General features: G+C 45.3%; 2 protein-coding genes and 1 long non-coding RNA gene across 3 annotated transcripts in view; 1 reads left to right on the top strand and 2 right to left on the bottom strand.

Annotated features, from left to right (window-relative positions):
• The window catches only part of LOC120919622 (NXPE family member 1-like), a 19,872-nt gene extending 16,276 nt beyond the window's left edge, over positions 1 to 3,596 (bottom strand). The window contains exons 1-2 of the mRNA XM_040331858.1: positions 3,206 to 3,596; positions 597 to 700 (exon numbers count right to left, since the gene is read on the bottom strand). Coding sequence (XP_040187792.1) covers positions 597 to 686 — 90 coding nt within the window. The 5' untranslated portion in view covers positions 687 to 700; positions 3,206 to 3,596. The remainder of the gene's footprint in view (positions 1 to 596; positions 701 to 3,205) is intronic.
• A 15,168-nt stretch (positions 3,597 to 18,764) lies between these two features.
• Positions 18,765 to 38,480, bottom strand: LOC120919623 (NXPE family member 1-like). The gene is made up of 4 exons (XM_040331860.1): positions 37,911 to 38,480; positions 37,125 to 37,819; positions 22,228 to 22,289; positions 18,765 to 19,042 (listed from the first exon to the last, which is right to left on the bottom strand). The coding sequence occupies exons 1-4, from the start codon at positions 38,001 to 38,003 to the stop codon at positions 18,780 to 18,782; spliced, it is 1,113 nt and encodes a 370-aa protein (XP_040187794.1). The 5' UTR covers positions 38,004 to 38,480; the 3' UTR covers positions 18,765 to 18,779.
• Positions 27,312 to 37,476, top strand: LOC120919624. Its single transcript, XR_005744600.1, has 2 exons — positions 27,312 to 27,514; positions 37,070 to 37,476. It is a non-coding gene; the product is annotated as an uncharacterized LOC120919624 (long non-coding RNA).
• Positions 38,481 to 72,089: the final 33,609 nt, after the last annotated feature.

Consider the following 72,089-nt stretch of genomic DNA (forward strand, 5'->3'; position numbering starts at 1 on the left):
AAGCCTCGCATTACGGTGTGGAGTTACAGACAGAAGAACAGGAAGTGAGGATTTCTCAGAAGAAATAAGGACATTTAAAAGCAAAATCGAAGGATGAGTTAAAGCGGTAGTAAACCCGCTGCCGTTTTTTTTTTTTCCCACACCTGAAAAGCAAAAGCCATAATGAGCTAGTATGCACCGCATACTAGCTCATTATGAAATACTTACCTTGGAACGAGGTGTGAGGAACTAACCTGGTCCACGCCGAGCGAGATGTCATCTTGCCTCGGCGTGTCTTCCGGGTATCGCCGCTCCAGCGCTGTTATTGGCTGGAGCGGCGATGTCGTCACTCCCGCGCATACGCGCGGGAGACTTCTTTCCGGCAAGGTCCGGCGGCTCAGAAGAAATAAGGACATTTAAAAGCAAAATGGAAGGATGAGGTAAGTGAAGAAGGAATGCACTAAGGTAAAGGAAGCCATTTAGGATTTTTTTTTTTACCTTTACAACCCCTTTAGGCCTAAGTCCACCTAATGCAGCTTCCTGTAATGGAGTGGCAACTATACTATACTGCTCCTGAGTTTAGAGAAGCGTTGTCAATCTGAGTGATTAGTACATACCTTTGTGTAGTGACGCACTGTAAAGCTTAACAGGAAGACGGTATACAGTGTGACAGCCAGAGCAAACATTTTTTTCCATGTAGTAGTCATTGCAGTTTCATAAACTAAAACACATGAGATTACTTCTGTTATCTATATGTGAATGCAGTCACCTTGTCCATAAACAATTACAATGAAGTTACAACATTTTTCCTCCAGATCATCAAACATGCTTCACCACGTGCCAATAATTCCTGCACTCATCAGGCCAACAAGCAACCTTGTTCAAGACCTTCCTGACTAGCAGAGTTGTTTGTGTCTGTGCTTTTTCTTAAGCACCTATTATGTAAGTGCAAGTATTTATGGTTTTACATTGTTTTGATTAAATAAATCTTTTGCCATTTTTACTCTCCACATAAAACTGGGATCCACCAGGAGAAGAGCGGACATAGTTGTCTGGCTATTTGGTTTTAAGTCATAATGCATGCAGGCTGCTTGTTTTGCCTGATGAGTGCAGGATTTATTTGCACATGGTGGGTAGAGTTGGGCCAAACACCCCCCCCCCATTCCGTTTGTGACAGACCTCTTGAACATGGGACCTGAACTTGAAAAATCTAAAGTGCCCATTTTGAAGGCCTATATGCATTTTATTGGCCATAAAAGGGTATGGGGGCCTGCGTATTTCCCAGGGAGACATGTACCAATGCAAATACATATCTTTTTTAAGGAGTAGTGATTTTAATAATGCATAAAGGGAAACAATAAAATAAAAAAATCCTTTAAATATAGTGCCCGGGGGTCCCCTTAGTCTGCCTGTAAAATGGTGCATCTGTACTGTGTATAGAACCTGCTGCAGCAAAACGTATGCCGCGTACACACGACCGTTTTTAATGTCATGGAAAAAAACAAAGTTTTTCTCAACATGATTCTTGTTAAGCTTGCCTTGCATACACAAGAGCGTGAAAAAAAAATGCTTGAGCAAAGCGCGGTGACGTACAACACGTACGACGGCACTAAAAAGGGGAAGTTCCATTCGAATGACGCCACCCTTTGGGCTTGATTATGCAAATTTCCCTTCTCATAACTTGCTTCTGAGCATGCATGTTTTTTCCCTGTCATTAAAGCCTACACACAACCAAACACCGAGAAAAAATAGAGCAGGTTCTAAATTTTTAATGGCCATTTATCACGTTGAGAAAAATGCTCTGGAGCCTACAGACGATCGTTTTTAATGACCAATTTAAAAAATGGCATTTTTCTCTTCATGAAAAAAGGTTGAGTGTACGCGGCATGACATTTATGAAGGAAAAAATTACATTTGACCTGGATCCTGAAAAAGTATCCTTCGGGTCTGGTATGAATTTTGAGGGGAACCCAACGCCAAAAAAAAAAAACAGCGTGGGTTCCCCCCACAATCAATACAAGAGCCTTACCGAGCATGCAGCCCAGCAGGTAAGGAAGGAGGGGGATTAGCTCTGCCCCCCCCTACCACAAAGGACCTTGTCCCCATGTTGATGAACAATCAAAATAAATTATAAGAAAATGTTCATAACATATGTGATGCAATTCAGGTCTCAACACCGTCACCAATGTTACGAATTTAGGAGACAAACAACACCCGGTTTAATTAAAAAGAAAGGTCAGGTGGCGCTTTGTATGGTTTGAGAACTGTGGTCTGTGCTGGTAAACACCAATGGGATATGCATCGGGATAGCTCCACCTCAAGATTTGTTCAGAAAAAATGGAAAAGCAGGACCATAGCATAATTTCATTTATTAAAAACTAAATTAAAAACCACTGTGAGATGTTGGGTCATACTTACAAACACAACGCCAATTAACGTCTAGTGATTAAAGCCCACACGACTTTCCAGGGGTCAATTCAGATAAGTTTAGCAGACTTGCAATGCTATGAAAATATTCAAGTAACATGATAATTAAAAAAAAAAAAAAAAACAGTTTGATGCAAACTAGGTCTCCGCTCCCTCCTTAGGAACACAACATAAGCAACTGAATTAATGAAGGCCGTGGAAAGACATTCACTATGTGCTTGCTATCAGAATCCTGATCTGTATACTTCTTTAGGACTGTCCTCTGAAACTTCTAAAACAATTGCAAAGGCAAGAAACCCAGACAACTAGCATTTTCAGAAGATGTCAGTAATAGCCGCCTCCATTTTTGTTCTCTATTGGTTTCCTTTGAAATTAAATCGTTTAGCTTTTTGGAGGTTATTGAATGTTGGACCTCAGCTTTGTTGATTGAACTTGTGTCTAAATCCAAGAACATACATGTAATATATTGCTTCTTACCAGGCCTTTGTTAATGATAAGCATCTGAATTGGAGCCAAGCTTGCCACTTGCAGGCTGAAAATGTTAATTTAGAATATTATGCAATGTTTCATATTGATTGATTAAAAATGTTATGGAGAAAACTGTGTCAGTGTTGGGCCATTCACCAAGCACATGGGTAGAGCCCATAACCCCATGTAGGCAACAACGATTAGCTTACACAGAACAGCTTCTTCTGCTTCCAGTAAATGTTCAACTTTCCCCTGTAAAGGTAAAGTGCAAATTATGGTCAACCTGGAGATTGTAGAATCTGCCTGCACAAGTACATACAATTCAAATTACCAATTCAGCAGAGGATCAGAGGCATGAAATAAAATTGCAACGGAAGAGGATTTTGTTGAAGTAATCATGGGAAATACCTGCAAAAAAAAAAAAAGCTGTTGGCGAAGAATAGAATTCAGTGATCTAATTCTAATTTGTTTATTATGTTTGTCATATTGCCAGCATTCTTTACGAGGGTGTTATATTGGGTGTTTTGTTTTAACAGTGTTGGTTTTAAGAGATGGGTGTGCATCTATTTTATATAGGTAATGTATGCACTTTATTTATGGAGGTACAATGAAAATATTTTATGGGTTTTCCGGGAGTGACAAATTCTATTGTTTATGAAATAGCAGGTATAATCCACCTGGATGCACAAAGTAGTTGCGATATGTACAGTTTTACTAACACATGTCAAAGTTGAAAAATTGTGCTTAGGCATTAAAGAGGAACTGCATTCTGCTTACATCTCATGTAAAGTCCCAACCCTTTCTTTCTTTCAACTTTTAGGGATTGAGGCATGTGTTATTCACATGCCTCATTCAAAGTCCCAAACCCATTTCCATAACTACCAATTGGGATGGAGATGCGATTTTGATGCTTATACATTTACACTTATGCGTTTTTTCCAGTGCTTTTTATTGCCATACCTATTTTAGATGGAGGCTGGCAGGTGAAACACAAACCCCTAGTCACCTGCTCTCCATCTACTCATTAGCACTTGTATGCCATAGGCTGGGTTCACACTACTACACTACTTTGATCCTACTTTGCTCTGTGTTCAATGTTTCCCTATGAGAGCGTCTTGTAGCGTCCTACACAAGTCGGTCCGACTTTGAAAATGCTCCCTGTACTACTTTTGGTCCTACATTGATCCTACTTCAGGCCCATTGAATATCATTGAAGTCGGACCAAAGTAGTATCCTGTTCATGAAAGTAGGATGGATGTAGGACCAATGTAGCAGAGCAAAGTAGGATGAAAGTAGTGTAGTAGTGTGAACCCAGCCTCATTGAGGAAACTAGAAAAGTTTAGTTAGGACTACAGGAATGCAGAGAGCCTTGTAAGTGGCCTGTGGCTTATCCATATATTTGCAAATGTGTGCAACCAATCTTCTGCTTTTAACATACTAAGTTAGACAGTTAAATTCGGCTTGCAATTTGGTTGGTAAGGTTGAGCCTGGTTATTACGCTATATAATTTTACTTATTTACTTATACATACTGGCCCAGATTCACAGCCGAGATACGACGGAGTATCTCAGATACTCCGTCGCATCTCTCAGAGTATCTATGCGACTGATTCATAGAATCAGTTACGCATAGATAGCCCTAAGATCCGACAGGTGTAATTGTTTTACACTGTCGGATCTTAGGATGCAGTACCGCGGCCGCCGCTGGGGGGAGTTCACGTCGTATTCCAGCGTTGGGTATGCAAATTAGGAGTTACGGCGATCCACGACGGATTTTCGCGTTCGGTACGTCGTCGCTAGTATAGTTTCCCGTCGCAATTTTAGGCGTCGTTTGACCTGCCCTAACTTTAGACAGCACACGTATGTGCTGTTTAAAGTATGGCCGTCGTTCCCGCGTCGAAATTTTCAATTTTTGTTGTCTTGCGTAAAACGTCTGGGAATATGAAAGTACGCTTCGCACGTCGTCGCCGTTCAAAAAAATTACGTCACTTCGCGCAAAGCACAGCGGGAATTTCGAAACGGAGCATGCGCAGTAGGTCTGGCGCGGGAGCGCGCCTAATTTAAATGGCACACGCCCATTTGAATTACGCGGGCTTATGCCGGAGGCCGCCAGCGTAGGTTTTCATTGCAAGTGCTTTGTGAATCAGGCACTTGCGATGAAAACTTGCGGCGGTGTAACGTATCTACGATACGTTACGCCACCGATAGTCTACGTGAATCTGGCCCTCTGACTCTTCCCCTTTCAACAGAAACCTATATATTTTGGAAATATTACCTTTTGAACAGGATTATTTTTTACCAAAGAAATCTAGCAGAATAAATGTTGGCCTAAAAGTATGGAGAAAATTTCTTGTTAAAAAAATAAATAAAAAAAAAATGTATGGAAAAATAACATTTATTTTCAAAATTTTAAAACAGAAACGAAGAAAAACTTGTTTTTTTCAAAATCTTGTATATTTTTTTTATATACCAAAAAATTAAAAACCTAGTGGTGATTAAATACCACCAAAAAAAAAAGTTCAGTTTTAAAAAAATATATAAAAAATGTAGTTGGTTACAGTGTTCCATTCAAAGTGTGACAGTGCTAAAAGCCTAAAAATAGCCTGGGCAGGAAGGGGGTGAAAGTGTCCGTCCTTAACGACCGGCTCCTGTACATAGACTTTGGCAGAATGGCACGGCTGGGAAAAGTAACGTATATTTACAGCACTTTGAAATTCCCGCCATGCGGGCACGCGCGTGCCCCTGCTGCGAGCTCCATGACCGTGCCCGCGGGATCCGCAGACTCGATGTCTGCTGGTGTCCCGCGATCGGGTCACAGAGCTGCAGAACGGGGAGGGGCAAGTGTAAACAAGCATCTCCCCGTTCTGCCTAGTGACACTGTCACTGATCGTTTGCTCCCTCTCATTGGAAGCAGCGATCAATGACGTGTAACTCGTAGCCACACCCCCTAACAGTTAGAATCACTCCCTAGGACACGCTTAACCCCTTCCTAGCCCCCTAGTGGTTAACCCCTTCACTGCCAGTCACATTTATACAGTAACCAGTGCATATTTATAGCACTGATCGCTGTATAAATGTGAATGGTCCCAAAATAGCTCCAAATGTGTCTGCCATAATGTTGCAGTCACGATAAAAATTGCAGATCGCCGCCATGACAAGTAGAAAAAAAATGTATAATAAAAATGCCATAAAACTACCCCTATTTTGTAGACGCTATAACTTTTGCGCAAACCAATCAATATACGCTTATTGCGATTTCTTTTTACCAAAAATATGTAGAAGAATATGTATTGGCCTAAACTGTATAAATTTTTTTTTTATTGATTTTTTGGGGATATTTATTATAGCAAAAAGTAAAAAATTGATTTTTTTTTCATAATTGTCGCTCTATTTTTGTTTATAGTGCAAAAAAACGCAGAAGTGATCAAATACCACCAAAAGAAAGCTCTATTTATGGGAAAAAAAGTCATCGGGAGCAGTGATCACTGTCGTGTCACTCATAGCCCAGCCCCCACACAGTTAGAATCCCTCCCTAGGACACACTTAACCCCTTCATCGCCCCCTAGTGGTTAACCCCTTCCCTGCCAGTGTCATTTACACAGTAATCAGTGCATGTTTATAGCACTAATCGCTGTATAAATGACAATGGTCCCAAAATAGCGGCAAAAGTGTCCACCATAATGTTGCAGTCATGATGAAAATTGCAGATCGCCACCATTACTAGTAAAAAAAAAAAATGATAAAAAAAATGCCTTAAATCTATCCCCTATTTTGTAGATGCTAACTTTTGCGCAAACCAATCAATATACGCTTATTGCGATTTTCTTTTTTACCAAAAATATGTAGAAGAATATGTATTGGCCTAAACTGTATAAAAAATGTTTTTTTTTTTTTTATGTTTTTTTGGGGATATTTATTATAGCAAAAAGTAAAAAAAATATATATATTTTTTTCTAAATTGTCGCTCTATTTTTGTTTATAGTGCAAAAAGTATGGTAGATTTCAATGTGGGCGATGGAAGGGCAACAAGACACGCCATTTGGGAGTGCTCAAAGTACATACTAGAATTGAACATACTGATAGGAGAAGAGGGCTTTAGAAAAAAACAAAAATCAAGAAACATCTGCGACTAACCAAAAAAAAAATGATATCAAGAAATCCCTGCACTGTCATGTGTTCCCACATCAAAAGTATTAAAACCAAAAAAAAAAAGTGTGCAGCGCAACCAAACTATTATATCAGTATAGCGCAAATCTAAACTTCAATACATACAAAAATATATTACAATTAATAAGTACATACAGATACAAAAAGAGTGCATATATAACAGTCTACCTCTGTGGACTCACTTTTGTGAGAGACTGTAACTGTGTTTTTCACTGTTTGCCAGGATTTCAAGTTTAAATATAAAAATAATTCATATGAAAAGTACAACATAAAAATTAAACATATATTTAAAAAATATTTTAAATAGAAGTATGGCCAAAGCTTTTTTGTCTGTACTTCTCTTTAGGGTCACAGGAATATATTTACTTTTAGTCTCTTGCAATCCAGAGTCAGTTAATAGCGGGCAATTGTTCACCATGAGTTGATGGGCCAGAGTTGTGCAAGGCCTCAGGAAGGATCCCGACAATATTTTAAAGATCCACATTGACATCTGGCTCTACCTTTTATCCCACAGCTGTAAGCAGGAGGCATCTGCACCCACCTCCTCCTCAGCCTGGTGTCCCAGTGAGCTCTGGAGGAGCAGAATGGACAGCAGTGACTGACTGTTCTGCCTATGCACGCTACACATCCCATAGTCCATCTCGGGGGTGAGCAAAAGAAGGTGGCTATGTTCCCACATACAGTGGGACCATGGGGAATAAACATAGCACACTCTAACAGAAGTCAGATCACATCATTTGGAGATTTGGAGGAGGCTGAAAGCAACAGAAGGTACTTTTTTGAGTTAAGAATACATACTTGAATAGAATATATTACCCAAAATTATTGGGACGCCTGCCTTTATACGCACATAGGCCCGGATTCACGTAGCTCCGCGCATTTTTACGACGGTGTAGCGTATCGTATTTACGCTACGCCGCCGTAAGTCAGAGAGGCAAGTGCTGTATTCACAAAGCACTTGCCTCCTAAGTTACAGCGGCGTAGCGTAAATGGGGCCGGCGTAAGCACGCCTAATTCAAATGAGGATGAGGGGGCGTGTTTTATGTAAATGTTTGGTGACCCGACGTGATTGATGTTTTTTACGAACGGCGCATGCGCCGTCCGTGTACATATCCCAGTGTGCATTGCTCCAAATTACGCCGCAAGGACGTCATTGGTTTCGACGTGAATGTAAATTAGGTCCTGCCCCATTCACGGACGACTTACGCAAACGACGTAACATTTTCAGATTTCGACGCGGGAACGACGGCCATACTTAACATTGGCTACTCCACCTAGGGGGCAGGTTTATCTTTACGCGGCGTATCTCTTACGGAAACGGCGTATCTTTACTGCGACGGGCAAGCGTACGTTTGTGAATCGGCGTATCTAGTCATTTACATATTCTACGCCGAAATCAACGGAAGCGCCACCTAGCGGCCAGCTAAAAAATTACACCCAAAGATACGACGGCGCAGACAGTCGTATCTTAGCTAGGTTTAAGTGTATCTCAGTTTGAGCATACACTTAAACTTACGACGGGCTTAGATTCCGAGTTACGTCGGCGTATCTAGTGATACGCCGGCGTAACTCTTTGTGAATCCGGCCCATAAACTTTAATTGCATCCCAGTCTTAGTTCGTAGGGTTCAATATTGCGTTGGTCCACCCTTTGCAGCTATACCAGCCTCAACTATTCTAGGAAAGCTGTCCACAAGGTTTAGGAGTGTGTCTATGGGAATGTTTGACCATTCTTCCAGAAGCGCATTTGTTAGGCCAGGCACTATGGATGAGAAGGTCTGGCTCGCAGTCTCTACTTTAAGTCATCCCAAAAGTGTTCTGTCGGGTTGAGGTTAGGACTCTGTGCAGGCCAGTCAAGTTCCTCCACCCCAAACTCGCTCATCCATGTCTTTATGGAGCTTGTTTGTGAACTGGTGCGCAGTCATGTTGGAACAGGAAAGGGCCATCCCCAAACTGTTCCCACAAAGTTGGGAGCATGAAGTTGTCCAAAATGTCCTGGTATGCTGACGCCTTAAGAGTTCCCTTTACTGGAACTAAGGAGCCAAGCCCAACCCCTGAAAAACAACCCCACACCATAATCCCCCTTCCACCAAAAGATTTGGACCAGTGCATAAAGACATGGATGAGTGAGTTTGGGGTGGAGGAACTTGACTGGCCTGCACAGAGTCCTAACCTCAACCCAGGGTTCGACAAAATCCGGGCGCCTGGTAGCAATTGCGACTACAATTAGTGACCTGGCACCCGGGGAAGGAAGCTTAGGCCCGCAAATTACCTGTGTCTCTGTGCCTCATCCTGTGTCTCCATGCGCCACAACCTCACGATCGCGGCAGCCGCACCGGCCGGTAATTGAGGCCGCGGCTTTGCAGCCTTCTGAAGGCCTAAGCTTCCTTCTTTGATCTGCCATCTTGTGGTGGCCGTTGGCATGACATGTAAACCAGCAATTCTAATGGAGCTTCCCCAGTGTTTTCACTGCCATCTCCTTCCCTCTGATTAGAACCCCCAAACATTATATATATTTTTTATTCCAACACCATAGAGAATAAAATGGCAGTTGTTGCAATACTTTCTGTCACACCGTATTTGCACAGCGGTCTTACAAGCGCACTTTTTTGGGAAAAAATACACTTTTTTTTTATAAAAAAATAAGACAACAGTAAAGTTAGCCCAGTTTTTTTTATATTGTGAAAGATAATGTTATGCCGAATAAATTGATACCCAACATGTCACGCTTCAAAATTGCGCCCGCTCGTGAAATGGCGACAAACTTTTACCCTTTAAATTCTCCATAGGCGACGTTAAAAAAAACAATCGCGGCGACACCTCATATGTGTGGTTTGAACACCGCTTTCATATGCCGGCGCTACTCACGTATGCGTTCACTTCTGCGCGCAAGCTCGGTGGGACTGGGCTCCTAACTTTTTTAGCCGGCTCCTAGATTCCAAGCAAATTTGTCAAACCCTGCCTCAACCCAATAGAATACCTTTGCGATGAATTAGAGTGGAGACTGCGAGACAGGCCTTCTCTTCCACATTAGTGCCTGACCTCACAAATGCGCTTCTGGAAGAATAGTCAAACATTCCCATAGACACACTCCTAAACCTTGAGGACAGCCTTCCCAGAAGAGTTGAAGCTGTTACAGCTGCAAAGGGTGGGCCAACTCAACCCTACAGACTAAGGCCTCGTACACACGGCCGAGGAACTCGACGTGCCAAACACATCGAGTTCCTCAGCCAGTTCAGCCCTGAAGCCGCCGAGGAGCTCGGCGGAACGAGAGCTCCCATAGAACAACGAGGAAATAGAGAACATGTTCTCTATTTCCTCGCCGAGGTCCTCGTCGGCTTCCTCGGCCGAAAGTGTACACACGGCCGGGTTTCTCGGCAGAATTCAGCCAGAAACTCGGTCGGAAGCTAAATTCTGCCGAGGAAACTGGTCGTGTGTACGAGGCCTGCGACTGGGATGCCATTAAAGTTCATGTGTGTGTAAAGGCAGGCGTCCCAATACTTTTGGTTATATATATATTTTAAAACCAGAGTTTAGTGTCACTTTAACTCTGTTGGACCGGCTGCCATACACACGGGTCGAATGCCAGACAGTTTTTATTGAAATAGCCAATGTTGCCTGACATTTGGCCCATGTGTTCTAGGCTTAACCCTAACCTGAACCTTTAAGAGACATTGTCACCTTGCAAGGATCCACCCAGCTCCCTGGCATTAGGGTGACCACATTTCCAAACTGCCATTCAGGGACATCAAATATGTTTCTTGACATTTTTTTTGCCATTTTTTGGCCCCCTTAATGTCTCCTTACATCCTCCTCCAGAGTGCCCCCTTACAATCCACTTCAGAGTGCCCCCTTACATCCCCCTTCAGAGTGTCCCCTTACATCCCCCTCCAGAGTGCCCCCCTCCAGAGTGCCCCCTTAGTACTACTTGATAAGAAAAGAGGCCCGGGATCGGGCAGTGAAGTAAGGCCCATTTGGCATCTCTGCAGGGGGATATGTGGAAGAGAGTGGACAGAAGACCAAACACCCTTGACCAGAATCCCACCAAATGGGGGGCAGGACCACCAGCTTTTGAAATATTAACCACTTAAGGACCCCCTACCGACGATATACGTCGGCAGAATGGCATGGCTGGGCACAATCATGTACCTGTACGTGTCTCTTTAAGGCCCAGCCGTGGGGTCAGAAGCTCCGTGACTGCCGGAGTTCCACGATCGGTCACCGGAGCTGAAGAACGGGGAGAGGTGTGTGTAAACACACCTTCCCCGTTCTTCATTGTGGCAGTGGCAGTGATCATCTGTTCCCTGATATAGGGAAAGACAATCACTGACATCACACGTCCAGCCCCGCCCCCCTACAGTTAGAAACACATATGAGGTCAAACCTACAGTGCCCCCTAGTGGTTAACTCCTAAACTGCAATTGTCATTTTCACAGTAAATCAGTGCATTTTATAGCACTTTTTGCTGTGAAAATGACAATGGTCCCAAAAATGTGTCAAAATTGTCCGATGTGTCCGCCATAATGTCGCAGTCACGAAAAAAACCGCTGATCGCCGCCATTAGTAGTAAAAAAAAAATATTAATAAAAATGCAATACAACTATCCCCTATTTTGTAAACGCTATAAATTTTGCGCAAACCAATCGATAAACGCTTATTGCAATTTTTTTTACCATAAATAGGTAGAAGAATACGTAGTACGTTGTCAGTTAAATCGACGCAGTACCGAATCGCAAAAAGGGGCAAGGTCCTTAACCTGCATAATGGTCCGGGTCTTAAGTGGTTAAGCAGATGAGTCCAAGCTTCCAAACTTATTTTTTTCATGTTTAGGAAAAAGTACAAAATCACAAGAACAGTAATAAATTTGAGGTTGAAAAAAGTTTTTTTGCTATTTCAATCATTTTGTAACTGGTATATTGAACTTTAAAGCTGGTAATGTTTGGCACATGTATGACGTCCACCCAGACCGAGAACCACACCACCCAGCCGTCATTTGACGGTGGGCGGGCAGCAAGTGGTTAAAAACCCACCGGGCTCCTCCCATAAATTCAGGCCACCATAATGGCCTTCTAATATACCGTATTTATCGGGGTATTGCGCGCTCCGGCGTATAGCGCGCACCCCTAAAGTGGACCCGCATTCCTGTAAGTGGACCCGCATTCTCGTCGGGTCCGGCGTCCTTCTGCGGTGTCCTCCCCGCTCGATCCCCGCTTCCCGCGCTGAGTTTGAACTACTGCGCCGGCATATACCGAGCGCAGTACACTCGTGTATAGTCGGGCAGGCTCGACTCCTCTCGCAGTCACGTCCTGTGCGTCCTGTACATCCAGGACGTGATTGCGAGAGGAGCCGAGCCTGCCCGACTATACACGAGTGTACTGCGCTCGGTATATGCCGGCGCAGGAGTTCAAACTCGGCGCGGGAAAGGGGTATCGGCGTATATCGCGCACCCACAATTTTGCCCTGAATTTCAGGGCAAAAAAATGCGCGGTATACGCCGATAAATACGGTATATATATATGTGTATGTTTATTTTTTTATTAACCACTTAACCCTCGGACCATAGTGCTGGTCAAAGACCAGAGCACTTTTTGCAATTTGGCACTGCGTCGCTTTAACTGACAATTGTCGTGCGACGTGGCTCCCCAAACAAAATTGGCGTCCTTTTTTTCCCACAAATAGAGCTTTCTTTTGGTGGTATTTGATCGCCTCTGCGGTTTTTAGTTTTTGCGCTATAAACAAAAATAGAGCGACAATTTAGAAAAAATTCATATTTTTTACTTTTTACCATAATTAATATCCCCCAAAAATATATAAAAAAAGTTTTTTTTCCTCAGTTTAGGCCGATACGTATTCTTCTACATATTCTTCATAAAAGAAAAATCGCAATAAGCATTTATTGATTGGTTTGCGCAAAAGTTATAGCGTTTACAAAATAGGGGGTAGTTTTATGGCATTTTCATTAATATTTTTTTTTACTAGTAATGGCGGCGATCAGTGATTTTTTTTCGGTACTATGACATTATGGCGGACACTTCGGACAGTTTTGACACATTTTTGGGACCATTGGCATTTTTATAGCGATCAGTGCTATGAAAATGCATTGATTACTATAAAAATGAAACCGGCAGGGAAGGGGTTAACACTAGGGGGCGGGGAAGGCGATAAGTATGTTCCCTGGGTGTGTTCTAACTGTAGGGGGGGTGGCCTCACTAGGAGAAATGACTGATCGCTGTTCATACATTGACGGTCAGGCATTTCTCCCCTGATAGGATCGGGAGCTGTGTGTTTACACACACAGCTCCCGGTCCTCGCTCTGAAACGAGCAATCGCGGGTGCCCGGCGGCGATCCCGCCTGCCAAGCACGCGCACGGGAGTCAGGGACGCGCCCCTAGTGGCTGCTTCGGGAGCCGACGTAGAGCTACGGGCTCTCGCGCAGGGGAGCCGACCTGCCGCCGTAAAACTAGAACTGGGCTGTGGAAATTAAAGATTAATTCCTCGATTAATCTTTAATTTTTTTGATCAATCAAAATTCTTTTGATCGGTACTAGTGGTGCAACGGATCGTAAATGATCCGCAATCCGAACGGGTCACCATATGTGGATTGGCACACCACGTGATCCACGGAGCTCCGCTGCTGCCTTGCCCATAGGAAAGGCTGTGGTTTCGGCCTAGCTCCCGGAGCGGCGGCCATCTTGGTCCACCCAGCAGCGGCCTAGGTGAGCCTAGAGCGGCGCACTGACTTTATCACCCGGCCTCAACTGCTCATCTTTGGCCGGGTTCTCCGGTAAGACTAAGCAAGCACTAATTTTCCTATACAGTGGGGGAGATGTGAACCATATTACAGTGGGGAGATGTCTGTGGATATTACAGTGGGGGAGATGTCTGTGGATATTACAGTGGGGGAGATGTGAACCATATTACAGTGGGGGGGATGTCTGTGGATATTACAGTGGGGGAGATGTCTGTGGATATTACAGTGGGGGAGATGTCTGTGGATATTACAGTGGGGGAGATGTCTGTGGATATTACAGTGGGGGAGATGTCTGTGGATATTACAGTGGGGGAGATGTCTGTGGATATTACAGTGGGGAAGATGTCTGTGGATATTACAGTGGAGGAGATGTCTGTGGATATTACAGTGGGGGAGATGTCTGCGGATATTACAGTGGGGGAGATGTCTGTAGATATTAGAGTGGGGGAGATGTCTGTGGATATTACAGTGGGGGAGATGTCTGTGGATATTACAGTGGGGACTACCGGTCTATATGGAGGGGATCCGAAAAATGTATGTGCGTTATAATTAATCAATTAATCGATTAAAAAAAATCGATTAATCGAACACAAAAATTGTAATCAGTAACAGCCCTAAAAAATACACTTTAATGAATAATGGAATAAAAAAAAAACACTAAAGTTGGCACACTTTATTTGGAGAATGTGAAAGATGATGTTTTGTCGAGAAAATAGATACCCAACATGTTATGCGTTAAAATTGTGCACATTAATGGAAGGTCGACTAACTACAGAACTTAAATATCTCCATGGGCGATGTTTTACATGTTTTACAGGTCACCTGTTTTGAGTTACAGAGAAGATCTTGTGCTAGAAGTATTACTCTCGCTCTAATGATCGCGGTGATACCTCACATGTGTGGTTTGAACACGGTTTACATATGCGGGTGCGACTTATGTATGCATTCTCTTCTGCACGGAGGGACGGGGCACTTAAAAAAAAAAAATCTCATTTATTTGACTTTTTCTTTTAGATTTTTACACTTAATTTAAAAAACAAATTTAATCACAAAGAATGTAAACATCAATTGTAATAGAAACAAGCATGACAGGTCCTCTTTATTGAGAGATCTGGGGTCAAAAAGACCGCCATTACTAGTAAAAAAAAAAAAAGCATGCCATAAATCTTTTTTTTTTATTTTGTAGACGCTATAACTTTTGCGCAAACCAATCAAAATACGCTTATTACAATTTTTTTTTTACCTAAAATATGTAGAAGAATACATATCGGCCTAAACTGATGAAGAAATTAAAAAAAACTATAAATAAATTTGGGGGATAATATAGAAAAAAGTAAAAAAAATGTATTTTTATTTTTCAAAATAGTCGGTCTTTTTTTGTTTATAGCACAAAAAATAACATAGGTGATCAAATACCACCAAAAGATAGCTCTATCTGTGGAAATAAAAGGACGGACGTAAATTTTATTTGGAGTCAGTTAAAGTGACGCAGTGCCGTATACCAAAGATACGGTCAGGAAGGGGGTAAATCCTTCCGGAGCTGAAGTGGTTAAAGGCACAGGGGCGCACTGAACACCCAGCAGATAGAACTATGGCAGCAAAGGTGTCCAGTGCGTCCCCTCACCTTAAGACCCCTTTCACACTGAGCCGCCCATAGCGTCGGCGGTAAAATGCTGCCATGCGGACATTTCGGCCACTAGCGGGGCACATTTAACCCCTGCTAGCAGCCAAGAAAGGGTTAAAACCGCCCGCAATGCGCTGCTAATGCAGCACATTACGGGCGATATAGCTGCGCTGTCCCATTGATTTCAATGGGCAACAGCGGTGGAGAAGCGGTATACACGCCGCTCCTTCACCGCTCCAAAGATGCGGCTAGCAGGACTTTTTTAATCGTCCTGCTAGCGCAACGCTCCAGTGTGAAAACTCTCGGGCTTTCACACTGGAGACAATAGAGCAGCACTTTACCCACTGGGCTGGGCACATCAACGTATATGTACGTTGATCTTTAAGCCCAGCCGTGGTTCTCGGGCGCTCTCCCGCGACCCGGTCCGAAGCTCCGGGACCGTGGGACCCGATCGCAGCTGGAGTCCCGCGATCGGTTCGCGATCGGTCCCCGGAGCTGAAGAACGGGGAGAGCTGTGTGTAAATACGCCTTCCCCGTTCTTCACTGTGGCGGTGTCATCGATCGTGTGATCTCTTTTATAGGGATCCACAATCGATGATGTCACACCTACAGCCACACCCCCCTACAGTTGTAAACACACAATAGGTGACACATAACCCCTTCAGCGCCCCCTGTGGTTAACTCCCAAACTGCAACTGTCATTTCCACAGTAAACAATACATTTTAAATGCATTTTTTGCTGTGAAAATGACAATGGTCCCAAAAATGTGTCAAAATTGTCCAAAGTGTCCGCCATAATGTCGCAGTCACGAAAAAAAACGTTAATCGCCGCCATTAGTAGTAAAAAAAAAATAATTGATAAAAATGCAATAAAACTATCCCCTATTTTGTAAACGCTATAAATTTTGCGCAAACCAACCGATAAACGCTTATTGCGATTTTTTTTTACCAAAAATAGGTAGAAGAATACGTATCGGCCTAAACTGAGGAAATTTTTTTTTTATATATATTTTAGGGGGATATTTATTATAGCAAAAAGTAAAAAATATTAAAATGTTTTCAAAATTGTCGCTCTATTTTTGTTTATAGCGCAAAAAATAAAAACCGCAGAGGTGATAAAATACCACCAAAAGAAAGCTTTATTTGTGGGAAAAAAAGGACCCCAATTTTGTTTGGGAGCCACGTCGCACGACCGCGCAATTGTCAGTTAAAGCGACGCAGTCCCGATTTGCAAAAAGGGGCCTGGTCCTTTAGCTGCATTTTGGTCCGGGTCTTAAGTGGTTAAGGGCAGATTGCATGCGCTATTTTTAACGCTATAGCGCCTGCAATATGCCCTCAGTGGGAAAGGGGTCTTATTGTTTACACTTGGATTGCTTTTTTAGTAGGCAGGTGATAGGTAGAAGGGAGGCAATATGTTGCCTCTTCACCGCCTGTTCCCTTTAAAGCCCACGGCACTGTGCCAACACTGCATGCATTACAAAGGTTGCATGGTGATTGCAGCGTGGCTCCATTCACCAGAGAGGATTGGGTTTGGCGGTGGTATTGCTCACTGAATGCAATTTGTGGTATAAATTTTGCTGTGGCCCTAGCATGTATGTTGTATACCTCCCAACTTTCTGAGATGAGGGACACCTATCACCAAAAGTATGCAGGCATAGGACACACCCCTTGCCACGCCCCCTTAAAGGAGAATTGTACAAAAAAATAAGATTGATTAAACCCACAAGTGTTGTTTTTACCACTACTATTCCTTTATATTGGCTTTTGGAATTTACAAAAGCAGCAATTTAGAAATCAGATGAAAGGTTTTAGCACTATAGATAATAAATAGTGCAATGTTATATACATCTATATAGATCAGACCAAACTGAGGGATAAAGGAGGAGGAAAGAGGGACAGCGGGACATTTCTCCTAATCAGGGACAGTCCCTCGAAATCAGGAACAGTTGGGAGGTATGATGTATGCCAGGGGTCTCCAAACTGTAGCCCGGGGGCCAGATGTGGCCCTTTGCCTGCCGTTGTCCGGCCCTTGGGGCACACTTCATCCCACTGATATGAGACACTATTCTGCCCTCTGACACCAAAAATGGGGTGCAATGTCTCCCACCGACACCAACAATGGGACACTATTCCTCCTAATACCAAAGATGGGGCATGGTTTTCTATTCCCGATGACCAGTGCAGCCCCCCTGAAGTCTGAAGGACAGTAAACTTGCCCTTTGTTTCAGAAAGTTTGGCAACCCCTGATGTATGCCATCTCTTCCAGCTGCCATGCTAGATTTATAGTTACCAGACCACCTCACTGTTCACAGTTAGCTAGCTGCCAGTATCTTGGTGCTCTGGGAACACCATTTGTTGAGGCATGTGAATGTGCAGGCCAGGAAACCTCCACCCAGGCCATTGCAGTCTCAGATAACAGATTGAGGGCCCATTTACTCTGTTGCATTTGAATGCATGCGTTACAACTCCCTAAAATGCCTGTGTCCCAGCTCTCTATAATATGCCTCCTAGAGACCATTAGAAGCTCACTATTTAATTCATATGTTCTGTGGAGCTATGCTTTCAAAATCTCCAACACACATAAGTGTGCGCAGCCTATTGCATTAGGGTGTTCACCCCAAAACTCAAACACATATGAATGCCACCTGCTGTCATAGGGAGGCAGCTCAGCTGGTGGGTGGCAGTTTGATTAGGAGTATATTACATAACACCCTAAAAATGGGTGTAACATGTTCCTTAAAGCGGGGGTTCACCCTTAGAGGGCACTTTTTCCCCTTAGATTCCTGCTCGTTTTCTCTAGGGGAATCGGCTATTTGTTTTAAAATATGTGCAGTACTTACCCGTTTACGAGATGCATCCTCTCCGTCGCTTCCGGGTATGGGCTGCGGGAATGGGCGTTCCTTCTTGATTGACAGTCTTCCGAGAGGCTTCCGACGGTCGCATCCATCGCGTCACGATTTTCCGAAAGAAGCCGAACGTCGGTGCGCAGGCGCAGTATAGAGCCGCACCGACGTTCGGCTTCTTTCGGCTACGAGTGACGCGATGGATGCGACCGTCGGAAGCCTTTCGGAAGACTGTCAATCAAGAAGGAACGCCCGCTCCCGAAGACCCATACCCGGAAGCGACGGAAGAAGATGCATCTCGAAAACGGGTAAGTACTGCTCATATTTTAATACAAATAGCCGATTCCCCTAGACCGAACGAGCAGGAATCTAAGGGGAGAAAAAAAAAAAATTATAAATGGGTGAACTCCCGCTTTAAGTTGAACCTATCCTTTAATATAATGGAGCATTTATGCTGGCCACTGGCACCCCCAACCACCCACCTGGTAATGCCTCTGGATAATTGTAATGCATATGGGGGTAATTAGGGTGTGCCCATGCCTATGCCAATACAACAAGGATACTTACTCTTTAGGACATTTGGGAAGAATTTTATCCATTGGCGCATTGTTGAATCGCCCATCAAATATATCATTTTGCCAGCCAAACATTTAGTTATATTTAACAAGGGCTCAAAGGTAGAAAGATTGCAATGCGTTGGGAACCATTGGTTGTTCAGGAAATAACCGCTAGGGAAGGGAAGAGAGGTCCCAATTTGGCATTTTGAAGTCACAGTCATAGAGGTTTCTGAAAAAGAATTGTGTTAACATCATTTTTTAGGTTGAAAAAGTTACTTTTGTCTTTTTTTTTAGTACACATTAATATCACTATGAATTTTAAAAGGGAATCTATAAACAAAACATAATAGTATAGCCACATTTTGTTGTTGTTTTGAATAGAGTAGAGCAGAGGTCTCCAACATTTCCCGTATGAAGGCCACATAGTATATTTTAGAAATATTCGCTGGTCAAAGAAAAAAATAGTTTTTTATAAATAAATGACCCCCTTATTAAATCTGGTTCCCCCTTACATCAGGGTCCCCATCAGAGTCTCCCCTTACATCACAGTCTCCCATTAGATCAGGGTCCCCATCTGAGTGTCCCTTACACAGTATTTGGGTCTCAATCAGAGTCCCCTTTACACATCTCTTACATCAGGGTCCTCATCAGAGCCCCTCAGATGGATTCAGAGACTATAGGAAACCTCTGCTGACCTGAATCCTCAATCTGTGCACATTGGGGATATATGTCATTGGCCCTACCGCAAGATTTAATCTTGCAGCAGGTCGAATGAGGTCCGTGGGCTGTGGTTGGAGACACTTGGAGTAGGAAAATGTTAGAACCTCTGACAGATTCTTATTGCTCTCTGTTTCTTCTTTGGTGAGAGTGCCCCTTACTCATACCTCCCAAATTTTGAACTTCAGAATGAGGAACAAATGAGAGAGTAAGTGAGCCGCGGCGCGCGTAATGGCAAAATGTTGGTGTGGCCAAGTCTTAATGGTGGGAGGGGCTTATGGGGTGTTAAACAAAACCCAGCTCTCTCACAAATGCCCCCTAGCTCTCTCACCAATGCCCCCACCTTAGCTTTCTCAGCAATCCACCCGCAGCTCTCTGAGAAATTCCCCCCCAGCTCTCTCACCAATGCTCCCTCTCCCCTCTTACTAATGCCCCCCCCCCAGATCTCTCACCAATGCACCCCTCCTCTCTTAGTATTGCTCCCCCAGCTTTCTCAGCAATGCCCCCCCAGCTTTCCCACCAATTCCCCCCTCCTCTCTTACTAATCCCCCAGCTCTCTCACAATTCCCCCCTTCTCTCTTACTAATGCCCATCCAGCTCTTTTACCAATTCCCCCCTCCTCTCTTACTTATGCCCCCTAGCTCTCTCACCAATTCCACCCTCCTCTCTTACTAATGCCCCCCCAGCTCTCTCACCAATTCCACCCTCCTCTCTTATTAATGACTCCCCCAGCTCTCTCACCAATTCCACCCTTCTCCCTTATTAATGACTCCCCCAGCTCTCTCACCAATTCCCCCCTCCTCTTACTAATGCCCCCCAGCTCTCTCACCAATTCCCCCCTCCTCTCTTACTAATGCCCCCCCCCCAGCTATCTCACCAATTCCACCCTCCTCTCTTACTAATGCCCCCCCCCAGCTATCTCACCAATTCCACCCTCCTCTCTTACTAATGCCCCCCCCCAGCTCTTTCACCAATTCCACCCTCCTCTCTTACTAATGCCCCCCAGCTCTCTCACCAATTCCACCCTCCTCTCTTACTAAAGCCCCCCCAGCTCTCTCACCAATTACACCCTTCTCCCTTATTAATGACTCCCCCAGCTCTCTCACCAATTCTCCCCTCCTCTCTTACTAATGCCCCCCCCAGCTATCTCACCAATTCCACCCTCCTCTCTTACTAATGTCCCCCCAGCTATCTCACCAATTCCACCCTCCTCTCTTACTAATGCCCCCCCAGCTATCTCACCAATTCCACCCTCCTCTCTTACTAATGCAGAATAGTAGGTGCTTTTTTTTTTAAGCAAGCACAGTGCCGCTGACAGCTCAGCGTGTCTGGACTGTAGCATGGAGCCAAGGATGAGTTTCACAGCACTTCACTGGCTTCATGCTACAGTTCTGACAGGTGGGGAAAGACACCTCTGGCATCCTCAATGTGGGCAGTTGTGGCTCCAGGACCCAGGGCACCCACCAACAAATGTGGGCCATGTCCCCCCTGGGTGCCTGCCACAAACACACAGAAACAGGTGGAGCATTTCTGTGTGAGAAAGTGTTCCGCTTACCTTTCACAAGCCGCTAATTGAGGGCCACTGGCACACGTGATCGGAAAGCTGGCAGACAGGATTGGAGCTGTCGGAAATTCTGACTGTGTGTACACAATTCAACGCACAAAAATTCTACGCATGCTTGGAATCAATTTGACGCATGCTCGGGATCATTGAACTTAATTTTTCTCGGCTAGTCATAGTGTTGTACGTCACCGCGTTCTTTCCGACAACATTTGTGTGACCGTGTGTATGCAAGGTAAGTTTGAGCCAACATCTTTTGGAAATAAATCCTACGGTTTTGTTGTCGGAATGTCCGATCGTGTGTACGCGGCATTTGAATAACAATTTCGTGGTCATGTAACACTGTACCCATATGAAAATTTTATTATTTTTTTCACACAAATAGAGCTTTCTTTTGGTGGTATTTTATTTTTTTCTAAACAAACTACCACACATTTTTTTTTCCTTTACTGATGTGCACTGATGAGGCTGCACTGATAGGTGGCACTGATGAGGCAGCTCTCAGAGTGGGTAATGATAGGCAGTACTGATAGGCGGCACTGATAGGCAGCACAGATAGGGATCACTGATATTTGACACTGATGAGGGGGCACTGATAGGCATTGATTGGCAGCACTGATGGGCACTGATTGGCAGCACTGATGGGCACTGATTGGCAGCACTGGTGAGAACTGATTGGCAGCACTGGTGAGCACTGATTGGCAGCACTGGTGAGCACTGTTGGAACTACAGTAATAATCAGGACACATGCCCCTAACACAAGCCGATTATCGGCTCTCTCCTTCTCTCCTCATGTTGGTAGCATGAGGAGAGAAAAGCCAGTAACCTGCTCGTGTTTACATCCTGTGATTAGCTGTCATTGGCTGACAGCTGATCACATGCTAAAGGGTCACTGTGATTGGCCCTTTATCCCAAACCTAAGTTGACTCCAATCAACCAATTATATGCAAACAACATACATTTTCTACTACTTCACTTGCACATGATTGGGTATTCAGAGTGAACACAGGCTCACCTTAGTAAATAAGGTGAGCCTGTGTTCCCTTTGAATACCCAAACATGTGCAAGGGAAGTAGTAGAAAATTAATTAAAGGTACACACAAATAAATCAAAATAATATGAAAATGTAGACTTACTTGCGCATTTTAAAACATGAATACTTCCAACTCTTTTGGGAATTTCTATGCCAATGTTTGACCTTTAATTACAAATAATGAAAAAAAACATACATTTACTATTTCAATGGTGCTGATATGCTTTTATTATATGCATATACAATGGGTCCCCCCTCTACCTCCATCACCCCCAAAAACTTGCAGCTTACTGGTTCTAAACCTGGCCATTTAAAAAAAAAAAAAAAATGTTTTTGAACCAGCGGATTGAATGAAAAACAAAGATCAGTTCCTCCTTCCACACATTCAAGGTGGATTGGGGAATCACTGCCGTTGTTTTGTTTTGTTCCACCATCAGAACACAATGATCAGTGGTGCTAGCTATAGCCAGCAACACTAATTGTTCGGGAAACACCTGATAGGCTGGTTGTACAGAAGTCGATCTGTAGATACAGCCTGCCCATACATTAATAGAAATTCCACAGGTCCCTGCTAAACTGGCAGAATTTAGATCCATGTATGTATATACAAAAAAACTATGGGGCCAGATTCACAGAAGAAGTACGCCGGTGTATCTACTGATACACCGGCGTACTTTCAAATTTGCTGCGTCGTATCTTTAGTTTGAATCCTCAAACCAAGATACGACGGCTTCTGGCTTCGATCCGACAGGCGTACGGCTTCGTACGCCTTCGGATCGTAGGTGCAATACTTCGGCGCCCGCTGGGTGGAGTATGCGTCGTTTTCCGCGTCGATATGCTAATTAGCTTTTTCCGGCGATCCACGAAGGTACGCGCGGCCGTCGCATTCTCTTACGTCGTCGCTAGTCAGCTTTTCCCGGCGTATAGTTAAAGCTGCTATTTCGTGGCGTATAGTTAGACTTGCCATGTTAAAGTATGGCCGTCGTTCCCGTGTTGAATTTTGATTTTTTTTTCCCGTAAGTCGTCCGTGAATAGGAAAGGACGTAACTCACGTCTACGTTCAAAAAATGAAGTTGGTGCGACGTCATTTCGCGCAAAGCACGGCGGGAAATTTCGAAACGGAGCATGCGCATTTCAATCGGCGCGGGGACGCGCTTCATTTAAATGAATCACGCCCCCTACCCGCCCAATTTGAAATACGCTCCGAGAAATACACCATGCCGCTGTAACTTACGGCGCAAAATCTTCCTGGATTCGAAATTCCGCCAGGTAAGATACGGTGGCGTAGCGTATCTCTGATATGCTGCGCCAGGGCAAATGTCTGTGAATCTGGCCCTATGTTTTTATCGACGTGAATCCTCTCAAGCCTGCCTTGCATACACACATTCATGAAAAAAAAAAAAAAAAACACTTGAGCAAAGCGCGGTGAGGTACAACATGTACGACGGCACTATAAAGGGGAAGTTCCATTCGAATGGCGGCCCCCTTTGGAACGCTTTTGCTAATTTCTGAGCATGCGCGTATTTTTTCCCCTCGGAAAAGCATACACACGATCGGTTTTCGCGTCGAGAAAAAGAACGACAGGAAAAACTATGAGAAAAAATAGAGCAGGTTCTATTTTTTTTGCGAGACAAAAAAAAAAAAAGGCGCCACCAGGTAAGGAACAGTGCAATTTTTTATTTACAATAGGCACAATATCCACTTACATAGAAATTCTGTATAATCGGCATACAAGTCCTGGCTGGCCCATGGTGTGGCGACCATCCGCACTAGATGTCAGCTGTGTGTGGTCTCTTGATCCTGTATGGCTCCTTCTGTTTGTGAGTCAAGAAGTCCGGACAGTGTTAGCAGTGGGAGCGAGGCTTGGAGCACAGCGTTGAGGCGCCACCACGCAACGTGCAGTGGTAATGGCGACAACGTTTCGGAGCATGTGCCCTAAGTTACCAGGCATGCTCTTTTTTCAAGCATAGGGGACTTGTACAGATGGATGCCTATGTATATGCTAAAAGAGGTCTGTTCTCCAGATAGGCAGACCCATAGTATAATGCTAAATTGTAATGGTGAAACTAGGGCCAAAACAGCTAATCGATTATGAAATTAATCGATTACAATTTTCATAATCGATTAATCGGCCAGTAACATAATGGGGTTAAAAAAACTAAAATTAGCCCCTATAGTACAAAAATGAAAATCGCTACTGTAAATATTACTTTCACTGTCCCACAGTAAAAAAAATGAACCCCTTACAGTAGCCATTATTTGCTCTTTTTGTACTTATTTTTGTTTTTTTAACCCCATTATGTTACTGAACATCTCAGGCCTGGGGGTCACACCTTTTTGGTGCTTTTTGTAAAAACACACTACAGTTCATTTACATTGTAAGGCTAGAAGAATGGACAGCCGCACTTCCAAAAAAAAACCTTAGGTTGTCTTTATTTAAAAAAAAAGGCAAATGCACTACAAAGTACAGCAAAACAGTGGAGATGGCAGCCTACGCATTTCACACTTCGGTCAGTGCTTAACCACTTCCATACCAGGTACTTACGCAGCTTCCCGCCCAAGCCAATTTTCAGCTTTCAGCACTGTCGCACTTTGAATGGCAATTGCGCGGTCATGCTACACTGTACCCAAACAAAATTGGCGTCCTTTTTTCCCCACAAATAGAGCTTTCTTTTGGTGGTATTCGATCACCTCTGCGATTTTTTTTTTTTTGCGCAACAACTAAAAAAAGGCTGAAAATTTGGAAAAAAAATTACGTTTTTATTTTTTTCTGTTAATTTTTTTGTAAATAAGTTTTCTCTTTCAATTACGGGCACTGATATGGCGGCACTAATGGGCACCGATGAGATGGCACTGATGGACATCGATGAGGTAGTACTGACGGGCACAGATGAGGTGGCACTGATTGGCGGCGCTGGTATGCGACACTGATGGGCACACATAGGCGGCACTGATGGGCACACATAGGCGGCACTGATGGGCACACATAGGCGGCACTGATGGGCACACATAGGCGGCACTGATGGGCACACATAGGCGGCACTGATGGGCACACATAGGCGGCACAGATGGGCACTCATAAGCGGCACAGATGGGCGGCACTGATGGATACTTATGGGTGGCACAGATGGGCACTGATAGGTGGGCACTGGGCATGGATGGGCACTGTGGGGTGGCACTGATGGACACTGGGGTGGCGCTGATGGACACTGGGGTGGCGCTGATGGACACTGGGGTGGCAGCACTTATTTTTGCCAGGTTGCCAGTCAGTGCCCATTTGTGGGCACTGACTGGCATCTTTTTTCTTTATGCTTTTTTTTTTTTTTTTAGACTTTTTTTTTTTTTTTGCCATTTTTTTTTTTTTGCCCACCCTGGTGCTCCAGGGTGGGCATCCCTGGTGGTCCAGTGTGGCGATCCGAGGGGGGGCTGCGCTGATAAACAATCAGCGCTAACCCCCCCTGTCAGGAGAGCCGCCGATCGGCTATCCTCTACTCGCGTCTGTCAGACGCGAGTGAGGAAGAGCCATCGACGGCTCTTCCTGTTTACATCGTGATCAGCCGTGGTTGGACACGGCTGATCACGTGGTAAAGAGTCTCCGCCGGAGGCTCTTTACCGAGATCGGAGATGCAGGGTGTCAGACTGACACCCCGCATCACTGATCGCCGCGATGCGCGCCCCCACGGGCGCGCGCGGCATGAAATCCTGCAGGACGTTCTAGAACGTCCTGTCAGGATTTCATAACCACTTCCCGGACGTAAATCGGCCATAGGCCGGGCGGGAAGTGGTTAATCAAGCCATGATTAAGCACTGACCGAAGTGTGAAAAGCATAGGCTGCCATCTCCACTGTTTTGCTGTACTTTGTAGTGCATTTGCCTTTTTTTTAAATAAAGACAACCTAAGTTTTTTTTTTTTTAAGTGTGGCTGTCCATTCTTCTAGCCTTACAATTTGCCTTGTGCATTGCCGGCACTCCTGGTCTCCTGAGAAGCTATTTGATTGTCCAGCATACCCACCTGGAGCGGTAACTCCCTTTTACAGTTCATTTACATGGTTTCCTATGAGACACATTCACATCCATGATTTTTTTTTTCAGCTGCTGCGTATTTGGAAAGGGCAAGGACTTTTTAACGCAAAGCGGTGCTATTTTGTTTTTTTTGGTTCAATATACTTCAATGGAGAAGCTGCAGAAAAGCGTGTAATGTGTTTTTGCGGCAATTTGTGTTTTGTAATCTGCCCAACAACAAATTGGCCCAAAAAAAAAAAAAAATTCAATTTTCTTTTCTTTTAAGGATATTATCCGATTAATCAAAATAATAAATCGGCCAACTAATCGATTATGAAAATAATTGTTAGTTGCAGCCCTAGGTGAAAGTGGGTAAAAAACATTGGCAAAAGGAATATGATTATGGGGAAAGGATATAAATATATAAAAAACGACTACATATATATTTAATGAAGGGAGAGGGGGGAAAGGGGGGTGAAAGGAAACTTTTTGGTTTTGTTGTTAAAACTTATAAGATTATTAATTGTACATACTAAATCTAAGGGATGTAAATATATATAGCAGTGGCCTAAATCAGATGTTAGAAGTGTCTACAATTTTATAATAATCACTTATTTTTTCCTTACTTCTATGGGTTTTTATTACTATTTATCCTTCACTATTTATCCTGCTTTATTGGGGTGGTGGGTGCCAACTATATAACAATAAGTACTACTAATGTGGTTTATAAAAAAATATACATATAAATAATTTTCCTCAATTAATCTTTTTAATACAAAAATTCTTAGCACCAGTGACACCAGAATTAATAATGATTAGTAATGTTTTTGTCATTTAATTATTTTACCCATCTTATGAATTTCTACAAATTTATTGTTTACATGTAAACCAACTGTAGGTTTTTTAACGTAATAATAGTCACTTCATTAAATATATATGTAGTAGTTTTTATATCCTTTCCGCATAATCATATTTCTATTGCCAATGCTTTTTACCCACTTTCACCATTACAATTTAGCATTATACTGCCTAGCTGGAGAACAGAGATGAAACATTTTCGTTTTTGTCCACTAGATGGCAGACCTCTTTTAGCATATAAATAGGCATCTATCTGTACAAGTCCCCTATGCTTGAAAAAGGAGTGCGCCTGGTAACCTACGGCGCATGCTCTGAAACGTTGTCGCCATTACCGCTGCCCGTGACGTAATCGCGCCTCAACAATGTGCTCCAAGCCTCGCTCCCACTGCTTACACTGTCCGGACTTCCTGACTCACAAACAGAAGGAGCCATACAGGATCAAGAGACCACACACAGCTGACATCTAGTGCGGATGGTCGCCACACCGTGGGCCAGCCAGGACTTGTATGCAGGTTATACAGAATTTCTATGTAAGTGGATATTTTGCCTATTGTAAATTAAAAATTGCACTGTTCCTTACCCGGTGGCGCCTTTTCTCTCTTTTGTCTTGCATATTGGAGTCCGCTTTCATCTCCCCTTTGGAGGCTTGCCCTGTAACATGAACTTTGTATAACAATTTATATTTATAGGACTTTCTATCCTGATTTTCCCCTTTTCCATCTTCTAGTGTCCCCTTCAGCAATATCATAATAAGGATTTTTGCTAAACGGATTTATTTATCACTCACACTAGTTACAGCGCCACTACCCCCTATAATTTTTTTGCTGGTAGTTTTCTCGTCGAGAAAACTGCTATGGAGCATAATACACACGATCGGTTTTCACGACCAATCGAAAACATGGCAGTTTTCTCGTTATGAAAAACGGTTGTGTGTACGCGGGATAGGGCAGCCACCAGATCTGAGGACTAGTAAGCTGCATTATATTACATTCTTGTTCTTTGATTTAGATACCCTTTAAGGGACAGGTTCAGTTTAAAATTAAATATTCTCATCTTCCCTCCAAAGACTCCTTACCAGTGGAAAACTACTGCCATAGCCATCCACGTGTGCACAGCCTATTGCATTAGGGTGTGTACCCCAAAGCTCAAACACACATGCGTGTGTGTGTAGCGGGGTCATCCTGTCAGAGTCTAATGACAGGCCATCTTCGCTGGAACTTTATTCACGCTTGTAAATATGTAAGTTACCTTTAAGGAGTTATGCATTGTGGGATTGCGAGTAGCTGGAGATATGGACTCCATTGACTCTGAGGAGAAACAGGCTACACATCCCACAATGCCCTGCAGCATCGGAGCATGTGATATCTCCGCACAGACTTATGGGGGAGGTTATTTAAGGAAAGGGCGCGGCTGATCTCGCTCTCTCGGGACCAGCACTCTTCTCCTCTGAGGAGCTGCTGAAGTCAGCACAACGTGTTGCTAAGCCAGAAGCCTGGGCCCAAATTCACTGAGAGACCAGCCATCCAGAAGGAAGAAAGACTCCAGTATCCAGCTCGTGTTCCCGGAGATTGGAGAGGCAACCCAGCTGACAACTGAAACCGTGGAGAACCCTCGTCCGGGATCCTTGTGCTGTGGAGCAGTGTTTCCCTACTCGCTTTCTGAGAGGAACTCAGGCGGAGCGGGCCTGTCGGGTGAGAGAGCACATGCTCGACCTTTAATTCTCCTCTTAGACAGACACCTTAGTGCCACCCTAGAAGCCGGAGACGTGTGTTTGGGCCTTAACCGAAAATTAGAGGCCCCCTTAACTGTTTAACGCCTTATAGAAGTGACTGACGCTGACGAGCGATCAGTTCACCAACGTTTGCCGTTCCAGACACTTTGTTGTGTAACTTCTTTAACTGATCGCCACTTGTGGATTACAAATTTAACGTGCACCAACTGGCCGCAACATGGACATTAACTGTTTTACATGATTTCCCGCTAGAGGGAGCTCACGAGCATAGACTTCCTACCTTAGCTCAAGTGAATGGTACCATTCTTTAGTTCAGGTCTTTATCCACTGATAACTGCTGATTCCTACAAGGGCTCTTGCAGAATCGTAGTGAGTCATTGTCTAGCAGTTGTTTGTTGTGATTAAAACCCATGTTTGTTTCCTTAAGTTCACCTGAAGTAAACTTATCTTTCCTGATTTAAATATATTTACTGTGTGAAGTGTATTTCCTTGTCTGGAGGGACTATCCATAAAGCAGGTAATACTATTGTTACATTATCACTGCATGTTGTATGTCTGCTATTGTGACTTCAGCCAAGCAGGGTTCACAATACTTTACCCACCAGACTTCTGATGTGTCAAGGGAGGGTTCGAGCTAGTTGAATAGGGGTGAGCAAAGCCAAAGAGAGTAGATCCCAAAAACAACCAGCGGCTCCTTCGGGGGTAGCGCTACACGTGTAATATATATATATATATATATATATATATATATATATATATATATATATATATATATATATATATATATATATATATATATATATATATATATATATATATATATATATATATATATATATATGTGTGTGTGTGTGTATGTATAGCAATGGACAGTGCCAGTAGAGCAGTGGACAATGTCAGTAGAGCAGAGATTGGTGTCAGTAGTTTATTTTACTTATTTTTGCTCTTTTACAATTTTATTCTTTTAAATTTTTTTAATAATTTTTGTATTTTTTTTTTTTTACAATTTCTTAGGAGCCCTATTGGGGGTCTTTGGTGAAATATCAGGGGTCTCAACAGACCTCTGATGTCTCACTTTTAAGGGGCAGAGAAAGGGACTGAGGACAGAGATTCCCCAGTCTCTCTGCAGCCAAGCAACAGGGGGAATCTTCACAGCACAGGGTGATTAGGGTGTGCCCAGGCACACCTGGCACACCCTGTGTGCACGCCTATGCCTCCCAACTTCTGCTTGATAGTTCCAGCTCTGATGTCAGAGCTAGTAGGCACCAAGCAGGAGAGGGGAGAATGCAGGGATTCCAGACTGACTTTGAGGTACTGCCAATACATCTGCCTATAGCTACCCTATGCTGGAGACAATGGCCGGCCCGGTGGGGGGTGAGAAGTGGATCCCAACATATCTTCACTAAATTTGAAGTATAATCGCTAATATTGCCACTACTGATGCTGTATCATTGGTGATACTTTACACTGCTGCTTACATCAATAAAGCTGGGGATCATAATTAGTTTTAGGATATTTGGGGGGGAGGCAGGGGCAGGAGGGGTAGTTGGTGCAAGAGGGGGGATTAGAGGTGAAGGGGTTGCTTGTCACCTGACCCTATCCAGGTTTCCACCAGCACAGGACCGTACAGGATTTGACAGTTACCTGACTGCCATCATTGCCATTTGCCATTGTCTGTGGCCCTGACTGCGTTTTTTTATGCTATTTTGGGACCATTCACATGTATACAGTGCTATAAAAATGCACTGGATTACTGTATAAATGTGACTGGCAGGGAAGGGGTTAACCACTAGGAGGTTCAGGAAGGGGTTAAGTGTGTCCTAGGGAGTGATTCTAACTCTGTGGGGGCTGGGCTACCAGTAACACAACACTGATCACTGCTCCGATTACAGGGAGCAGAGGATCAGTGTCCTGTCACAAAACAGAACAGGGAAATGCCTTGTTTACATAAGCATCCCCCCTGTTCTGCAGCTCTGTGACACAATCGCGGCACACCGGCGGACATTGTGTCCGCGGGTCCTGCGCGCACGGTATACGTTGCATTGCACAGCCGTGCAATTCTGCCGACGTATATCGGCGTGACATGGTCATCAAGCGGTTAATTTGCTCTTTAAATCATTGTCGAGGACGACTCAAATACATCAGTCCAGCATAATTTTATGCCCCGTACACACGGTCGGAATTTCTGATGAAATTTCCGACGGACTTAGATAGAGAGCAGGTTCTCCATTTTTCCGACGGAAAATCGGAAATCGAAAGCATTGAACTTAATTTTCTCGCCTACGTCACCGCATTTGTAACGCTCGAAAGTTCAGAGAACTTTTGTGTGACCGTGTGTATGCAAGCCAAGCTTGAGCGGAATTCCTTCTGAAAAAACATCCAACTTTTTTCCGATGGAAATTCCGCTCGTGTGTACGGGGCATTATTGTTCAGCATTTGCCAAGCCTTGATATAATGGAGCCTTTGAGACTCCATAACATGTTGAATTTAACTAAATGTCAATAAAAAACAAAACACTCTCCTCCAGCCAAACCAGTTTCTACTCAAGGTACGTGCCAACTTATGACCTTTACTTCCTGAACAACAACAAATTAAATCTTCTCCTGTACAAGTATCAAGAATGAATAGCAGAAATGATCCAGCACCTTAGGCTCCATTCACACCTAGGCGTTTTAATGCCTGAAGCGCGACGCTACAATACGCCGGAGGGTCGAAATTACATTAGTCTCTATGGAGACTGTTCACATCTCAACGCCGAACGCTGAAACGACGATCGCCTGAAGCTCAAACAAGTTCCGGACCCTTTTTTGTCGCGCGTATCGGGCGGTTTGGGCGTATTTGAGCGTTTCTATTTCCCATACAAAGTAATGGAAACGCTCGATTCAAGCGACTTGCGCGACAACGGGTGTTTGCTACGGGCGTTTCGTCGCTTTAATCAATAGAACTTGTCGCCCATGCAGAAGATTAAAAAAATCTACCAACATAGCAACAAGTGATGAAAAGATGATAATTTTTCCTATTGGCTAAAATAAAAAACGTCGGACGATGCTGTATGCAAACGTGCAAATAAGCATGAATACGCGCCTAAGGCTGCATTCACACCTAGGCGTATATACGCCTGAAGCGCGACGCCGCAGCCGCCCCTCATACGCTGGAGGGGTGATTTTACATGGTCGGCTATGGAGATGGTTCACATCTCCACGCCGAACGCCTGACGCCTTCCGCCTAAAAAAAAGGTCCCGGACCTTTTTTTCAGGCGTCTTTCGGCGTTCGGCATAGGAGATGTGAACCATCTCCATAGAGGGGGTGAGGCTGCATTCACAATCGCGGCGTTTTGTCGATGCGAATCGCGGTACAAAACCCCGCTATTTGCCGCCGCAATTCGCGGGACAAAACGCCGCGATTCAGTACGCCTAGGTGTGAATGCAGCCTTATATTCCAAGGTTTTTGGTGTGTCTGTGTACTTGGTGTATTCACCCAATCTGTTTCATCTAGTGACTATTATCCCTTGGACAGAATATAAAATGAAAACTTTTAAGGTTGTCAAAAAAAAAACAGAAGGGTAATCTTCCAATGGGGACACTGGTTCGGGTGACAGAAAATTTCTCGACGTGATTCCTTCCAGCCTGACTTGCATACACACGTTCATGCAAAAAAAATGTCTGACCAAAGCGCGTTGCCGTACAAGACGTACGACGGGACTATAAAGGGGAAGTTTCTTTCAAATGGCGCCACCATTTGGGCTGCATACTTGATTCTATACATGTGCTTTTTTTTCTCCCTCAGAAAAGCATACGCACGACCGTTTTTCGCGACGAGAATAAGAAAGACTGACAGGAAACACGATGAGAAAAAAGAGAAAACTGCTATGGAGCATACACACAACCGGTTTTCACGACCAATATAAAAAATGGCAGTTTTCTCGTCGTGAAAACCGGTCATGTGTACAAGGCATTACTTTTTGTTCAGAGGAATTGAAAGGAAATCTCCCTGAAGGTAAATAGACTAAAAATTCAATACTCCACCTGACACACAAACAAAACAGTTTTAGGGTAAAATGCTTTAAAAACGATTATTCTCCTTTGGAGGCAATAGCCAACCTATTTCCCTTTGTTATACACTGTGGGCTGGATTCAGGTAGAATTGCGCTATTTTTACGGAGGCGCAGGGCAACGTTTTTGCCCTGCGCCCCCGCAAATTTACTGCGCTGCCCATGATTCACGGAGCAGGGGCACGGGCTTAAGCGCGCGCAATTTAAATGATCCCGTAGGGGGCGGGAATCATTTAAATTTGGCGCGTTCCCAGGCCGATCGTAGAGCGCATGCTCCGTCGGGAAACTTTCCCGACGTGCATTGCGGCAAATGACGTCGCAAGGATGTCATTTGCTTCAAAGTGAACGTGAATGGCATCCAGCGCCATTCACAAATCACTTATGCAAACTACGTAAATTTGAAATTTCGCGACGCGCGAACGACGGGTATACATAACATTGGCTGCCCCTGCTAATAGCAGGGGCAGCCTTACGCGAAAACCGTTATACGGAAACAACGTAAATTGCCATGATTAAGCACTAGCTCAGTGCGAAACGCGTCGGCTATCTACCTGTTCCTTTGTTGCACCTTGTGAAGTGATGTACTTGCTGTGTTTTTTTGAATAAAAGACAACCGTTTGGTCATTGGAGTGCGGCTATCCATCCTCTTTCTTCGTATCTTATGCATGGTCAGTGCATCGCCAGCACCCACGGTATCCTGAGTCAGTCCATCTCTACATAGTGACCCACCTGGAGCGGTGATCCCTTCTCTAGCCTTTACACGCACATGAACTTTCATGGTATCCCAGTTTTAGTCCGTAGGGTTCAATATTAAAGCGGTGGTTCCCCTAAAAATAAAATTTTAACATTGCTTTTCCCAAATAAATTACGATTAGAATCGGCCGGTTTTATAAAAAAAAAAGTTTGTTGTTTTCGTTCCCACCACCACTTCCAGGTACGATGCCGGCGGTTCCGAATTGATGGACAGGCATCCGACCGACGCATACATCGCGTCACGAGATGCCGAAAGAAGCCGAACGTCGGTGCGGCTCTATACGGCGCATGCGCACCGACGTTCGGCTTCTTTCGGCATCTCGTGACGCGATGGATGCGTCGGTCGGATGCCTGTCCATCAATTAGGAACGCCCACCGCCGGCATCGTACCCGGAAGTGGCGGTGGGAACGAAAATAGCAAACGCTACGTACGGAGGTATTTTTTCAATAAAACCAGCCGATTCTAATTGTAAGTAATGTAGCAAATGCAATGTCAAAAGTTTATTTTTAGGGGAACCACCGCTTTAATCATGGCTGCCATGATTAAGCACTAGCTCAGTGTGAAACGCGTCGGCTATCTACCTGTTCCTTTGTTGCACCTTGTGAAGTGATGTACTTGCTGTGTTTTTTATAATAAAAGACAACCGTTTGGTCATTGGAGTGCGGCTATCCATCCTCTTTCTTCGTATCTTATGCATGGTCAGTGCATCACCAGCACCCACGGTATCCTGAGTCAGTCCACCTCTACATAGTGACCCACCTGGAGCGGTGATCCCTTCTCTAGCCTTTACACGCACATGAACTTTCATGGTATCCCATTTTTAGTCCGTAGGGTTCAATATTAAGTTGGCCCACCTTTTGCAGCTATAACAGCTTCCACTCTTCTGTTGAAGGCTGTCCACAAGGGCGTGTCTATGGGAATGTTTGACCATTCTTCCAGAAGTGCATTTGTGAGGTCAGGCTCTGATGTGGACTAGGAGGCTCGCAGACTCCACTCAAATTCATCCCAAAGGTGTTCTAAAGGATTGACTCTGTGAAGGCCAGTCAAGTCAAGTCCTCTACCCCAAACTCACTCATCCATGATGGATGACTATGGTGTAGGGTTGTTTTTCAGGGGTTGAGCTTGGCCCCTTAGTTCCAGACATTTTGGATATTTTCATGCTCCCAACTTTGTAGGAACAGTTTGGGGATGGCCCCTTCCTGTTTCAACATGACTGCACACCAGTGTGCAAAGAAAGATCCATAAAGACATGGGTTAGCGAGTTTGGGGCGGAGAAACGTGACTGCTTTCACAGAGTCCTGACATCAACCCGATAGAACACCTATGGAATAAATTAGAGTGGAGACTGCGAGCCAGGCCTTCTCGTCCAACATCAGTGGCTGACCTCACAGATGCGCTTCTGGAATAATAGTCAAACATTCCCATAGACAAACTCCTAAAGCTTGTAGACAACCTTCCCAGAAGAGATGAAGCCGTTATAGCTGCAAAGGGTGGGCCAACTCAATATTGAACCCTATGAACTAAGACTAAGATGTCATCAAACTTCATCTGCATGTAAAGGCAGGCATCCCAATACTTTTGGTAATAGTGTATATCTGAGCCCATGGAAAGAGAAAAGTTCTGATCCCCTTCAGAGACCACCATTAAAATAGCCACCAGCTACATTCCAATGTAGAACGTAGTGCATGGATTAAACCAGCATTGTCACTCACATGCATGGGCACGTCAAACAGAGAATTTAATCAAAATGCATAAGCAACCTTACCTTCAAGCTAGTCCATTTTACTTTCTATCTCTCAGGTTTTTTACTGTTATGAGTGACTTAGGCCTCATTCACCGTTCGGGTCCGCCTGTCAGTTTTGACGGCGGACCTGAACGGCCGCTCCATGCAATCCTATGGAGCGTCGGATGTCAGCGGAGACATGTCCGCTGACATCCGACCCTATCCGATCCGCTAAAAACAGACGTATGCGGATCGGATCGGGTAAGATCTGATTGAAAACGGACATGCTGTCCGTTTTCATCAGATCGCTCCATAGGAGACAGCGGTGCCCGACAAGCCCCTCCCCGCTCAGTGAGCAGAAAGGAGCTTGTCATCCGTCGGCTCAGCGGAGATCTGCGGACTCATCTCCCGCTGAGCTGGCGGGAACAGGCTGACTCATACTCATATATATTTTTCTTTTTTTAAAACCATAATTTAGTGTCACTTGCATACTGCCTCAGACATCTTGATCTGCTAATCATTTTATTTTGCAATTTTGAATTAAAGTTAACATTTGGCAAGGCGATTTGCCTATTTAAATATTTTCATCAAAACATAAATGAGTTTCAAAACAAGCCTTTACAGACCTCTGTAGCTGCAGTCTATGTGGAGAAATTCATCCTTATATTTCACAACAGATGTGCTAAAGTTTCTTGGAAGTGAGTCAGCAGCTTTCTAACATCTACATTTAAAGCAGGTTCTTTGGAAGGGGGATTATGGGGGAGCTAAGCTGATGAGAAATAAGTACAGTACTTAAAGCGGGAGTTCACCCATTTATTTAATTTGTGCCCTTTTCCCCTTAGATTCCTGCTCGTTCGGTCTAGGGGAATCGGCTAGTTGTTTTAAAATATGAGCTGTACTTACCCGTTTTCGAGATGCATCTTCTTCCGTCGCTTCCGGGTATGGGTCTTCGGGAGCGGGCGTTCCTTCTTGATTGACAGTCTTCCGACGGTCGCATCCATCGCGTCACTCGTAGCCGAAAGAAGCCGAACGTCGGTGCGGCTCTATACTGCGCCTGCGCATCGACGTTCGGCTTCTTTCGGAAAATCGTGACGCGATGGATGTGACCGTCGGAAGCCTCTCGGAAGACTGTCAATCAAGAAGAAACGCCCATTCCGCAGCCCATACCCGGAAGCGACGGAGAGGATGCATCTCGTAAACGGTAAGTACTGATCATATTTTAAAACAACTAGCCGATTCCCCTAGACAAAACGAGCATTAATCTAAGGGGAAAATGTGCTCTCTAAGGGTGAACCTCCGCTTTAAAAGGCATCATTAATTCTGTTGGGAACTTAGAGGACAAATTGCCCCAGAGTGCCTGCAGCTACAAAGGTTAGTGAGTTTTAAAGTTTATTTACTGCTTGTTACGACTATATCAATATTTGAATGCCATTAGCCCGGTCGCAGGTTCAATTTAAAGTGTCTCTTTCTAGTGCCCCTTACACATGATCGGAATTTCCGATGGAAAAAGTCGGATGGACCTTCTCCATCGGATTTTCCAATCGTGTGTAGCCCCATCTGAGTTTTTTCATCGGAAATTCAGATGAATTCCATCGGCGTTCAGATATAGAACATGTTCTATTTTTTTCCGATAGAATTCCGATGTGATTTGGCCAGGCAAAAGCCCGATCGTGTGTACGTGGCATTATGCATTTTTTTTACCACGTGATCAGTTTGAATTGGCAAGTTTTGCAACAGGTTTACCTACAAAATTGATTTCTACTTTTAATGAATGATCATCTTATCAAAACATGTAAATACATTTAGCAACATCTTCTCTCAACAGGTTTGGAGCCTCATAAACTAAAATGCAACAAAAAGTAACCGTAGGGAGTACTTACAGGGATAATAGAGTCTTATTTGCGTTGCTGAGGTACGTATAATCTCTGTGCCAACTTTTTAATGATATGAAAGCCTCACAGGGTATTTCTGGTAACTTGATACAGTGAAAAACGTCTCTATATTTTCTGTTTGCATATTCACATTCTTCTTGTTGGGAATTCAAGTAAAATCCACATTCTGTATTTACTTCCTGTTTTTTATGAATAAATAATCCGGTGTAGCCAATATAATTGTATCCCATGTTCCTCCCTTTCCACAGCAGAGCTACCCCTTCACTGGGATGCACTAGGAGAATAGATATTTGTACTTGTCCTTCCCAAAATAATGTAAAATAAATATTGTAAGATCCATTATTGAAGTCCTCGATTTTTCCAGAAGCTCCAGCTCCAAGCTTTGGTGAAAAGATCCGAGTCAGTAAGAAGTCTCCTCCATAAGTCTTCCTTTTCCCCAAATGACTGAACATCTCAACCTGAACAATCAAGGTGTCTCCAACACAATAATTAGGTTTATAGTTCAATATGATTGATATGCTATTCAGTGCGCTGGTGGTTTCTATAAAATGCATGGTGTCCTTTTGGGGGATTGTAGCGTTTATCATAGTCATTATCTTGGTTATTTGTTGGTCAACGTACGCAATATTTCCAGAGGCAGGTGTCCGATGATTTTTTACACTGAGAAAGTGAAAGTCCAAAAGCTGATGGGAAATGGTCAACATTTCTACTGTTACACTCTTAGCTTTATTCACAGACACAATTTAAGTGTGAGTTCTACAACAAAGAACCTACCTGTCTGAAGTTTAGGTAAGCGATGTATCTAAACACCAGGATAACTGTACAACACAAAATGATCATAAAACCTTTTCTGGTTGATTTGAACATTTTATTGGTCTCCTGAAACAGAAGTGAGGTGAAATCAATCAATAAATGTGATTCACGATCTATAGTATAAATAAAGGAAGATCTAAAAACAATGGGCAACCCAAAGTATTTTTCATGTTCGTTGCCTTGTGGTGGTTAATATACCATTGTGCTCTTTTGTGCTTTATAGTTTTGCCTAATAAGCAAGTAAGCATGGGCATACTATGTGTTTGTGTTTATATTGTGAGGTTAATTCATGGCAAGCGAAAATAGAAAAAAAAAAGTTAGGTTGATGGTCATTGAGGATCCTACCTGAGGGTCCACACCAAGCTATGCTAATCCAAATACACATTTCAACCATCTTATAATTTCAGCCTTTAGAACTTACCTTCCTCAAATCAGACCCTATGTACTTCAAGTTGTGCCATTAATCTCTGACCATCTCCTCTATCATGTATACACAGTCTCTGACCATCTCCTGTACTATGTATGTAGTCTCTGAGCATCTCTTGTATCATGCCCGCAGTCTCTGGCCATCTCTTGTATCATGTCCACACAGTCTCTGACCATCTCCTGTATCATATCCACATAGTCTCTACATCATATCCTGAATCATGCCTACACAGTCTCTGACCATCTCCTGTATCATGTTCACACAATCTCTGACCATCTCCTGTACATTGTCTGCAGTCTCTGACCATCTCTTGTATCATGCCCACAGTCTCTAACCATCTCTTGTATCATGGCTGTAGTCTCTGACCATCTCTTGTATCATGCCCACAGTCTCTAACCATCTCTTGTATTTTGGCTGTAGTCTCTGACCATCTCTTGTATCATGCCCGCAGTCTCTGACCACCTCCTGAATCATGTCCATACAGTCTAACCATCCCCTGTATCATATTCACACAGTCTCTGACAATCTCCTGTACTATGTCAGCAGTCTCTGACCATCTCTTGTATCATGCCCAGTCTCTGGTCATCTCTTGTATCATGCCTACAGTTTCAGTTTCTTGTATCATGTCTGCACACTCTCTGACCATCTCCTGTATCATGTCTGCACACTCTCTGACCATCTCCTGTATCATGTCTGCACACTCTCTGTGGACCCAGATGTAAAGAGGGAAAAGTTATGGGGGTAGTGGCGCTGCCTATTTCTGAAGTATGACCTACAGGACCCTATGAGGAAGCTGAGTGGTAAGACTCAGGCCCCTAGAAAATATCTGAAAGATGTAATACAATAGGAACAATCATAAGCAATGACCGTGCCCGCCAGATGAGTCTGGACTACAACAATGTACCAAAAAGTGCTATAAACCTTATGTAGCAAAAGTGTTAACCTGTGATAACACAATAATTATAAATGTGCCAATGTATAAACATATAAGTGCTAGATACTATAAAAAATTGTTCCAAATGCCCAACAATAAGGTGCATAACCTAACGTGAAAAAAAATATATATATACACATACAAATATTAGGTGCTATGTCCACACCACAAATGTGTATCCAATAATAATGTAATGTCCCGCAGAAATTAATTAATTCCAATTATTGTCCAATTGTAGATATCTACTTTCATAGATAGAAGGAAAAACAGGTCTTTATATAGTTCTGCAGTGATTGGTGCTCTATTACAACAGTAATCTTGAAGTGACTTTAGGTGCTCCCTCACAAGGGTCCCCACAAGCTGGTGAGTGGGGACCCACTATTGTATTACATCATTCAGATATCTTCTAGGGGCCCGAGTCTTACCACTCATGAATGAATAAATGAATGACTTGTATAGCGCTACACATGCGAACTGAATCGCCTCTGGGCGCTTTTCCAGCCAGTGTCTGCTTGGCTGGTGCGGTCATTTTACCCCGTAGGATCTCGACGCGCTAGGGACACACAGTCATACACACAGATATCTCAGATTCCTCATAGGGTCCTGTTGTAGGTCATTCTTCAGGAAAAGGAAGCGCCACTACCCCCATAACTTTTCACTCATATCATATAGAGTCTCCCTCTGGGATCTTCTTTCAGGGGGGGCTGCAGCTTTTTCTTACTTCCTAAGCACGGATTTTTTTTCTCTGATGTAAAGAGGAATGCTGTGCACTCTGATATAAGGTGATCTCTGGTCACCAGAGCCCCCCTTACATCAGAGTTCCCCTTTACAAGAAAGTCTGCTGCATTCCCCTTTACATCAAAGGTTCCCTTGCACTGTAAGGGGGAATCCTGCAGACTCTGATGTAAGGAGGAACTCTGTGCTGGCTGGGTTATATTACCCTAACCTTCATGTAAATAGAGAAATATTGTTTTTGATTTTTGTTGCTAGTTGCAGCTGCACACATTTTATCTATATTTGTGTGGGTATATTATATATCTGTAGCGCCCATGTACTTTATAGTACTGGTGCTAGTTAAATTTAAGTATAGATCAGAATATAGTAAGACTCTGATCCTGATTGTTAGTGGCAAATTACAGTCTCTGTCCCAGCTTGGCTGTGCTGTGAGCCCATTCTGCTGTATCAGGGTGTTCTTCCAGCTCCGGTACTGCAGGTGGCAGCAGTGGAGTCAAGGTTTGGGTGCTCTTCCCAGCAGCCAATGACGAGGGTTTGTCCTTGCTGTGCATGCTGGGGAGGGGTATTTATGGGACAGACGCCATTGTTCTGGGTTCTTCTTCGTCCAGTGTGGCACCCACCTTTAGGGTGGCCACATCATGGCGCCCCGGTGCTATGGCCTACCTGGCCGGGGCGTGCGTGCCACGCGGTGTTCCTGGTTCCGGGACCATGTTGGCCCGGAGCATCTAAACCAGCGATGGGGATCCAGTGAGCGGCTGGGTTCCCCCTTTTGAAGATCCCAAGCTGTGTGCTGTTCGGTGGGGAGTCGGTCTGAGGAGCGCCATTGAGAGGCTGGTGGTTCAATAGGGCTTGGACGAAACCACTGGGGATCACAGGTAGCCGGACACTGTGGGACTGATCACTTGCCAATCAGTACCTGGGCGACAAGTTGAAGGAGATCCAGACGTAACTCAATGAAGGAGGCATATCTCCAAGAATTCTACCCAGAGGGGACCTGTGGCAGAGGTATATTCTGAGGCTCATTGAGAGGGGTCTGTGGCAGAGACTTTCTCCCAAGTTCAAGTTCACCAAGGAGGGTCTGTGGCAGAGACTTATTCCTATAAGGCTTCATTTCCACTGACATTTTTACAGCCACTTTTCTGAGCGTTTTTTACAGCTTAAAAACGCCTGTCCATATTATTCTATGGCATCATGCCCACATAGGCGTTTTTGAGCTGCAAATGGCATAGGGGTTTTTGAGCTGTAAAAAAAACGCAGGACCAGGGCGTTCTGAAGCTCCAGAGTAGAGCTGTAAAAACGCCAGACATTAAAAAACGCTCAAAAACGCGTGAAAATGCCCAAAACCGCTCAAACGCTACCGCAGCGTTTTTGAGCTCCAGCTCACATACAGCGCGTCACGAGTTGCCGAAAGAAGCCAGACTGCGAGTCGGCTCTATACGGTGCCTGCGCACCGACGTTCGGCTTCTCGTGACGCGCTGTATGCGCCGGTCGGAAGCCTGTCAATCAATTAGGAATGCCCAGTCCCGCAGATTATACCCAGGAGCCGCGGTGAACATTTATATATATATATATATATATATATATATATATATATATATATATATATATATATATATATATATATATATATATATATATAACGGTATGTATGGCAAGGATTTTAAAAAAAAACAGCGTAATGTCATTATCATAACTCGCCTGAATGTAATGTTAAAAAAATTTTTTTTGGGTGAACCCCCGCTTTAAGGACCGCCCTAACGCCAATATACATCGCCTTTAAGAGCCCAGCCATGGGTCGTGCGCGTGTCGGCCGTAACGCGCACGCGACCCGGCCCGATGCTCCGCGACCGCGGGACCCGCGGACCTGATTTCCGCCGGTGTCCCGCGATCGGTCCCCGGAGCTGAAGAACGGGGAGAGGTGTGTGTAAACACACCTTCCCCGTTCTTCTCAGTGGCAGTGTCATTGATCGTTTGTTCCCTGATATAGGGAAAGAAGATCAATGATGTCACACGTCCAGCCCCGCCACCCTACAGTTAGAAACACATATGAGGTCACACTTAACCCCTACAGCGCCCCCTATTGGTTAACTCATAAACTGCAATTGTCATTTTCACAGTGATCAATGCATTTTTATACCACTTTTTGCTGTGAAAATGACAATGGTCCCAAAAATGTGTCAAAATTGTCCGATGTGTCCGCCATAATGTCGCAGTCACGGAAAAAAAAAAATCGCTGATCGCCGCCATTAGTAGTAACAAAAAAAAAAATTATTAATAAAAATGCCATAAAACTATCCCCTATTTTGTAAACACTATAAATTTTGCGTAAACCAATCGTTAAACGCTTATTACGATTTTTTTTACCAAAAAAAGTAGAAGAATATGTATCGGCCTAAACTGAGGAAAAAAAAAATGTATATATTTTTTAGGGATATTTATTATAGCAAAAAGTAAAAAATGTTGTTTTTTTTCCAAATTTGTCGCTCTATTTTTGTTTATAGCACAAAAAATAAAAACCGCAGAGGTGATCAAATACCACCAAAAGAAAGCTCTATTTGTGGGAAAAAAAGGACGCCAATTTTGTTCGGGAGCCACGTCGCACGACCGCGCAATTGTCAGTTAAAGCGACGCAGTGTTGAATCGCAAAAAGGGACAAAGGGCCAGATCCATAAAAACCCGGCGCAACGTAACTTTTTCAATTTAAGTTACACGGCCGGAAAATTTCTACCTAAGTGCCCGATCCACAAAGCACTTACCTAGAAATTTTCGGCTGGGTAAATTAAATCCGGCCGGCGCAAGGCGTTCCTATTCAAATGGGGCGAGTCCCATTTAAATTAGGCGCGCTCCCGCGCTGGCCGTACTGCGCATGCTCACAACGTCATTTTCCCGACGTGCTTAGCGCGGTTTTATGTTGCGCCGGGTTTTGAGAATCGCGACGGGCGTAAAAAAAAAAATACGAGTTGCGGCGGGAAAAAAAAAAATTGGAAAAAAAAAAAGACGGCGACGCGGGATAGAAGGGTCTACTTTTACAAGGCCTAAACAGTTAAGGCCTTGTAAAAGCAGCCCTAATTTTACGATTGCAAACTAATACTTACGGAGAAAAAACAAAGCTGAAAAGCTTTGTGGATCTCCGTAAGTGCTAATTTGCATACCCGAAGCGGCATTTCGACTCGAAATGCCCCCAGCAGGGGATGCGATACTGCATCCTAAGATCCGACAGTGTAAGTCCCTTACACATGTCGGATCTTCTCCCTATCTTTTGGAAACTGATTCTGTGGATCAGTTCCAAAGATAGAAACAGGGATACGACGGTGTATCAGTAGATACGCCGTCGTATCCCTTTTGTGGATCTGGCCCAAGGTCCTTAACCTGCATATTGGTCCGGGTCTTAAGTGGTTAAAGGGGTTGTAAAGGTTCGTTTTTTATTTTCTAAATAGGTTCCTTTAAGCTAATGCAATGTTGGTTCACTTACCATTTCCATTGATTTCCCTTCTAAATGTTCTGTTTCTCCCCAGTAAGCTTGCACCCATCATCCGAGCCGTTCTAGCTGGGGGTTAGTCAGCCAGAACAGCTTACTGAGGAGGAACAGGAAGTGAGAAATTCAGACAAAGAAAACAAAACAAAAAAAACATTTAGAAGGGAAATCGAAGGAAAAGGTTAGTGAACCAACAATGCACTAGCTTAAAGGAACCTATTTAGAAAATAAAAAACGAAACCTTAACAACCCACTTAAGCCAGTAGATTCTAGACAAAGTATTGTTTGTCTGAGCTTTGCAAGTATTTTTTTAGTCAGCCGTTAAAAGGCATGGCCCAGTACACATATTGGGCCAGATTCACGTAGCTCAGCGGATCTATAGATCCGCTCGATCTACGTGAATTAAGATCCGCTCCCGCAAGTTTAGGAGGCAAGTGGCTAATTCACAAACCACTTACCTCCAAACTTGCGACGGCGGATCCTAAATCCCCCAGCGGAATTCAAATTCCGCGGCTAGGGGAGTGTCATATTTAAATCAGGCGCGCTCCCGCGCCGATTTAAATACGCATGCGTCGTCCGGGGAATTTCCCGGCGTGCATTGCTCCCACTGACGTCAATAGGACGTCAGTGGTTGCGACGTGATCTAGACTTGCGACGCGCGTGTTCGTGAATCGGCGTACGCAAACGACGTAGGAAATTTCAAAATCGACGCGGGAACGACGGCCATACTTAACAATACTTACCCCTGCTTTTAGCAGGGGTAAGTATACGACGGGTACCGCGCTACGGAAACGACGTAAGAACACCGCGTCGGGTCCGCGTACGGTCGTGAATTTCGCGTATCTCGCTGATTTACATATTATTCAGTGTAAATCAGCGGGAACGCCCCCGGCGCCATTTTTAATTCAAAAAAAAGATCCGACAGTGTAACACAGTGTGACACTGTCGGATCTCAGCCCTATCTATGCGTATCTGATTCTATGAATCAGGCGCATAGATAGGACCTGAAAAAATCCGAGATACGATGGTGTATCTGAGATACACCGTCGTATCTGCTTCGTGAATCTGGGCCTTTACCTGGCAAGCATACAAGGTTATATAAGTTCACATGGTTTAGCATTTCCAATGACGCTTTAAATTTGCTTTGTGATAAAATCTTACAGACTTTAGCCGTTGCACCGCAACACCATTCACAACTCAACACTCCCTCTGGAAGACCTTTTTACCTTCAAAGCATTGGAGGACCAAGTGGAATGCTTCCCAAAGGCCGGATGGCATCCAGTACCAATGCATATATAGCATAAGGTGTTTGTTAATTGCTGTGCTTCTAGGTTAGTGTGACCAGACATCCCCAGTTTCAGGGGACAGTCCCGTGATTGAGGACACTGTCCCCGGACCAAGTCTGTCCCTGGTTTTGTCCCCAGATTGGATTTAATAGGGGGCAGGGGCAAATTCAAAGACAGTCACTGCAGAATTAAAATAAAAAAATTTGAATTACACCCCCCCCCCCCCAGCTCCGCCGTGCCTACTAGCATAGGGGGGTGTATTTTTCCCATTATCTGTGCCCCTTTCTGATGATCATGTGCTGGTCGGAGGGAATATTTCTTCAGTTTCGGGCGCATGCCCATTCAGCTTCGCTCGCATGTTCTTCTGCCTTGGCTCAAATCCTGGCCAGCCACCTGCCTATCTCCTTGCCTTCCCTGGCGGAGTGATCTTCCTCCGCTCCCCATCCAGTAGTAGCCGGGGGCCCGAAAAGGAGGATTTGAGAGGCTGTGAGACGGGCAGAGAGTCGCTGATTGTTGCCATTACTAGTAAAGAAAAAATATGTCCCCGGATTTCATTTAAAAAATCTGGTCACCTTATTCTAGGTCAATGACTACATGATTTAGTTTTAATTTACCAAGATTACTGCTCCATTACTGTGATCCTCATAACAACCATGGAAAAGTGTCTGCAACTTAAAGTGGAGTTCCACCCATAAATATAACATTACATCAGTAGTTTTAAAAAAATGTCATTAGTCCTTTAAGAAAACATTTTTTTTTTTTTTTAGATGCCTTCAAAGTGTTGTTGCTAGGCTGAATCGTTAATCTTCCCTCTTCCTGCACCTAGGTGCTTAAAGCTTCCTAACCTACACCGCACAGACTCCTGGGAATGTAGTGGGTGTAACTTTCCAGGAGTCTGTGCACTCCCCAGTCTCGAAGAATCATGTGACTTGGACAGTACAGGTGCTGAAACCTGATCTGAAACCTATTACACTGCTTGTGCAGCACTGAGCATGTGCGAGATCTGCAAGGCTGAAATCCAGGAAGTCATACAGTCTGGCTTCATGATGCCCACACTTAAGATGGCCCCAGTCAATTTCTATTTTATAAAGTGTCTAAATGCTGTAAAAACCTAACAAAACAGACCTTAGTTTACAGACTAACTTTACTAGAATACATTAAGCTTGTGTATTACAGGGGTATTTATATTTAAAAAGTGAAATTGTGGCCGGAACTCCGCTTTAAAATATGGATATCACTATTTATTCTTCTCAAGTAAATCGGTTGTTGCCACAAAGGGGTACTGCAGGCCCTGGCCTACAAAGGGCTATCAAATAAAGACACTGGGACTTATTTAGAGTGAGGCCTAGTCATGTGCTGATGGCGTGACAGGATTACTAAAGTTGGACAGTGAAGTAGTGTGCTGGAGGAAGTGTGCTGGAAGAAGTGTTCTGAGGTAAAAGTCTGTCAAGTTTAGGGTCAGCCATCTTGTTAAAAAAAATCCCCTAATTAAAAAAAAAACATGCAAGAGACTGTTCATTGACTGAGAAGTGTGTCTAATGGATGTCTGGCAGCAGGGTGAAATGTGTGGATGCTGTAAAACGTAGCAACCCCATCAGGGCCATCGCTACATTTGGAGGTCCCACCGAGATCCACCTTCACGCTTAACCTGCTGGCCATCACCCCTAGCAACGCAGAAAAGGGGGAGACTTTGCTTGTTCCGTTACCTATAGGATTCAACTATGGGAAAAGACTGTTTTTGCCTGCAGAACAGCTTTTACAAGTTACCCAGTGAGGCTGGGTTCACACTACTACACTACTTTCATCCTACTTTGCTCTGTGTTCAATGTTTCCCTATGAGAGCGTCTTGTAGCATCCTACACAAGTCCGTCCGACTTTGAAAATGCTCCCTGTACTACTTTTGGTCCTACATTGATCCTACTTCAGGCCCATTGAATATCATTGAAGTCGGACCAAAGTAGTATCCTGTTCATGAAAGTAGGATGGATGTAGGACCAATGTAGGATAAATGTAGGACCAATGTAGCAGAGCAAAGTAGGATGAAAGTAGTGTAGTAGTGTGAACCCAACCTTACTCCAATCAGTCCTGGGGCGGACACGTTTAAATAACCTGCAACTCATTGACTGTAAAACGTGCAATTACCCATGGCAACCATGGCGGGCGATCGCGCCCATGGATTACAAATATGTCCAGCGCCTACCTAAGATAGAGGGTGCTACACTTATTTACAACATTTTATAACAAATAAAAAACTTATTTTTTTCAAAATTTTCAGGCGTTTTTTACTTGTTTAGCAAAAAATAAAAACTGCAGAGGTGATCAAATACCACCAAAATAAATCCCTATTTGTGGGAACAAAATGATAAAAATGTTGTTTTGGTACAGTGTAGCATGAACACGCAATTGTCATTTAAAAGGTGTATTGAAGTGGTTAAGCCCGTGGATTCTAGTCAATCTATTGTTTTTCTAAGCAAATAGCTTTGCAATTATTGATTTATACAGGCTTTAAAGGGCATGACTGAGTAAACATAATACCTGCCAAGCATACAAGGTTGTATAAGGCCACATGGTTTATCATTTACAATGACTCTTTTAATTTGCTTTGTGAACAAATCTTACACGGTTAGATTCACGTAGAATGGCGTATGTTTGTGCGGGCGTAACGTATCCTTTTTACGTTACGCCTCCGCAACTTTTACAGGCAAGTGCCGTATTCTCAAAAGAAAGTTGCGGCGGCGTAGCGTAAATAGGCAGGCGTAAGCCCGCCTAATTCAAATTGTGAAGAGGTGGGCGTGTGTTATGTAAATTAACCCTGACCCGACGTGATTGACGTTTTGCATGCGCCGTCCGTGGAATTTCCCAGTGTGCATTGCTCCAAAGTACGCCGCAAGGACATCATTGGTTTCGACGTGAACGTAAATGACGTCCAGCCCCATTCACGGACGACTTACGCAAACAACGTATATTTTTTAAATTTCGTTGCGGGAACGACAGCCATACTTAACATTGGTACGCCGCATATACGCTTCATATAGCAGGGGTAACTTTACGCCGGGAAAAGCCTAACGTAAACGGCGTAACTGTACTGCGTCGGCTGGGCGTACGTTCGTGAATTCGCGTATCTAGCGGATTTACATATTCTAGGTGTAAATCAGCGTACACGCCCCTAGCGGCCAGCGTAAATATGCAGTTAAGATGCGACGGCGTAAGAGACTTACGCCAGTCGGATCTAATAGAAATCTATGCGTAACTGATTCTATGTATCAGGCGCATAGATACGACCGGCCAGACTCAGAGATACGACGGCGTATCTGGAGATACGCCGACGTATCTCTTTTGAGAATCTGGCCCACAGAGTTTAGCCAATGCACCACAAGCCCATGCACAACTCAACACTCCCTCTGGAAGCCCTTTTTGCCTTCAAAGCATTGGAGGACCAAGTGGAATGCTCCCCAAAGGCCAGATGGCATCCAGTACCAATGCATATATTAGGGACGTGCGTTGAGGTCAGTGGCTGGTGAGGCACTGGCTAGTATCAGAGCCACATACACACAGGTTAGATACGCCGCGATTGTTAGAGCGAGAGCACTAATTCTAGCATCTCTGTAGCTCTAAATATGTAACCTGTAAAAAAAATTAAAGCGTCCCCTATGGAGATTTTTAATAACTGAAGTTTGGCGCCATTCCGCAAGTGAGCGCAATTTTATAGCGTGAAATGTTAAAATTCTTCTTTCTCTTTTGTGTTTGATATATAAAGCTATATAAAACTATGGTTAAAGTGTTCATTCTAGTAAAATACAAGGTCAAAGGGGTTGTAAAGTCTAAAAATATAAAAAATTAATAACAAACATGTTATACTTACCTGCTCTGTGCGAGGGTTTTGCACAGAGCAGCCCCAATCTTCCTCTTCTGGGGTGCCCCATCTGTGCTCCTGGCTCCTCTCCTTTATTGGATGCCCCCACAGAGAATCGCTTTCCCTGGGGGCACCTGTGAGGGGGTGAATCCCACTTCTGCATTCATTGACACAGACAGCGGGACTCGGCCACGCCCCCCCCACTCCCGTGTCACTGGATTTGATTGACAGAAGCTGGAGCCAATGGCTCCTGCTGCTATCAATATGTCCAATGATGAGAGAGACAGTGGCTGGAGCCGCTGGGCTCGTGCTTAATGTTGGATCGGATCGGGCTCATAGAATGCATTAAGTTGAAAAACCTTAAGACTTTACAACAGTGGCGGCCTGTCCATAGGGGCCTTTAACGGGGCCTTTAAGAACTTTTATTCGGCTAAAATTTCATTTTTACATTTTAACCGCAGTTCCGGCGGCCGTCTATAGAGGGCGCTGCAGCGCCACCCCCTCTCGCAAATAACATACATTCGTGCATAATTGCACGGATGTATGTTATTGTTGGTTGCCAGCTGCCTGGTCTATTCAGATAACCAGACATAGGGCGCCGGTTACCTGAATAACGTCAGCTGGTTGGCTGAGCGGAACTGCCTTTCAAAGCCAGCGGCTCTCATAGGCTTTCCAAGTACAGCCCTCCGCCTCTCGGATGTCTATTCTCGGAACGAGGCCCCCTGCGTTCCTTGAAAAAGACTGACGGCCGTTTCAGCCAATCAGGTTCCCGGATTCTGGTTATCAGGAACCTGATTGGCTGAAGCGTCACCAAGCGGGACAAGACATCGAGGGAGGACATGGAAGCTTCAGGTAAGTTCATTTTACAGGGAAAGGGGCGACAATGGGCACAGAGAGCGGCAAAGGGGACAGAGAGCGGCAAAGGGCACAGTGGCATCAATAAAAGGGCACAGACAGCACAGTGACAACAATGGGCACAGAGGCGACAAAGGGCACAGCACAGTGACAACAATGGGCACAGAGGCGACAAAGGGCACAGCACAGTGACAACAATGGGCACAGAGGCGACAATTAAAGGGCACAGCACAGTGGCAACAATGGGCACAGTGGTGACAATTAGCACAGTGGCTGCGTTTGATGGCATGGCACAGTGGTGACAATTGATGGCACAGCGGCTGCGTTTTATGGGATGGCACAGTGGTGACAATTGATGGCACAGCGGCTGTGTTTAATGGCATGGCACAGTGGTGACAATTGATGGCACAGTGACTGCGTTTAATGGCATGGCACAGTGGTGACAATTGATGGCACAGTGACTGCGTTTAATGGCATGGCACAGTGGTGACAATTGATGGCACAGCGGCTGCGTTTGATAGGCACAGTGAGGCTACCATTTTTTTATTTTTTTTCATTTGCGCCCCCCCCAAAATTTTGAGCACCAGCCGCCACTGCTTTACAATACCTTTAAGTATTAAACACGTGCAATTTCTATTCAGCCTAAATGTAAATTCGGATACATTTTTGGGTATTCAGAGATTTCGGATGTATCGCATTGTATTATTATAAATTCATATTGATTATTCATTTTCTAACAAATTCCAAATTTTAGGACGATATGAATTCAGATCGGTTGAAGAACGTGTGAAGAATAGCTGTTGGTTAAGGAGTGGCCTGGGATGCTGGCCGCCGTGTCCTAAACAACCGATGAGTCATCAGCTGTCAGCAAGCTTCCCCACTGACAGCTGAAATGTAAACAAAAGAATGCCGGCAATAGAAAACGCCAGGAAGGGGGGGGGGGCGAGTTACATAGTTACATAGTTGGACAGGTTGAAAAAAGCCCCCCCTCCTGAACCATACCAGGCCACATGCCCTCAACATGGGTGGGTGCTGTGAGGCAGGGGGGCTTCCGCTCCTTAACAACCAGCTATTTTTCACACAGAATTCCAATCTTTGAATAATTTTATAACCAATCCAAATACAAATAGTTCCGAAAATTTGGAATTTGTTCGAAAATTTATAAACAAAGCAAAATTAAACTAAACTAAACAAATTCCTAAACAAATTATTGAAACAAAATTAGTAACATAACGAATCTATACGAAACAAAACAAATGTTTCTCTTCTTCACATGTTTATTAACCCCTTAACGCCCGCCGCACGACTATTTACGTCCGCAAAATGGCACGGACAGGCAGATGGGCGTATATATACATCCCTGCCTTCTAGCGGGTGGGGGGTCCGATCGGGACCCCCTCCGCTGCGCGCGGCGGGCGGATTCCCTCGGGGAGCAATCCGGGACGACGGTGCGGCTATTCGTTTATAGCCGCTCCGTCGCGATCGCTCCCCGGAGCTGAAGAACGGGGAGAGCCGTATGTAAACACGGCTTCCCCGTGCTTCACTGTGGCGGCGTATCGATCGAGTGATCCTTTTTATAAGGGAGACTCGATCGATGACGTCGGTCCTACAGCCACACCCCCCTACAGTTGTAAACACACACTAGGTGAACCCTAACTCCTACAGCGCCCCCCGTGGTTAACTCCCAAACTGCAACTGTCATTTTCACAATAAACAATGCAATTTAAATGCATTTTTTGCTGTGAAAAATACAATGGTCCCAAAAATGTGTCAAAATTGTCCGAAGTGTCTGCCATAATGTCGCAGTCACGAAAAAAATCGCTGATCGCCGCCAATAGTAGTAAAAAAAAAAAAATTAAGAAAAATGCAATAAAACTATCCCCTATTTTGTAAACGCTATAAATTTTGCGCAAACCAATCGATAAATGCTTATTGCAATTTTTTTTACCAAAAATAGGTAGAAGAATACGTATCGGCCTAAACTGAGGAAAATTTTTTTTTTATATATGTTTTTGGGGGATATTTATTATAGCAAAAAGCAAAAAATATTGCATTTTTTTCAAAATTGTCGCTCTATTTTTGTTTATAGCGCAAAAAATAAAAACCGCAGAGGTGATCAAATACCACCAAAAGAAAGCTCTATTTGTGTGGAAAAAAGGACGCCAATTTTGTTTGGGAGCCACGTCGCACGACCGCGCAATTGTCTGTTAAAGCGACGCAGTGCCGAATCGCAAAACCTGGCCTGGGCATTTAGCTGCCTAAAGGTCCGGGGCTTAAGTGGTTAACTACTTGATGCCCATGCTATAGCTAAAAGTCGGCTACATGGGAATCTTCCCATGCTTCCCATGCTTGCGCTGCCCATGCACCCCCTGTGGAACTTTGCTGATCACAGATCGTAGTAAAGGGCTGATCCTGGCACTTTACCACGTGATCAGCTGATCAGATGATGTAAACAGAAGCCGGTAATCAGCTTTTTTTTCTCCTCACTCTGACAGTGTGAGGGGGAAAAAAATAAGTGGCTTGTGTAAACAGGACATCGGTCCCACACTGTGACAGCCACGTCTGATAACCAGTGCCCACCAGTGCCCATCAGTGCTGCCAATGACTGCCCATCAGTGCCACCTCTCAGTGCTGCCTATCAGTGCCCACTAGTGCCACCTACTGGTGCCAATCAGTGACTCCTGATCAGTGCCACCTATAAGTGGCCATCAGTGACACCTATCAGTGGCCATCAGTGACACCTATCAGTGGCCATCAGTGCAGCCTCATCAGCGCACATCAATGAAGGAGAAAAATTACCTGTTTGCAAAATGTTGTCATTCAAAAAGTGATAGCGCTGAAAGCTAAAAATTTACCTTGGCAGGAAGGGGGGTTAAATGCCAAGTAAGCAAGTCGTTAAGTACCTGTAAAGAAAAGGTTTTGATTTTTTTTTTTTTTTAAATCTCATTTTTCTGTGTTGAAGGATGTGACTTCACTAGCCTTCTAGCGAAATGCCTTGGAAACAATGGGTACCCCAAATCTCACCAGTAGACACTCCAACCCAATGCAATAGTGGCTTATAGGGGTGCAACGGATCAAAAAACTCACGGATCGGATCGATCCTCGGATCAGAGTCACGGATCGGATCATTTTCGGATCAGCAAAGAAAAAAAAAGACAAATCTTGTTACACCCACCAGAGTTTTAGATTTTACGATTATTTTCAACACAAAACTGAGCTTATATGCTTAAAGCGGATGTGTCACGGGGAAAAAATATTAAAAGCCAGCAGCTACAAATACTGCAGCTGCTGACTTTTAATATTAGGACACTTACCTGTCCTGGAGTCCAGCGCTGATCGCAGCAGAGCACGAGCGATCGCTCGTCTCTCTGCTGCTCCCCCCTCCATCCACGCTCAGGGAACCAGGAAGTGAAGCGCTGCGGCTTCACTGCCCGGTTCCCTACGGCGCATGCGCGAGTCGCGCTGCGCCCGCCGATTGGCTCACACGCTGTGTGTTGGGAGCCGAGTGTTCCCAGCACACAACGGGCGACAGACGGGATGTGACGGAATGCCCGTCTTTCGCCCGTAGCGTGTGGCCGGAAGTGGGTGCAAATACCTGTCTTTAGACAGGTGTCTGCACCCCCCTCCCCCCTGAAAGGTGTCAAATGTGACACCGGAGGGGGGGAGGGTTCCGATCAGCGGGACTCCACTTTAGGGTGGAGGACCGCTTTAAAGCGGAGGTTCACCCATAGCTTACACATTTTCCCCTTAGCTTCATGCTCGTTGTGTCTAGGGGAATCGGCTATTTGTTTTAAAATATGATCCGTACTTACCCGTTTACGAGATGCATCTTCTCTGTCGCTTCCGGGTATGGGCTGGGGGACTGGGCGTTCCTTCTTGATTGACAGTCTTCCGAGAGGCTTCCGACGGTCGCATCCATCGCGTCACGATTTTCCGAAAGAAGCCGAACGTCGGTGCGCAGGCGCAGTATAGAGCCGCACCGACGTTCGGCTTCTTTCGGCTACGAGTGACGCGATGGATGCGACCGTCGGAAGCCTCTCGGAAGACTGTCAATCAAGAAGGAACGCCCGCTCCCGAAGACCCATACCCGGAAGCGACGGAGAAGATGCATCTCGAAAACGGGTAAGTACGGATCATATTTTAAAACAAATAGCCGATTCCCCTAGACACAACGAGCATCCATCTAAGGGGAAAATAGAAAAAAAAAAAGGAATTGGGTGAACTCCCGCTTTAAATACAGTGTTTGGAAATCCGACGGACTGTTTAATGTTACATTTTAAAAGCCGCAGCAAACCTGCTGACCTCACATGGTTGCTAATGTGACAGAACACCTCTGATTTTTACATTTAATTTAACATTTAAACAGTCCGCCGGATTTACAAATACTGTATTTAAGCATATAAGCTCCGTTTTGTGTTGAAATAACTGCATCCCGCAATACTTATACGTGCAGCCAAGTGGAAGTCGGCGGGCTGAATGTTGTGTGTCTAGTGAAAATCCCCCCTACGTGTTCAGTCCATACAGATCCCCCCCGATTGCCTCCTCTCTCTTCTCTGACAGCGTCCAGGCGGCGCGGGCAGCGGCTCCTCGTGTGGATCCCTCAAGGTGCAGCATAGAGTACATCGCTGGGCTGTTAGGAGTCAGTCACCATGAGCTCAAGTTCCCGCAAACTTCCGTGGAGTAGCCTGCATCCCCCGCGTCGGGTGCACCAAGATGGCCGCCGCTTCAGGAGCTAGGCCGAAGCTGCAGCCTTTCCTATGGACCGGGAGGCCCGCAGATCGCTGTGTGTCCTGACCCGAAGGTGCTGATCCGTACGGATCACGGATCAATGAGGATCCGTTGCACCCCTAGTGGCTTATCATGAGATTTGGGATGCTCTATGTTACCCAGGATATCATCGACAGTACTGTCACCTGGGCACCCACAGGCAGAAAAGGGGGTAGGGCAAGTATAAAATCGAACTTTTGTTTACATAAAGGTATATTTTTGCAGTACCTAATAAAGTGAATGGTGAGTGTATATCTACATTTCCTTATGGATTAAGGAATGGAACAAAAATAAGCGTTTGTCCTGTAGTTATTAAACATTCTTGTTTGAGTTACACCAAACTTACACCAAATAGCTTGTTTTACAGCAAGCAGACACCTCCAGGTACTATAGTGTGCACTTCAGTGGCGGCTGGTGATAAAAAACTTGGGGGGCGCAAACCCCTCCAGGTCCTTACCTGCCCATCCTCTGCTGTCACGGCTCCCAATACCTGAACACACTATACACAGAGCACACACAATACATACAGAGCACACAGAACACACAGTGCATACAGAAAACACACAGTGCATACAATACATACAGAGAACACACAGTGCATACAATACATACAGAGAACACACAGTGCATACAATACATACAGAGAACACACAGTACATACAATACATACAGAGAACACACAGTGCATACAATACATACAGAGAACACACAGTGCATACAATACATACAGAGAACACACAATACATACAGAGAACACACAGTGCATACAATACATACAGAGAACACACAGTGCATACAATACATACAGAGAACACACCGTGCATACAATACATACAGAGAACACACAGTGCATACGATACATACAGAGAACACACAATACATACAATACATACAGAGAAGAACACACAGTGCATACAATACATACAGAGAACACACAGTGCATACGATACATACAGAGAACACACAATACATACAGAGAACACACAATGCATACGATACATACAGAGAACACACAATACATACAGAGAACACACAGTGCATACAATACATACAGAGAACACACAGTGCATACAATACATACAGAGAACACACAGTGCATACAATACATACAGTGCATACAATACATACAGAGAACACACAATACATACAGAGAACACACAGAGCATACAATACATACAGAGAACACACAGTGCATACAATACATACAGAGAACACAGCACACTCAGGGCCGGTGCAACTAAGGCAAAGTTGCATTTTGACGTCCCCCCCCCCCGGCACGCACGCGTTATGATGCTTAAAGTGATCGTTCAACTTATTTATCTTTTACAGAGAAAGATAGCGTAGATGGCGTTCTTCTGCATTGCGCTGTATAATATACTTTTGCTGGGATTTGTAGTCCTCTATAGCTGGTGGTATTCTCCATTGCGCTGTATAATGATTATACTGCGCAATGCAGATTACCACTGACCAGTTATAGAGGAACTACAAATCCCAGCAATAATACATTATACAGCGCAATGGAGAATACCAGCAGCTATAGACGAACAACAAATCCCAGCAATAATACATTATATAAAATGCAATGCAGAATAACAGCAGTTACAGAGGACTACAAATCCCAGCAATAATACATAATATAAAACGAATACCAGCAGTTACAGAGGACTACGAATCCCAGCAATAATACATTATACAGGCTGCTTAATATATTATTGCAAGGATTTGGTGTTTTCTTTTTAAACCGGAAACTTTAAAACAGGTCCCCCTTACCTGTTTCTGAAGCCCTGTAAGTTGCGGCGGCGGCTCTGCGGGCGTGTGTCCGGCCTGTGTGGCGAGTGCGGCGTGGTCTGGACTCGTCGTTCAGATGCCGCCCGCAGCGGCAGCTCACACACACTGCTGCCCCCCAGTACAGACCCCCCCCCCCTCAGGACAAACCTCCCGCCTCCATTAGTAAAGACCCCCCCATAAATACAGACCCCCCACAGGACCAAGCATCCCCCTCCATTAGTACAGACCCCCCCATAAACCACCCCCATTAGTACAGACCCCCCACAGGACAAACCGCCACCCGCCCTCCATTAGTAGAGACCCCCCCTTTCATTAGTATAGACCCCCCACAAGCCATCCCCCCAATAATACAGACCCCCCACAGGACAAACCACCCCCCCTCTTCCATCAGTAGAGAGCCCCCCTTTCATTAGTATAGACCCCCGTACAGAACCCCCCTCACAAGCCATCCCCCATTAATACAGACCCCCCACAGGACAAACCACCACCCCCCCTCCATTAGTAGAGACCCCCCCTTTCATTAATATAGACACCCGTACAGACCCCCCCACAAGCCATCCCCCATTAGTACAGCCATCCCCCACAATTAGTACAGATGGTCACCCCCTTCATTAGTACTGAGGCCACCATACCCCCCCCCCCCCCCCCTTCAGGACAAACCCCACCCGGGTGGAGAAGATGACAATCATGATAGAAGAGGAGGACTCAAAAATGAAAATACCGCGGCGGTGGTAAGCGCGGCTTCCGACAAGGAGAGCAGAGGAGGAGGGAGCGGAGCACTCTGGCTCTTGAGCGCCTCCAACTTCGTGGCGCCTGGGTAAACGGCACCCCCGCGCGGCGCACTCCCTGCTGGATTGCAGGTCTGAGGTCGCGATCGCCAGATTTTCCTCCCTGGCCGGCGCTGGCGCCGTAAGGCAAGTGCCAATGTTGCCTTGCACTAGCGCCGGCCATGAGCACACCGAGGTGGAGGGAATCCAGCAGCACATTAGTTACATTGGCACCTGAGTCAGTGAGGATGAATTATGACGCGTACACACGATCAGTCCATCCGATGAGAACGAACCGATGGACCATTTTCAACGGTTAACCGATGAAGCTGACTGATGGTCTGTCACGCCTACACACCATCGGTTAAAAAAACGATCGTGTCACAACGCGGTGACGTAAAACACAAGGACGTGCTGAAAAAAAACTAAGTTCAATGCTTCCAAGCATGCGTCAACTTGATTCTGAGCATGCATGGATTTTTAACCGATGGTTGTGCCTACTAACGATCGGTTTTGTCCTATCAGTTAGGAATCCATCGGTTAATTTTAAATCAAGTTGCCTTTTTTTTAACCGATGGTTAACTAACCGATGGCGCCCACACACGATCGGTTTTGACCGATGAAACCGGTCCATCAGACCATTCTCATCGGTTGAACCGATCGTGTGTAGGCGGCATTATCCTGTAATGTGATGGAATTGGCATGTTCTCACCTTCCCCCACAGACCATGCGCTCTCTCTCTCTCCTCCCATACAGTAATGTTTTGTAACTTCTTCCCTGCCTGAATGCATGTTTTTGACACATTGTTGCTTTTTTTTGACAACCTGTTGCTGTGAAACTCACCCATCTTCTTATCACAGGGTCCCACACAGTAGCTGCAATGCCATGAGTTAGGGTTTTTTCACACATGCGGACCGTATGTCCACTTTTTCATCCATCCGTTTACGGCTGAAAAAGGGACATACATTGATCCCTATGAGATTGCGGGTGTCAGCTGATCTCATCCGGGTCCGCAATGATCCGACGGAGGAAACCCTATTTTTCCATCAGTCTGTGGATCAGGTGAACATGGACAGATGGTCCGTGTTCATCCGATCCCCCCATAGGGGAGAGTGGAGATCTGATAGGGTGGTCTCTGCACAGCCCTGCGATCCCCACTGAGCAAGCGGAGGTTCACGGGGTGGATCATCACGGATCTGTCCCGTGTGAAAGAGCCCTTACTGCATGTGCAGAAGAGACAGCCGAAGCAGACTGCCTAGGGGGGGGGGGGGGGGGGGGGGGGGGGAGCAGCAGCGTGGAGCTTGTTACTGTAAATGATAAATAACGGCACTTACTGTAAGCCTTGGTATGTGGAGGAAAGACATATTTAGACCACATTACACTGACTCATTGAGTTGACATCACACTGGAACAGAAAGTGAAACGCTTGCATATTTATTTTTTTAAGGGGCCTTTTTTTGCTCGTGCGCCCCTATGGGCGGGCCGCCACTGGTGCACTTCTGCGCTCTATTTTTTTTAAAGATATTTGTATTACGTTTTTCAAAAACAAACTTACAAACAAACAAAAATAAAGCACATACAAAAAAAAAAAAAAAACGCACAACAGTGCACCAGACAATCTGGCTACCTCAGGACACACAGATATAAATTACTTTTCTGGCAAAGTGCAAAGATGTACATAAACAATGGATATCAGTGCAAGAGAAGGGAAACGAGTATAAAGGCACATTCTGGTAACATATTTTCATTACAAAGGAATAGGAAATTACCCTATAGTAAAAAAAAAAAAAAATTCTTGGGGTACGGTCCATCAATGATCAATAGTAATATCAATAATAAGGAGGGGTAATTAGTGCTGAGATAATGTTAGTGGGCTGGCCAGCCATCTACCCATAGGCGTCCGCTCCATAGGGCAAGGGAGGTCATTTGCCCCCCCCCCTGGAATCGACAGGGAGAGCCAGGAGTAGGGCCGAACTGGTCCTGGGGCCGCTTTATGCGGCGACTGCCGCGCTACCCTCCTTCTGTCCTCCGGCGCTCGTATCGTGTCATGGAGCTGAGTCTGTGTGCAAGGTCCCGCCCCCCTAGTTCGGCTCGTCTGATAGTCTTCTAGTGTTCCACCTACCACACGAGTGGAACTTTGTATCACTCAAGCTCCGTACACACGACCGGGTTTCCCAACGGGAAAACTGCGAGGAGAGCCTTTGGCCGGGAATATTGGCTGTGTGTATGCTCCTCGCCGTTTTTCCAACGGCAAAAGTGCCCAAAAACCACCAGACAGAAAAAGAGAACCTGCTGTCTTTTTTCCCGCCGGAAAACCCGGCCATGTCTACGAGAAAAACTGAAGTTTTTGGCAGTTTTCCCATCAGAAAAACTCAGATGGAGCATACACATGGCCGGGATTCCTGACCAAAAGAACTCAACTAAGTTTTCCCGTCGGAAAACCCGCTTGTGTGTATGGGAGAGCAGGTTCTCGATTTTCCCGCCAGGAAACCCGACCGTGTATACAGGGCATCATACTAGATCTTCGTCCAGCTGGAACAAATGACAGTCCTTGCTACACTAACATACTCTATCTGCTCAAACCCACCTAGATGAATGATCAGCAGTTGCTTACAGCCTAAGCCAGCCACTCCCTCCCCTTCTCCTGTCCAGTGCTCCAGTGAGCACTGGAGGGTCAGAGCACAGAATGGTGACTGACAGTCACCACTCTGTGCGTAGAGCAGGCCCAAGAACTGAGTGATCAGCAGTCACATGATCATTCAGTTCTTGAGCTTAGAGCCTTCAATGGACAGTGGCAGCATTAGACTAATGCTGCAACAGGTAAGTATGTGCGTTTGTTTTTTTTAACAATCCCACACTTCTCCTTTAATGCAAATGGATGCCACTGTTACATGGAAGATGCCCCCTAGCAACACAGATTATATTGCTAGACAGAAAGAAAGGCTGTACCATACCATATCTGCTTATGTTAAGGACAACATAAACTTTTGTGAGGGAAAGTGTAAAGTATGTACAAATGTGCGCCCGCCTACCCCCCAAATAATAACACCCTGCAACTAAAACTCTATTTTAAGAGACAGGGCACGCTTTTCAAAACACTTCTTGTGCAGTAAGTGGAAAGAGGAACTTAGTTACTTGTTTCTGATGGGAACCTCCTTACTTGATTCTGGTGGGAACTGTCAGTTAGCCTGTTCTCTCAGAATGATTGTCCTCTATTTCAATACAGGTAAAAGATTATTCTCTGAGCCATAACTTTGACTACATTAGATTCAAATTATTTTGTTTATATTTCTGTGAATATAGCAACCACAGTCTGATCAGAGAACAAAGGGCCAGATTCACAAAGCAGATACGACGGCGTATCTCCTGATACGCCGTCGTATCTGTTGTTCTATCTATGCGACTGATTCATAGAATCAGTTACGCATAGATAGCCATAAGATCCGACAGGTGTAATAGTTTTACACTGTCGGATCTTAGGATGCAGTACCGCGGCCGCCGCTGGGGGGAGTTTGCGTCGTAAACCAGCGTCGGGTATGCAAATTAGGAGTTACGGCGATCCACGAAGCTTTTTCCCGTCGTTAGGTCGCCGCAAGTGTTAGTTTGCCGTCGCAAAGATAGGGCACCTTTAACAAAGTGGAAAATTACTCCACCATGTTAAAGTATGCCCGTCTTTCCCGCGTCGCTTTTGAATTATTTTTAATTTTTTTAGTTTTCCCGGCGTAACTCTTTTTTGACGTCGCGATTCACAAAACGTCGGCGCGTCATAATTTCGTGCAAAGCACGTCGGGAAATTTGCGACGGGAGCATGAGCAGTACGTCCGGCTAATTTAAATGGTACCCGCCCCATTTGAATTGGCCCGCCTTGCGCCGGACGGATTTAGGATACACCGCCGCAAATTTCCAGGTAAGTGCTTTGTGGATCGGGCACTTAGACAGAAAATTTGCGGCGGTGTAACGTAAATCGGTTACGTTACGCTGCGCCCGCTGTACGTGAATCTGGCCCAAGGTGCCTGATTGTCCAATTTTAGGTCTACAGCAAGGATCTCCAAACTTTCTAACCAGGGGGTCAACCTACTGTCTATGAGACTTTTGCCAATGGGACTAGAAAAGGTCCTGACATCAGAGGGAGGAATTGTGCTCATTGTTGGTGCCAGTGGGAGGAATAGTGCTCATTGTTGGTGCCAGTGGGAGGAATAGTGCTCATTGTTGGTGCCAGTGGGAGGAATAGTGCTCATTGTTGGTGCCAGTGGGAAGAATAGTGCTCATTGTTGGTGCCAGTGGGAGGAATAGTGCTCATCATTGATGTCATTGGGAAGAATTATGTGCCATCATTGGGCCAAATTGTTGGTGTCACTGGGAGGAATTATTATACACAATTTATATAGTGCCAACAGTTTACTCAGCACTTTACAATGTATAGGGGGGACAACACAATAAGAGTACAGTTCAATACAAAAGGTACAGGAGGGCCCTGCTCGTAGAGCTTACATTCTAAAGTGAGGGGGTGGTGGTACAAAAGGTAATAGCTGCAGAGAATGAATTTGATGGGGGTGGCTCGGGGACAGATGTTAGGTGGGTGTGGGATAGGCTTCCCTGAATAAATGAGTTTTTAGGGATCTCCTGAAGGTGGACAGGGTAGAGGCTGATTGGACATACTGGGGCAGGGAGTTCCAGAGGATGGGTGAGGCTCTGGAGAAGTCCTGAAGGCGAGCATGGGAGGAGGTAACAAGGGAGCTAGAGAGCAGGAGGTCCGGGGGACGATTTGGGCGATATCTGCAGATGAGGTTGGTGATGTAGATGGGGGCGATGTTGTGAATGGCCTTGTATGTTATGGTTAGCACAATTGTAACTCCATAGTTGGTGTCATTGGTAGGAATTGTACCCTATTCTTGGTGTTATGAGTAAGGAATTGTGCCCCTTGAATGGTCTCAGTGGAGGGTAAATGATGCCCCATTGTTGGTATCAGTGAGTGGAATAGTATTCCAAAAGCCATATAAAAACAAGCAAAGGGCTGCATCTGGCACCCGGGCCACAGTTTGGAGACCACTGGTCTACAGGAAGTTGTTCCAACATACATATATATATATAAAAAGACTGGGTCAGAAGATGATGGAAGGGGTGAGGGCGGGCTCTGACATCCTGACAACACAAGTGGCAGCCTAGTTGAGTTTACTCTACGGGCCGCTGCCTTGTGGTGCCCCCCTCCCAATCACATGAAAACACACCATCCATGGCAACTACCTGCCTCCCCCTAGGCCTTGGTGGAGACATTTCAAGGGAGCTCTAGATCAAACATGAAGCAGATGTTATGCTCTCAACTAATCCTGCAGCTGCAAATTCAGTAATTTTGTTTTTAAAGGACAGTGAAGTTGTTGTTTAGGCATACCTCCCAACAAGCACGGATTCTGCGGGATTTTCCCGCACTGACTGCATATTCCCGCAGTCCCACGAAAGGGTTAAATTTCCCGCACGGAGGATCCGAGCTCAACAACTGCAAGCAAACCCCCCCCCCGCTCAACAAGCGAGCGTAGCTGAATGGGCAGTACTAGTGTAGGAGGAGGGGAGCGGAGCTGATTGGGCAGTACTAGTGTAGGAGGAGGCAAGCAGAGCTGATTGGGCAGTCCTGTCGGAGGAGAGGCTGGCGGAGCTGAATGGGCAGTACTCCTGGACGAGGAACCGTAGCGCTGACTGCTGAGGGAGGAGACATTCTGTGTGCACAGGTGAGAGGCATCCCCCCCCCCGCTCAACAACTTCGACCCCCCCCCCCCCCCATTTTTTAAATGTTGGGAGGTATGGTTTAGGTAGCCCCCGACCCTCCTAAATGCAGCCCATATGGTACAGAACCTTCCTCCCCATGCCAGGGATCTTTGCTTGTCAGTTATACTCCACGGGCAACTGCCTTAAAGGGGTTGTAAAGGGTTTTTTTTTCTAACTAGGTTCCTTTAACCACTTAAGCCCCGGACCAAAATGCTGCCTGAAGACCCAAGGGGTTTTTACAGTTCGGGACTGCGTCGATTTAACAGACAATTGCGCGGTCGTGCGACGTGGCTCCCAAACAAAATTGGCGTCTTTTTTTCCCCACAAATAGAGCTTTCTTTTGGTGGTATTTGATCACCTCTGCGGTTTTTATTTTTTGCGCTATAAACAAAAATAGAGCGACAATTTTGAAAAAAATGCTATATTTTTTACTTTTTGCTATAATAAATATCCCCCAAAAACATAACATTTTTTTTTCCTCAGTTTAGGCCGATACGTATTCTTCTACCTATTTTTGGTAAAAAAAAAAATCGCAATAATCGTTTATCGGTTGGTTTGCGCAAAATTTATAGCGTTTACAAAATAGGGGATAGTTTTTTTTTTTTTTTTTACTACTAATGGCGGCGATCAGCGATTTTTTTCGTGACTGCGACATTATGGCGGACACTTCAGACAATTTTGACACATTTTTGGGACAATTGTCATTTTCACAGCAAAAAATGCATTTAAATTGCATTCTTTATTGTGAAAATGACAGTTGCAGTTTGGGAGTTAACCACAGGGGGCGCTGTAGGAGTTAGGGTTTACTTTGTGTGTGTTTACTAGTGTAGGGGGGTGTGGCTGTAGGAATGACGTCATCGATCGTGTCTTCCCTATAAAAGGAATGACGCGATCGATGCGCCGACACAGTGAAGCACGCGGAAGCCGCGTGTACACGCGGCTCTCCCCGTTCTTCAGCTCTGGGGAGCGATCGCGACGGCGCGGCTAAAAACAAATAGCCGCGCCGTCGTCCCGGATCGCTCCCCGAGCGGACCCGACCTCCGCATGTACCGGGGGGGGCCCCGATCGGACCCTCCACCCACGTCTAGCAGAGGACGTACAGGTACGTACATGTGCCTGTCCGTGCCATTCTGCTGACGTATATGTACATGAGGAGGTCGGGAAGTGGTTAAGCTAGGGTGACCAGATATCCCCAGTTTCAGGGGACAGTCCCCTGATTGAGGACACTGTCCCCGGACCAAGTCTGTCCCTGAATTTGTCCCCGGATTGGTTTTAATAGGGGGCAGGGGTAATTTCAAAGACAGTCAGTGCAGAATTAAAATACAAAAATTAGAATTACACCCCCCCCCCCCCCACTTCGCCATGCCTACTAGCATAGGGGGGTTGTATTTTTCCCATTATCTGTGCCCCTTTCTGATGATCGTGTGCTGGTCGGAGCGGAGGGATGGATGAGGGGGGACACAGTGGGGATGAGGGGTGAAACAGGGGGACACAGGCTGGATGAGGGGGGGGGGGAAACAGGCTGCCCTCACTTACCCCTCTACTCCTCACCCCAGCCTCGCCCAACTCCCTAACAACCCCCCGCCAAACCACCCTCCTACCTACGCGATAGGTATCGGTAATTGGTATCGACGAGTACCTGAGGTAAAGTATTGGTACTCGTACTCTGTGTTAAAAAAGTGGCATTGGTGCATCCCTAATTTCCCTAAATGTTTTTTTTTCTTTGTTTTCTTTGTATGAATTTCTCACTTCCTGTTCCTCCTCAGTTAGCTGTTCTGGCTGACTAACCCCCCAGCCAGAATGGCTCCGATGATGGGGGCAAGCTTACTGAGGAGGAACAAGAAGTGAGAAATTCAGAGAATTCAGGGAAATCGAAGGATAAGATAAGTGAACCAACAATGCACTAGCTTAACCAGTTCCCGACCCCCGCATGTACATATACGTCCACAATATGGCACGTACAGGCACATGGGCGTACAGGTACGTCCTCGCCTATTAGCGGGTGGGGGGTCCGATCGGGACCCCCCCCCGCTACATGCGGAGGTCGGGTCCGCTCGGGGAGCGATCCGGGACCACGGCGCGGCTATTTGTTTATAGCCGCTCCGTCGCGATCGCTCCCCGGAGCTGAAGAACGGGGAGAGCCGTGTGTAAACACGGCTTCCCCGTCCTTCACTGTGTCGGCGCATCGATCGCGTCATTCCCTTTATAGGGAAGACATGATCGATGACGTCATTCCTACAGCCACACCCCCCTACAGTTGTAAACACATACTAGGTGCACCCTAACTCCTACAGCGCCACCTGTGGTTAACTCCCAAACTGCAACTGTCATTTTCACAATAAAGAATGCAATTTAAATGCATTTTTTGCTGTGAAAATGACAATGGTCCCAAAAATGTGTCAAAATTGTACGAAGTGTCCGCCATAATGTCGCAGTCACGAAAAAAAATCGCTGATCGCCGCCATTAGTAGTAAAAAAAAAAAAATTAATAAAAATGCAATAAAACTATCCCCTATTTTGTAAACACTATAAATTTTGCGCAAACCAATCGATAAACGCTTATTGCGATTTTTTTTACTAAAAATAGGTAGAAGAATACGTATCGGCCTAAACTGAGGAAAAAAAATGTTTTTATATATGTTTTTGGGGGATATTTATTACAGCAAAAAGTAAAAAATATTGCATTTTTTTCAAAATTGTCGCTCTATTTTTGTTTATAGCGCAAAAACTAAAAACCGCAGATGTGATCAAATACCACCAAAAGAAAGCTCTATTTGTGGGGAAAAAAGGACGCCAATTTTGTTTGGGAGCCACGTCGCACGACCGCGCAATTGTCTGTTAAAGCGACGCAGTCCCGAACTGTAAAAACACCTTGGGTCTTTAGGCTGCATATTGGTCCGGGGCTTAACTGGTTAAAGGAACCTATTTAGAAAATAAAAAACGAACCTTTACAACCCGTTTAAGGCGCCCCCTCCCCAACATATGAAAACTCTGCACCCAGGGCAACTTCCCCTCCTGCCCCCCCCCCCCCCCTACCCAGTCCTGGCCCTGGCATTTCAAGGGAGCTCCAGACAGGGTTGAAGGGACACAACATGAAGCAGATCATATACACTACACCCTGCACCTAGGTTCAATTGTTTGGTTCCTAAAATAAAATTTGCTTTAAAGGACAGTTTTGCCTTCCAAATGGAAATTACCTTCCTCCTCGTTCCTGGGATCTAAGCTGTGTAGCCCTGCCTGGTGTTGCACAGCCTTTGTAAAGAAACATGCTTAGCGTTTCCTCTTCTAATAATGAATAATTGTTTGACATTCTGTACAGACAAACATCCTTCCACTATTAACTATTGAGAGGCTCAAAAAGGAATATAATTTGCCAGTGGCTACAACAGAAAGCCCATTTAAAATAAAGTGATCTTTAACAATGAACATCTCTTATTTGCTCTCTTGTTAAATATAATATTGAAAGTTTTTTATTTATTTTTTATATCTATTCAATAAGCCCCCCCCCCCCCAAAAAAAAGGAATACCCACTGAAAAAAATTGTGTTACAGGCAGGATCGCCAGGTGAAAAAAAAAAAAGGAAAGCTAAGGCAGCCAACACATCTGGTGACTTGTAAAGTAAGGACAGGAGAGGGGCAGCGGGAAAGGTGGGTGGCAGAGGGAAAGGAGGGTGGCAGTGAAACAGGAGGGGGCAGCGAGACAGGAGGGGAGCAGTAAGACAGGAGAGGGGCAGCAAGACAGGAGAGGGGCAGCAAGACAGGAGAGGGGCAGCAAGACAGGAGAGGGGCAGCAAGACAGGAGAGGGGCAGCGAGACAGGAGAGGGGCAGCGAGACAGGAGAGGGGCAGCGAGACAGGAGAGGGGCAGCGAGACAGGAGAGGGGCAGCGAGACAGGAGAGGGGCAGCGAGACAGGAGAGGGGCAGCGAGACAGGAGAGGGGCAGCGAGACAGGAGAGGGGCAGCGAGACAGGAGAGGGGCAGCGAGACAGGAGAGGGGCAGCAAGACAGGAGAGGGGCAGAGGGAAAGGAGGGTGGCAGTAAAACAGGAGGGGAGCAGCGGGACAGGAGGGGGGCAGCGAGACAGGAGGGGAGCAGCGGGACAGGAGGGGAGCAGCGGGACAGGAGGGGAGCAGCGGGACAGGAGGGGAGCAGCGGGACAGGAGGGGAGCAGCGGGACAGGAGGGGAGCAGCGGGACAGGAGGGGAGCAGCGGGACAGGAGGGGAGCAGCGGGACAGGAGGGGGGCAGCGAGACAGGAGGGGGGCAGTGAGACAGGAGGGGGGCAGTGAGACAGGAGGGGGGCAGTGAGACAGGAGGGGGGCAGTGAGACAGAAGGGGGCACCGGGACAGGAGAGGGGCAGCCAAACAGGAGAGGGGCAGCGAGACAGGAGAGGGGCAGTGAGACAGGAGAGGGGCATCGGGACAGGAGAGGGGCAGCGGAACAGGAGAGGGGCAGCGGAACAGGAGAGGGGCAGCGGAACAGGAGAGGGGCAGCGGAACAGGAGGGAAGCAGTTTCACAGGAGGGGAGCAACGGACAGGAGAGAATGTGCTAGACTGCATGATGGAGATAGGACAGTTAGTAGAGATAGAAGTAAACTGTAATGGAAAGGGTGTCATACAGATGGGTTGTGGAATGCCCAAAGCTGAGACAGGAGGGTGCAGAATGTGTGTACTGTAGATTTATGGAGAAGACCGAAAATAGATAGATAAAATAGGAGGATCGGTGCTGACTTACTACTTTGCACATGGTTTTGCAGGGAAGACAGAGAGGTGTACATACAGGGAGAGTGGAGGTGAAATGAACCGGACAAAGTGAAAGTGACTCACATGGAGGAGAGCAAGCTGACAGCAGAGTGGAGCTTAGTGAGGAGGGGAGTGTTATAGTTGCAAGAAGTATGTAGGAGAGATAAGAAAGAGATTGGGCTGCTGGAACGGAGGAGTTGGGGAATACATTGTGCCGTGAGACCGAGGAAGGATGGCCGTTCAGTGAGGAGGAGAATGCTGAAATTCTCAGTGTGCCCTTCTCAATAAAGATTTAGCCCACTCCCTTCTTCCCATATCATGCCCTGGCCACTTAAAAGAATGCGCCCAGTCTGTTTACCTCTGTTGCCTGGCTCCCCCCTTCTCCTCCTCCCTGCTGCCTCCTGACTGGTACCGCTCTGCTGCATGGATCCAGAAACTGTTCTCTTCCCGACTGTATACAGAGGAGAGGGGAGGGGCCTCTGACCCGGGCATGTAACGGCATCACTCTTCAGTGTACAAGTGAGCCGCTCTGCTTGTACACTGTTGCCGATAGCTGCCCGTGTCAGAGGCTCCTCCCCTCTCCTCTGTATACAGTCGGCAAGAGAATTACTAACTAGTGCACACACCCACTTAAATCCGGGGACAGATCCGGGGACAGGCAGGCTCCGGGGACCATGTCTTCAATCCGGGGATTGTCCCCAGAAAACGGGGACATATGGGCGCCGCCCCCTCTCCCCTGCACCGCTCTATTACCATATAGCTTTATGCATTGCATGAATCTATCTATGGCCACTACGGGCACCCCCCCCCCCCTATTTAGGTGGTGCTGTAATTTATTCACATTTTTATTCAGATGCTTTGAAAATGTTTACAGGTTACCTGATTAGAGTTACAGAGGAGGTCTAGCACTGGAATTATATCTCGCACTCCATCGTTTGCAGCAATACCTCACATGTGTGGTTCAAACACCTTTTACATATGTGTGCACGACCTACGTATGCATTCCATTTCGCACGTGAGCATGAGGGATGGAGGTGGCTTTACATTTATTTTTTTCTTATTTGTTTTATTTTTACACTGCCCCCCCCCCCCTTTTTTTTAATCTCTTTTATTCCTATTACAAGAAATGTAGAGCAAAATTGAGCTCTTTGGCATCAACTCAACACGCCGTGTTTGAGGAGAAGGAATGCTGCCCATGACCCCAAGAACACCATCCCCACCGTCAAACATGGAGGTGGAAACATTATTTTTTTGGGGGTGTTTTTTTGCTAGGAGGACAGGACAACTTCACTGTATCAAAGCGTGTATTTTCTTCTTTTTTGTCAATATTAAAATGTGTCCGAGTCCTTCACACAGACTAAACTTTCTCTATCGCTCTCTCCCCCTCCTTTCTCAAGGTTTTAGTTTGCACAGCTGTTGAAGATTACATGTGAACTGTGACATTCTGTCTATTCGCTGTTTTTTAATAACATCTCACACCCTCCCTTCTTATCTTCTGTATAAAAAATAATAATAATAAATTTTCAGAAGAAATACCTAAGGCCCTTTTCACACTGGGGAATTTTTCAAGCGTTATTCGATCGTTTTTCGAGCTTGTTAATCGAGCGAACCCTCATCTGCAATCCCAATGTGCTGGTAAAGCACCGCTAAGGCCCCTTTTACACTGGGGCGGGAGGCGCGGTGGCGTTATAGCGCCGCTAAAAATAGCGGCGCTATACCGTCGAAATTGCCGCGGGATTTGGCCGCTAGCGGTGCGGTATTAACCCCTGCTAGTGGCTGAAAAAGGGTTAATACCGCCTGCAATGCGCCTCTGCAGAGGCGCATTGCGGTTGGTATTACCGCGGTTTCCCATTGTTTTAAATGGGAAGGAGCGATATACATACCGCTCCTCTCACCGCTCCAAAGATGCTGCTTGCAGGAGATTTTTTTCTCTCCTGCCAGCGCATCGCCTCAGTGTGAAAGCCCTCCAGGTTTCACATAGAGGTTGCTGGGCAAGAGTTTTTCAGGCGGTATAGCAGCGCTATACCGCCTGAAAAACTCCTCAGTGTGAAAGGGGTCTAAGACCCTAACGTTTTAGGGCGTTTTTGCAGTGCCTCAGTGTGAAAGGGTAAGGCGTTTTTGCAGCGCTTTCAATTCATTTCAATGGAGAGGGGCGTTTTTGGAGCGTTTTTTTCAGCGCCCAAAAGCTGCTCCAAAGATGCTGCTTGCAGGACTCAGTGTGAAAGGGTCCATTGAGATGCATGGAGAGCGTTTTATGAGCGTTTTATGAGCGCTATTTTTAACACTAAGACGCTGTAAAAACGATTCAGTGTGAAAGGGTTAAATTATTTGTTATTAATGACTGAACCAGACATTTGCATAAAAAATGCCTGACTTCTTTTTTTTGTGGCGTTAGCAAAGCAAAAATAACTTCTAATCCACCACAAACAGAGAGAAACTGAAAGAGGGAGCGCATTTACTTTTATTCTTTTTTTTTGTTTCCTGAGGATGACGTAGGCCTAGGGTTGCCACTTTTTCTTCAAACTAAACCGAACACTTTAGCAGCCCACAGTAAACTTTTTTTTGTTTAGTATACACTAGGGGCTAGATTCAGGTATCTGCGCGCATTATTATTTACGCTGCGCCGCTGTAAGTTATAGAGGCAAGTGCTGTATTCACAAAGCACTTGCCTCCTAACTTACGGCGGCATAGCGTAAATGGGGCCGGCGTAAGCGCGCCTAATTCAAATGAGGATGAGGGGGGGCGTGTTTTATTTAAATTAATGTCGACCCCGCGTCGTTCGTGAAAGAATCCCAGTGCGCATGCTCGAAATTCCGCCGCAAATCGTCATTGCTTTTGACGTGAACGTAAATGAAGTCCAGCCCTATTCGCAAACGACTTACGCAAACGACGTAAAAAATTCAAAATTCGAAGCGGGAACGACGTCCATACTTAACATTGGCTGTGCCTCCTAATAGCAAGAGTAACCTTACGCCGAAAAAGCCTAACGTAAACCACATAACGAAATTGCGCCAGGCGTACGTACGTTTGTAAATCGGCGTATCTAGGTCATTTGCATATTCTACGCAGAAAGCAACGGAAGCGCCCCTAGCGGCCAGCGTAAAATTGCACACAATTATACGCCGCCGTATTCAAGTTACGTCGGTGGAGGAAGCCTATTTTTTCAACGTATCTGCTTTTGAGAATCGGCGTAAAGATACGATGGCGCAGATTTGAAATTACGGCGGCGTATCTGGTTGCTGAATCTAGCCCTATAGGATTGTAACAGACCTGGGACACATTTAGGCACTCTAAACAGAATAGTAATGCGGTGCACATAGTGCCCCCTTTTTCGCTTTGCTAACACACAGCTGAGTGAACAGCAAACGCCCAGCATTGCACCCGCTGTTCACATTTTTGGGGTGCCTATTATAGCCTATGGCTCTAATCAGGTGCTTCCAAAAAACACCCCCGCCGGTGTAATTCAGGTGCCCGAAAACGGGCCGGACACCTAAATAGGGGGGTATCCGCAGTGGCCATAGATAGATTCATGCAATGCATAAAGCTATATGGTAATAGAGCGGTGCAGGAGAGAGGGGGCGGCGCCCATGCTTCCCTTATGGACGCACCACCACTGCCTGCATTCTGAGCGCAACGCACTCTTGATCCCTACATTCTGAGCGTAAACCGCACTCCTGATCCCTGCATTCTGAGAGCAATGCACTCCTGATACCTGCATTCTAAGCTCAACGCACTCCTGACCCCTGCATTCTGAGCGCAACGCACTCCTGATCCCTACATTCTGAGCGTAAAATGCACTCCTGATCCCTGCATTTTGAGTGTAAACGCACTCCTGATCCCTGCATTCTGAGCATAAAAAGCATTCCTGATCCCTACATTCTGAGCCCAACACACTTCTGATCCCTGCATTTTGAGAGTAAATGCAACCGGATCCTTGCATCCCGAGCGTAAAACGTACTCCTGATCCCTGCATTCTGAGCGCAATGCACTCCTGATCCCTACATTCTGAGTATAAAACGCACTCCTTTTCCCTGCATTTTGAGCGTAAACGCACTCCTGATCCCTGCAATTTGAGCGTAAAACGCACTCCTGATCCCAGCATTCAGAGCATAAAACGCACTCCTGATCCCTGCATTCAGAGCATAAAACGCACTCCTGATGCCTGCATTCTGAGCATAAAACGCACTCCTGACCCCTGCATTCAGAGCATAAAATGCACTCCTGATCCCTGCATTCAGAGCATAAAACGCACTCCTGACCCCTGCATTCTGAGCATAAAAAGTACTCCTGATCCCTACATTCTGAGCCCAACACACTTCTGATCCCTGCATTCTGAGCGTAAATGCAACCTGATCCTTGCATTCAAAGCATAAAACACACTCCAGATCCCTGCATTATGCGTACAACGCACTCCTGATCCCTGCATTCTGAGCGTAAATGCAACCTGATCCTTGCATTCAAAGCATAAAACACACTCCAGATCCCTGCATTATGCGTACAACACACTCCTGGTCCCTGCATTCTGAGCGTAACACACTCCTGATCCCTGCATTCTGAATGCAACGCACTCCTGATGAGGAAAAGATGATCCGCACTCCGGTCGTTGCTCTTAAACAATTGACGTATTTATTGACAAGCCACAGTAGACAAATGCAAATAGGAAAGGTTGACGCGTTTCAGCCTATAAGGCCTTAGTCATAACCACATTACAGACATTAAACTTGTGAAATAAATAGTAGCTCTAAGGATCA

This window comes from Rana temporaria, chromosome 12 (genome assembly GCF_905171775.1).
Source record: "Rana temporaria chromosome 12, aRanTem1.1, whole genome shotgun sequence".
NCBI classification, from domain to species: domain Eukaryota; kingdom Metazoa; phylum Chordata; class Amphibia; order Anura; family Ranidae; genus Rana; species Rana temporaria.

Excerpts from the sequence above, each read along its gene's own strand:
- LOC120919623 (XM_040331860.1), bottom strand. The coding sequence starts at position 38,003 with ATGTTCAAATCAACCAGAAAAGGTTTTATGATCATTTTGTGTTGTACA. Across the intron at positions 37,820-37,910 it reads CTTACCTAAACTTCAGACAG|CTTTTGGACTTTCACTTTCT; the intron begins GTAGGTTCTTTG and ends ATTTCCCATCAG. Across the intron at positions 22,290-37,124 it reads AATAAGACTCTATTATCCCT|GTCAAACATTGGCATAGAAA; the intron begins GTAAGTACTCCC and ends TTGTAATTAAAG.